Source organism: Aphelocoma coerulescens, chromosome 3, assembly GCF_041296385.1.
Source record: "Aphelocoma coerulescens isolate FSJ_1873_10779 chromosome 3, UR_Acoe_1.0, whole genome shotgun sequence".
NCBI classification, from domain to species: domain Eukaryota; kingdom Metazoa; phylum Chordata; class Aves; order Passeriformes; family Corvidae; genus Aphelocoma; species Aphelocoma coerulescens.
The window spans coordinates 85,584,159-85,656,247 of record NC_091016.1 but is presented as its reverse complement, the minus strand read 5'-3'; the positions used below and the strand labels follow the sequence as shown (position 1 = coordinate 85,656,247).

Below are 72,089 nucleotides of genomic sequence, written 5' to 3'. Positions count from 1 at the left end.
TTAATAATTTACTTGTGTTTAATGATTCATTCTAACCCACCCATCCATATGCTTCCTTGTTGGTAATTATTATAAAGCTCAGCAAATATGAGGCTATTTATAATTTTTTTTTATTTCTTGAAAGGCAATTTTATTTAAAGGTCCATTACTTCTAGCTTTAGACCTTTTAAATAAATAAACTAGCTAAAAGATGCAAAAGAGCAGATACAGACAGAAGAAACACACCATTGGAAGAATGAAAATGGTAACCAAGAAGATGTTTAATAATTTTAGAAGATGGGTTTTACTTCAAGGAGTGTCTGGACTGTGAAAACAGAAAAGTTAAATTACAGAATTTTAGGCATCAGATATTCTTTCACAAAAGAAGAATTTATTAAATGATAAGTTCTCTAAATTGATGACAATGCACAAAACTAAATCCCTACAGGGTTTTTTTTTTAGGCAAATTGATGATTCTTCTCTATGAAGGTGGAAGTACATATGCAAACTTTAGAGTTTAAGGTGTTAAATGTGAAGATAACTAAACACGGGATAGAGAAACAGGGGGATCAGGAAGATCATCTTTACTGCTTGACAATAGGCTTTGGGGACTTTAGTTGGGGCAACCATAGAACTCTACGGGACAATAGGGGGAGTCAAATTATGTAAATTTAGGGAATGGAAAGAGAATGTGCTAAAAGCATATAGCAAGAAAGACAGGAGAGAAAACAAGAATGACAAAGCAAGTATGCTGGGATAACAAATATGGAATACTCGCTTAACCTATGGATAATTCTCATATTATATGCTCTTATTATAACAAAAGACAGCTCTTCTATCAAGAAAAGAAGAGCAGAGTAGAACAGCTGAGCAATTCACAGTTAGATATGAATGCAGCAACAGTCTTGCCTCCTTATTGAATGTAAGTTAACACTCCACAACCAAGGAAACCTTGTTTTGACTCAACATATTTAATAACTGCCCTACAAGGTTCAAATATAGGAAGAAGCTAACATCATGACTTCCAGCCAGGTTAACAAAGACTGTTACTGTCACCCACTAAAATATTATTCCACACATATTCAACAATTTTGGATCAATGGGCAGAGGCCAACAGTATGAAGTTCAGTAAGGCAAAGCGTTATGTCCTGCACTTGGATCACAACAATCCCACACAATGCCACAGGCTGGGGGAAGAGTGGCTGGAAAGCGGCCTGGTGGAAAAGGACCTGGGGGTGCTGATCGACAGCAGTCTGGACAGGAGACAGCTGTGCCCAGGTGGCCAAGAAGGAGGAGCAGCTTGGTGACCTGGGGTTGTTCAGTCTAGAAAGAGAAGACTCAGGGTGACCGTATTGCTTTCTACAACTACCTGAAAGGAGGTTGTAGCCAGGTGGGAATCAGCCTTCTAGCAGGGAACAAGAGGAAATAGCCTCAAGTTTTGCAAGGAGAGGTTCAGGTTGGACAGCAGGAAGAATTTCTTCACTGAAATGGTTGTCAGCCATTGGAATGGGCTGCCCAGGGAAGTGGTTGTGTGTTCCCTAGGAGTGCTCAAGAAATGACTGGATGTGGTACTCTGTGCTTATGGTTTAGTTGACGTAGTGTTGGCCTTGATGATCTTGGAGGTCTTTTTGAACCTTAATGATTCAATGATTCTATGAGAAGTATCACCAGTCTTTGGTGCCACAACTAAAGTCAGACAATACAATATCTTCTGCACCACTGAATACCCATTATTCTCAGAGGAGAAGTTAAGTTTAAAACTAAATTCAATACTTCAACTTGCACAGCACAGAAAGCACACAAGTTATTTCCAAAGCAAACCAAACATCTGTGATACGGCAGTAACTCACATTTATGGCAGCTGCCACATACGTACCATAGTTTATAAAGTGCTATTTTTCCCATTTCTAGTTACTAGTCTTCATATATTTGTAGAGCAACACTCTAGACATTTAAACCTTGGACAAAGGTTCTAATCTGAAATAAAGAACTTGTACTCTATACTCTATTATTTAATCTACAAAGAACACAAACTGATTATGAACATGAGAGAATTATAACAAAAACCTCAACCTCCTGGTATGCCACATATAATTTCCAAGAGGCAGAATGCAGAAAGAAAAAAATAATATTCAAAGAGACAAGAATGCATATAGCAGTAACACTAATTAAATCACATTTAATGTGTACTAAAAAAAAAAAAAGCTTTTTCAAATCTGCAAGACTAATCTCATATCTCTCTTCTTCTCATTTTCCAAGACCTTCAGGCAGTTTCAGTGACAAGAAATATGGTCCATATATCTGTTCTGATACCACATTTATAGAATATCAGGAATAGCAGCTTCAAAGTATTATATCACCAAATTACTTTCTGGTAATACAAAATTGAACAATCTATAAAGGCGGTGTGATTATAAACATATATAATTAGAAAAAAAAAATCAGGTCATGGTTAGAAAGTCTTTCTTTTAACAGGAAACATAGCTTAAGGCTAATGATACTTTCCACCATTAGAAACCAAAAAAAGGCAAGTCAGGCTAATTGTTCTCCATTATAAACTGGCTATAACCCAATAACTTTAGTGATTCATGGAATTTGGTTAAAGTCAGAAGACCTGAGGCTGACAAGTCAGGCTTGACTTTCGCTACTAAAAAAGGAATGAAACAGTAAAACTTAATGTTTTATAATACTGTCATTCATATGCTTCACTGTTTCCTTCATCAATTATATTTAGGGGAGAAAAAGGATCTAAAATACTGTTGATGAGAATACTGTTTTGCATTTCTTTAAGACCCTTGATGCTAACTGCATAAACAAGATAGCATGGTGAATTAAAGCAACGTTTTGTATAATTTGGGACCCAGCCAGGCCTCTGAGGCAAATCATACACCTGGCTGAATAATTTCGATGTGCAGCGCCTCCAGAACCATTCTGTCTGAGACTAGATTTGCCCTACCCCATCTGAAAAGTATTTTGCCTCCAAAACATATGGACATCACGAAGACTCCCAGATGCTGAAGGCATCTCTGAGATGTCTTGAGGGACCTGAAAGGCCTTGCTCCTCCCACAAATCCCCTATGGATCTCCCCTCCCATGTAATTCTGAAAGTAACAAGAGAAAGCAGTCCACAGCACAGAAATGCTCAAAGAAAAAATTATTACAGATCAATTATCTTATTTATAGAAATTTATCTTACTCACAGTGAAATGGATAATATATAAGAAATATGAAACTTTCTAGTCTTGAATTTGGCTTTGACTTTCACCCTTTGATGTATACTATACCTGTGCCTTTGCAGGATAGTTTGGTTAAAACCAAGTTATATTTTCCTTCAATTTTTTTTTTTAATTTGTAAAATGATTGATTATTATGTAGCTATTTTTTTACAGATTTGTTTGAATGAATAATATTTTAAAAGAAAAAAATTAGAAGAATCGGAAAGAAGCTCTTAAGTTCAGTGGTGTAAACTTTGGTGTATAGAAAGTAATGATACCATACAACATAATCACAAGCAGTATTTTGTGCATAATTCAATAGTTTTCCTAGTTCAGGACCTAAAATAAAAAGTATTGAATGGAAACATAATTTCCAGTTTCCCTTTTGGGATCTCTGTGTTCAATTATTGATAATCAAAATAGTGATTCAATCATTTTCAAAACTAATTATTCCTAAATTATCCATTAGCTGTTCCAACTTTTTTAATTAAAGTAAACAGTAAGCAGCTGTTCTTCCACAGTCACTACCAGCTAGTTGTAACTGAAGCCTTTTCATTTTCTATCTTGATGGAAATTAAAATGCACTTTTGCTAATTCTATCCAATTATTTTTACCCACTAGTGTTGGAGTGAAAGCTTCTCTGGACTCAGGCCCAGAGGGAAGCCAAAGCACAGGGGTTGAATTAAAACCATTGGATAAGCTGAGATACATGAAGCCACACCAAAGTGAAATAGAAATATAGATTTTTAACTTTTGGTAGAGATATATGCTAAGTGCCTTAAACATTAAAAAGCTGCAGTAGAGACCTTAAACACAGTTCTTACTGCAGCAGTGTTACCTTTTCACAGAATTCTTTACTTTAGACAAAATACAGATAGAATTATACTGTTCACATTTTTTAGATCGAGTGTTCACATAAACAATAAGAGCTGATAGAAACTGTATACACAAATCTGTGTAATACCTATGTAACACTTGTGTAAGACTTACAACTGTTAGAATTAGACCAGGATAGGTTAAGAAAAGGAAAACTGGAATCGTGTGTTAATCTTATTGGTCAATTAACAAATATAATCCACACTTCTGTAACAAAAGATATTGAGCGTCTAGAATTAGAAGAGGAAGCTGGTTTTGCCTGCTGTTTGCTGTTGCTGCTTGGCTTTATCGTGTAACCCCGTTCGAACTCTGCCTTCGAGAAAGCTATGAGGCTATGAAATAAAGAACTTAGCAGAACAGCAGCCTCCTCTGCTCTCTTACCCTAGTCTAAGAAGGAAGGGTATCCCATCCAAGCTCAACACACTAGTATGCAGAATTCCATTAAATTTCAAGCACCTTTGAAAGCAAATGAAGGTGTACACAGAATGCAGGTGTGCATATATTTATAGAAAAATATAAAAGTTCATAAAATCTGAAATTATGTGGATAGAATCAGAGTATTTATTAAGGAGAGATCATAAAATTTAAAATTTAAAATGTCAGTGGTTAAAGCAAAAAAAGAAGACAGGTCTCTAAAATAAACCTCATCTGCTGCCCAGATTTATAAACAAGTTTTCATTCGTATTTCTTTGGAGAATTCACTGTGACTGTAGAATGAACGGAGAGAAAGAAATTTCATATGACCCTTAGAGGTTTTGCGAAGTTCCCATGGAGAAAGATATGATGTATTTTTAATAAACTTTGTGAATTTTAATGAGAAAATTTAAAGCATTGAAGAAATTTTCTTGAGATAAAAATAAGTGGTGCTAAATTCTACCCTTTCCTAAACAGCAGATAAGAACCTTTTTCTTGTCTTATAATCACCTCCTTTTATTTTGAAAGAATGTGCATGTACTTTTTAAAAATTTAATTTCAGAAATTACTCCTGTTCTTTCAGACTTTTTTTGGCATTTTTTTTCTTTAGCATTGTAAACACCGTTCTCTCCAGAGCTTTTGCTGAATTCTTTTTTGGGGGAGTGTTGGGGGAGGGCAGGATTTTTTGGTTTGGTTTGGGGTCTGTTTGGGGATTTTTTGGGATATGTGCACAGATTGGAGACTGCTCAGGCAGGAGATACAGAGGCAGGCAGAATAAGCAGAGAGAGTCCAAAGGAATTCCACTGAGAGATTGGATGTGTATATCCCTTCCTCAGTTCTTAGGAAAATGTATGCTATCAGATGTTCATGCTGTGTTCACTCAAAATATTGCAGACATGATTTCAACAGTAGTGACAATTATTTCGAATGTGGAAAAAACGCCCTGTTGCCTAAAAGTAGCATTTTCTGCTAGCATTAGAATGGATCTTTATTCATAAACAATACAGAATTCAGAAACAAGATCTTCACATTACAAATTACTTCAGGAAAAAATATAGTTATCACATTCATAGCACTGAACTTGTTTTTCCTCCCTATCCTATCACCAAGAATTTCTCAGTCTATTTCATCCCCCGGATTCACATTTCTGTATTGTAAAGCACTGAGCGCTGGGACAAGCAGGAATACTCCACTCTGAATAAGAAATGCAGGGTCATTTTATGCATCTAAGGAAATCTGAATTATTTCCTCTCCCACTCTCCTGCTCTCCCCCATCAAGTTTCAATCTCCAGACTGCCCTGCCCTCTCTCTTTACTGCACTAAGCTGTCTTATTGACAGCCAATCACATCTAAATGATAAACAAATGTCCAGCATATTATATCACACCTATATCACACATTCAAAGTTGGTTTTACTCTGGGTTTGTACTTGCACACTGTTGGATAGGTCTGAGTACTCTGTGGAATCCTGCATTTCAGGCCACCATGCCAAACTGATACACAAGCTGAAAATTTTTGAAAAACAAGTTTAGAAAGCTACTTTGAAGCTGGGTACTGCTGTTTCCTAAAACCAGGAGAATGGAGGATAACTTCTGTTAGCTATGGTCAGACTAAGGTGAGGTGAAACAACATTCCTTACCAGCTGATATTGCCACTGCTGCTGCAGACCTGGCTCTCATTTCTGCTTCTCCCGAGAGCAGGCAAGCACAAGATTTTGGGGGATAAGTGCTGGCTTTTCCCACCTTTCCAATGAAATGAAACCACAGATGCAGTGGCACCTACCACTCACCCCTGCTCGTGGGAGAAGAACCCTTTCCAGGAAAATACCTTCAAAAAGTCTGAATATACATCAACACTCAAGCATTCTAGTTACTTTTTAAGCACACAACCCATTAATGCAAGTGGGGTTTCCTGAATTCTGATTTTTCTGGCAGGTAAAAAAGGTGAAGAGGTTGTGATGTTGGCAATGACTCCTGTCAGTGCTCCATTAAAATTATATAGCATACTTCTTTCTCTTTTGCTGGTCAAGGGAAGAAATAAATCAATGTTTTTCTGCTTTCACTATAATGACACTACACAAAATAGACGGACAGTGGAAAGTGACATCAAATTCCCCCTGTCACAAAGGCTCAAGGAGTAACATGAAGAGCAAAGTACAGGAAACCCCTAATGCACCTAAATATATTCCCATGTGGAAAGAGCAAGGATAAAAGGCTGTGGTCCAATGAACAGGACACTTATCAAGGAATAGAAGACTTTTGATTCCCTTTCTAGCTTCACTGCTAATCCAGTCTGCACTCATACTTGTGACCTTAATGCCTCATGACTCAGAATTCCCCTATGGGCAATAACTGCAATAGCTTTTAACAGATAGCTTCTGTTGCACCAGATTGAAATCCAAAATCTTTACACCCATTTGTTTAAAGCTAGGTTTTCTTCTAAGATTAAAAGTGAGCAGAATTTAGTAGGAAAGAAACCACTTTCAACTTTTACTGTGGTTTGCAGGAACAGAATGTCAGTCTCCAACAAATATCATATGTGTCACTCAACCAGCTAAATGCAAATCTAGGAGGCGAGGTTTACCTATCCAAACATGAAGACTTCATTTCAACCATATGATCCTAAACAGAAAAACCATAGGGGTTTTTTTTCCCATATTTCTTTAAAATGTTAAACCCTAGTATTTCAAATCTGGATCAACTGAAACCAATTAATCCTTTAACATGTATCAATTGCATTCAATAGCACATCATCATCTCTAGAAGTTTTTCACTAAAATTACATCTCTCCAAATTTTCAACAAGTATAGTGAAACATCTGTTTATATATATATATATATATATATATATATATATATATATAATATTGTTGAGTAGAATGATTCAGTTTAATGTTTACTGGAATTATGAGTTCAATTAAACACAAAAATCATATGAACAACAGAGTTTAACTACCCAAATGAAATCTTTAAATTATTTTTTGTAATCAAATCCCTTTCAATGCATCTGTGTACATTTCATTGTTCTCACTTGAAATAGTAATATGCATTAAGGTTGCTGTTTTGTCCTCTCTAAACATTTTAATTATAGCAAGTGCATTAGCAACTGACATGTCACCCTTTAAAAGCTTTAAGGAATACCATTGCTTTTAACATGTACTCTTCCATATTTGTTAATGAAGCATAATTTGAAGTGCATGTCTACTGCAAAGCATGACAGCAATCATTTTCCAAGGATGTGTGGATCATTTCATTTATAATTTGTTCTAAAACCCATGTGATGATTTTTAGTGCTTGAAAAACACACAAAAGGAACACAAAAGACCTGTATTTTGCTACAAAAAGTGTAGTAAGAGGCCTTAGTTTTTCTGATGATATTGGTCATCTTGCAGGCACCAATTTCTAAATACTAATCACAGCAATAATAAAATAATTTATGCATATACAGAAAAATAATAAGATTTCAGGGGTGTAGGGAAATAAAAATAATGAGAGGTTCTAAATAGAAAAAAATGAGTTTGCTGATGTTGATACCTACACTGATAATTCAAGTCTAGTCTTTAAACAGTGAAAGAATATAATTTATGTTAAATCTGTAAGAACAGAGTGAAACATAGAAATAGACTAATGGCCTTGTGCACGAAAGCTTTGACTTAATGGACAAGAAACAAAAGTATCCATCTTACTGTTTTCTCACCTCAATCTTCTTTCTCACAGTCAAAGTCTCATTATTTAAATAAATTCATCTGGATGATAAAAGTGCTGGTTTTATTCCAGGCTGTTACTTTAGATACTTATCTGCTTAGTGACAGTGTACAGCACCTAAGAACATTAAGGCAATCAAGAAACTCCATTACCCGAGCCAGGGACAGAAATGATGTTTTACACAGTGGAAGGCCTAATGTTTCAATGTACTCTTACTGCAAGGGAAGATTAATAAACATCATTGCAAAGAGAAGCTGTAGCTTCCACCCTGAAGGATTTTGTTTTATGTATACATCAAATGTATAGGTTGAGTTGCCCACAACTTCTTCTGAAAGGCCCTATGAATCCTTAATGCCCACATATTATTAGAATACAAACTAGAGTAAGTTATCTTTTAAGGGGACAAAACATGACTCTTCTAGTTGAGACAGATCAACAAGATATTTGAAAACAAATTTTTCCAGGCCTGTTTGAAAGTTTGCAGAGTCAGTTTTTATCCTAGGAACTTTCAGTGGCTTTTAATCTTGTACTAAACACTGTCTATCCATCTGCTTTCCCCACCTTCAGATTTCCCTCCCAAGCCTCTGAGACCTGTCTGTGTTCACTCCCTGTTCAACATCCCTTCTCTCCAACATCCCCATTTCTCTCATTTCTCTTTGTCCAACTTGCCTTTCAGAAGATTCTTTCAGGTGAGTAGCATCATTTGCTCTCAAGGAAAACAGTCTAATTTCTGTCCATGAACTTGCAGGCAGTCTTTGAGTGGGAGCCATGCTAATCTCTTCTGTATCATTCCATTTGGATTTTTACTTTTTTTAATATGCACTACTTTTGTCAGCTGTAGATAGTATGAATTTCCTGACTTATCTCAGTCTTCAGAAGAATTGTAGTTTTTCATGAAGGACAGAAGGATTCAGCACTTACCTAAATACACAGATTTATCAACAAGTACCCCGATAACAGAGATTTCAGGAAGCTTTTTTTAAAAAAATTAAAATCTATTTGACCTGATAAGATGTCCTTTTCTCTTGGATAGATTCAGTAAAACAATTTTTTTCTTTATAAAGCATATTCCTAAATTTTTGGGAAAGCCTGTTGAATGTTCTTCCTTTTGCTTTTAAAAATAGCCAAGAAGTCACTTAGTCATTTAATAGTTAAAATGTTAAACAATATCTGAAACAATCTCCAAGTGCACAAGAAAAAGGTTTATACAATTGTCAGTACTGCTTTGCGTTGTCAGAACATCTTCTAATCATGTAATGAAAAACTGTTTAATAATACATACCTGTACCTCAGATGGACTTATTAAATATTATTAGTATTTGTGTAATGTTCTGAGGATGTGAGAGGCTCTGTAAATGGCAAATGTTACTGTTACAGATGATAGCTGTAGCACAGAGCATTGTAAGACACAAGGGACAAATACTTCTAACAGATAACCCCCCGAAAAAATACTTCAAAACAAGCATCAGCTTCTATGGTTGCCTGAGTGATTTTCACTTTGAGGGACTAACTTTAGTTCTATAAGGTAATGTCAGTAGATGTGTTAAATTTAGCCATTTTAACCAGCCACTGAAATTATTTTTGTCTTTCAGTTTTACATAGTCTAAACCATTCCTCCGTTAAAATGTGCAATGAATGAAAAAGTCTAGGCTGCAGCAAGCAAATCCAGTTTTCAAAGAGTTTAGAAGTAAATTTATTCAGATAGAAGCCCACATATGTTATGAATTCATTTTATCATGCAGACGTTTTAAGATATTGTATAACATTAATTCATATTTATTATGGATCTCAAAAATTTACTAGAAGGTGATAACGAATGGGATGACAGGGTATTTATAGAGAGGCAGAATACAGGTTAAACCAGGAGAGGAAAGGAGCTATACATTAAATCATGTTAACTAGACATCATCCCTATCAACAAGGAACATAGAAACTAAGCATGCTGAAACCCATAGCAATTTAAAGGAAAACATTTTGCCTAAACACCCAGGATGGTAACATAAGAACAATTTGCTAAGAAGTCAGAGAATATATTAGTGAAAGATTTGGCTGGCATATGTACACTCCATAACAGTTACATCCATTGGAGGTGACATTTATGTCTCCTATTGATGACTTCTTGAAGTGATTAATGAGGGAACACACCAGAAGAGAGATTTGTCTTCGGTTTGGCATAAGATTTAGCACAGAACGTGACACTTGAAGACTCGAATTCCATATCATCTAAAAAATTTATAAGTTAAAGAAATGCACTATAGTAATATTTTAACTTTTGAAAAAGAATTATGACAATTAATTTTTTTTTATATTTTAAACAATCGGTTAAAAGAAAAATGTGGTTGGTATAGAGACTGTTCAAATGCACTCATTTGGAAGCTGATAGTAAATTAATATCGAGATACGAATAAAGTCTTTAAAGAGTAAGTGGGTAGATTATTAAAAGAGGATAGATTATTAAAAGAAAAGCTGATGAAAAGAATTGCCTATGATAATAGCTGACTGGGAATTAATGTATCAGATGAAAGTCTATGTCAATAAATTCATAACAAAACAAACTGAAAAAGTAATGAAAAAAAAGAAAGCAAAATACCAAAATCAACTAGTTATTTATTGCTAAGGAAAGGGGCCACAGAAATCTTACAAAAAAATCTTACAAAAAATTCTTACAAAAATCTAACTTGTTGCTAAAGAGAGAACTGCAAGTCAAATAGCACATTAGAAAGAAAAAAAGAGCAAAACACAAAATCAGTATCATGCCATGACGTAAACTCAGAATTAGTACCGGTAACAAATACTGTGTGTGGTCCTGATTTCCACATCTCAGTAAAGTTATAGTAAAAACATTAAAATTACATAAGTGGCAGGGAGGAACACAGAAACAAAAGAGCTTCTTTACAAGAAGAATTGAATTGATAACAACTCCCCTGCTGGAGGGGAGACTCCTGGTGTGAAATATGATAAATTATAAAATCATGATTCATATAAAACTGAAATACCTACTTTCCATTTTCTCACAGGGCATGATAAAAAAAAAAAAAAAAAATCTGTAAATTACCAGGCAACAAGTTGGACGTTTTTTAATCTAAAATTAAAGAATTTTCATCTAACATGTTCAACACGCAGTTGAAATGTAAAACCACATTGCCATACAAACTTGCATAAGCCAATGGTAGAAAAGAAAGGTAGAAAATAATTCAAAAGGTAAATTGACAAATCCATTGTGAAAAAGCTGCAAACACAGTCTCTGGTACACAGCTGACTGCTGAAAGCAAGCAGGATGTTTTAGGGGACTCAGGATAGGTTTGATCAATTCGTGCACTTAACTGGTCACTGGAAAAAAGACAATATGGGCTGCAAAAGACTTTTGTCCACCCTAGCACCAAAACAAGTGAAGAATACCAAACTATTTCAGGATCCTTGAGGAGAGGAGATGACATCTCCTCAAACTCTTCTGAAGTTCTGGAGAGATGTATATCAACAGTTTGCTGTTTCTCCAGATGGAGGTCATATGTGTTATTCACAAAGTTCACAAATCAGATGCGCAAAATATAATTTTCCCCAGCAGTTAAAAAAATTGCAAAACTTGGCAATAATACAAGCACTTTCTTCTGAACTTATTTTCTACTAAATTAGTGCAAAACAACATGTGCACTAAACTGTAGCACAGCTGCAATAACAGGGCAAAACCTGACATACAATTTTTCACTGTAAGAAAAAAAAAGGGAATCAAGTAGCACAAATGCTGTCCCCAAGTTTAACAAAACACTGGAGGATAGTGATATACAGCTATAGTGATAAACAGCATAGCATCCTATGTAAAACAGGTAGAATCAACTTATTATTTTATACCATAATCATTGTTTGATTCAAAAGGAAAAAAAATCAAGTTATAGAATACCGTACTTAGGTCTACTTTATATCACAATCCATTACATGAGACTAAAGGAAACTACAAGGTCTTTCTTAAGTCAATGGCTTAGAAAATTATTATGAAACTGTGCTATAAAATAGATTTTTTGCTGTTGGGTATTGAAGCTCCTCAGGAGACTATGGCTTTCTTAAAGTATTTGATTTTACTGAAGTCTTATGAAATACTGTATAAAATAACAGTAATTGTAGATTTGAATGATACTTTTCTTAGCAAACTACAGTTACAACTTCAACAGAGGTATTCAGATTTATCTTGCAGGAAATTAGAGACAACGTGACCCTGTATTTTTCACCTTTCAAGCTGACAGAGAAAATACCAAGTTAGAGAAATCTAAATACTACACTGAGAAAACATGTATATTCCTCACTTATGTGATCTATTTATTCCCTTTATTATTATACTACTATAATTACTCCCTTTATTATTTAGTTTTCTGCCCTATCATGGGTTTACATATATTTGGAGAAATTTATAATGGGTTCAAGTTGCTATTCATTAGGAGAGCCAGTTGTAATAAAGTAAATGCAAAAAATATTTGAAGACTGTTATAACTATTTATTAATTAAAGATGTGTTTCACTGAAGATAATGAAGAGAGAAAAGTACAGTTCCCATTGTCCTCTTTTCCTGCTATAATATTCTTTTCTTTTTTCTGTGTTATCTTGCACCAGAAATCCTAACTAAGAGACTCTCATCCCTGAATATATTTCTAAGTTTCCCATTAATTTTAGTCTTCATTATTTTCATGCTGCTTCTCAAACACTGATCCTCCTAAAGCAATTATTTCCATGTTTTGTTTGATTTTTTTTAGCTGGCCTTGTGTGTCACACGCTTTCAAGAAGCCCTTTTGTGTAGCCACATCTAAGCAGTATTATCACACAGCTGCAGTCTTTCCCAGACTTGGAGCTCATTTACCCAATAAACACCATCCTTCTGCCTCAGAACAGTGGTATCTCAGCTGAGAATTCTCAGAACCCACTTCTTTACCCTCCTCCAAGTTCTCTGCTCCAGTCTGCTTCTGTCAAGGCTTTGCAAATTGCCATCCACATCCACCCATCTTTACAGCTGTCCAAGTTTTTCTCTCACCTGTCAGATTCCAACCTCATCTCCTGTTCTGAAGATGAAAGAAACCTAGGCACAATGAATACTTTTCTAAAATTCTGCCTAGATGGCAACAAAAAAAAGAGATGTGAGAGCTTCCCAAATAATGATGCATAGTTTATTTATTTATTTGCAATTTTCATTGTACTGTATATATTTTACTTAACTTTAAATGTTGCTGTTAAAACAAAGAGGTTTGTTGTGCTCAGTGTGATTATGACCATTTGCGAGCACCATCTGGAATTAAAAGAAAAGCAATGGAGCTATCCAAAAATATTCAAGAATGCATATATTCAAAACATAAACAACCTGGAACAGGTTAAGTGAAAAAAATTGACACTATTAATGCTGGTAGGAAGCAGTCATTGCCAAGTCACATTAGAAGTTTATCCAATAGTTTGAAAGTGGACTGTCAAGAGTGTGGTGAAACACACAAAATGGATAAAAGCCACTTTACCAGTCTCAACCTGAAGGAAAAGTACTTTTCTGCAAAGCATTATGTGGCATGCAAAGATTTATTTGCAAACTCACATTTTAAAGTCTAACAGTGAAGCCGATTTTTTTCAGGTTATCTTTCTCTAGTTTAACAAAACATTATTCAGCTATGGAACCCTCCCTTCCTTTTTTATGTAAATAAACTCAGGAAAAATAGGCAGATCCACCTTAAAGCTTTAGCCTATATTACTTCAAGGTCTGTATGTCTTAAAAAAATCTGTAATTTATAAGACAAAGACTATTTGTTGACTATTAGGGATGGGAAGAGATACACAAAAGCAATACAAGCGCATACAAACCACTCCTCTTTCTTAAATATTTGTGCAAAAGATTTGCAGATTCTACAGTACTAAGGATGTTGTATGAAACATCCAGTTAATTGTATGTTGTAGTCCTAATTGGCATGCTGTTTTAAAAATAAGAACAACAAAACATTAATTTATGGACCATTCATTTATTATTATGACAGAAAAGAGCAACATGATACATCTCCTCTGGTTTTTGGAAGTTGTATGAAGTAGATTTCCTATATAGCAAAAGTGATTTGTTGTCCTGCTGGGTAAAATAAACCATAATAAACACATAGAAAAAGACCAGGAGACTTGAATTTCCCTGCTTTGGGAGACGGTATTTCTCAGCATGGAAAACAGATTACTTGAACAGTCTAATTTTGTACATTTTCTACTAACTTCTTAGTGACTGGAAATTTAATTTATTGTATTTCTCTTCCAATTCTTTCCTGATACTTTTGAATATTCCTCTATGTGATTGTTCATACCACATACTAGTCCTCCAAGAACAAGAAGCCTCTGTGGGACTACTGGCTGAATGAAGATTATTAAATTCGGAGCAATAAAAAATAAAATTCAATAAATACAACCCTGCTTATGGCAAATGAGGGAAGGGAATTATTTCTCCTTCCTTACTAAAGTATTAAATAAATTTCTAAGGATGTCATAGTCCTCAGCATTATACACAGAAATTATGTAAAGCCTAGTCCTGATGCAGAACAAGAGTGACAAATGCCTCATTTTTGCCTTCCATATGAAAGGATGAAAGTTGAGTGCTCTAGAAACAATAGATATTTTGAACCTATAGTTTTCACCTTACAAGTAAACACATAAGGACCTAAAAGAAAATCTGACTACTATTAGCCTGCTGGTGAACAAAATATTTTCCAGTCTGATCACCATCAAACTGGCAGCAATTATGGTTTTATGTCAGACAACAAAAAGAAAATCAACTTTTGCAGTTTGGTAAGGAAAAATGCAAGACTAGACTGGATAGCCACCAATATGGCAGAAAATGATTTAATATTACACTGGATCACAGCCTCTGAACAGAAGTTAAAAATATCATTTTCTTGTGAAAAAAATGTAATTCTGGGATTTCTATGCAAGAGCGGTGCATTAAAAACATCCAGAATATGTATTTTAGTCATCTCAGTAGTCATAAAGTATCTGCTGGCTTTTTTTTTTTTTTTTTTTTTTTAAGGAATAGAGCTTAGGAAGGATATGGAATAAAAGAAATGAAAATTGGTATAAATATCTTGACCTACAACATACATGATAATTTTTTGAGAATGTAAGAGGAGATGTTAAAGAAGAAAATTCCATCTTTGTATAGTCTGAAGACAAAATAAAAAGCAATGAGCTGAAATTCCAGAAAAGGAAATTTAACTTAGAAATCATGAAAATATCTTGAAGAGTGAGGACAGTGAAGTACAAGAACAGGTTGCTTAGGAAGGCTGTGCAATCTGTTAAAGGAAATTTTTTACAACCAGCCTTTAAGAGTGACACAATTATAGTATATACTGTCCTCATGCATGAAATGTATCCAAGGACAAGATAACCACTTGTAGTGCTATTTATTACTCCAGTGATCAAATATACCTGTAAATATATCCCTATAAGATATATTTTCCCTGGGAAAAAATGCCACTGGAAAAAGATGTTCTCAGTTAATGTATCTAGTCCTTATGCCTAGAGTTCACACTAGACATAAGCAGAGAAGATTTGGGAATGATTCACAAGAATGATCAAAGCCATGTGAGGCATCTCTTCTAGAGGTATGAATTAAATTTAACTTATTAAACAAAAGAACAAAGAGTGATTTAGTCTCTCTATTGCCACAAGAATGTAAATTTCAAAAGTAATGAAGCAGCAGATTAGGAGATAAGGCACTGTAACAGCTAATGAACACAGAGCACAAATTTTTAACAATTAAACATCAAAGTAATTTGCCAGGGACTATCACGGCATTTACATTTATAGAAACGGATCTGAAAATTATGCTCTAGTTTAACTACAAATTTAGATTCAGAACAAGAATTTTGTATTGACCCACTGAAATATGAACTTTCATTCAGTGTGACAGGTACAACGTCAGCACGCAGGAGCTGAGATGCTGAAGTGTTCAAAGTACCTGGTGAACTTAGAATACAGAAAGAAACATGACACACTGTATAGTTAACCTTATCCAGAAAGTGAACCTGAATTTCAAGAATGCAGAAGGATCTACATCACCCTTGAAAGGGGGGACTGAAGCCTTGCAGTCTATGTAGAAGGTAGAAAACACTAGGGAGGCAATGCAAGTGGACTTCAGTTATCTAAACATACTCAGCCTTGTGATGTCTTTTTGTTCAGTACTTTTAATTCTGAGACATGGCTGTTTTACCAGGAGAAGGCAGGGAGAATCTGGTGTGATGGACCAAAATCTTAACAATCCTTCCTTAAGGAAGGATAAAAAATAAGTAAATAAGTAACTGTGGATTCACTGCCCAGTGAGGTCATTGAAGGTTCAAAGTTTGAATTTAGTTACCTCCTAAAGAAGTCTGTTAGTTGGGCTGAAACTTCCAGCTCCAGTTGAATGGGGGTTTTATGATGATTTAATGGATCTTAGATGGCACCGACTATCTTTGTTTAGGTAATATCTCAAGATTGAGTACTAATAATTTTTTAATCTTCTGGTGATACTTTTGTCATAGCTGTGGTGGAGGTAAATTAAGCTAGTACAGAAACTATCTAAACCACTTTCTAAAAATGTAATGACTGAGGACTTGAACTAAATATCTTCTGCTGCAGACTGAAAACAGGAGTAATGGAGGAAAATACTGACAGAAAAAACATGTTTGTATAACACAGTTATTTTAATTTCAGTAGCCTGCACAGGCTATAATCAAGGATTAAGCCCAATTTATTCTACATAGCTTGCATGTACAGAACACAAAGATCATTCCTACTCTCTAAAATTTTAATGGTCACAGTCCATCAGGCTTTTTTTAATAAAGAATGACTTATAAGTAAAGAAATAGAAGGGCTTTTACTTTGTGCTATTTTCTAATGTACTGTTATGTAACTTAGTTCTCAGCACGTTGCTAACCACTCATAAAAGAAGATGGTTAGAATATGTATTTGACCTCTGATTCCAATAGGCATACAAAGAATCACTATGTATACATCACTATGTATACATGTATCGTGTTCCATATACAATTATTTACATATTTTGCTATTTTCTTTTTTTCCAGTACCAACTGGAGAACAGGTAACTTCCAACCCCACTAAGAAAAGCAAATATGGTGAACTATCATTTGCCTTTCTTTTCTTTCTCCATTTTTCACAGGAGGCTGAGGCAAACAGTTGTTTCCAAGTGTCTGCTGCTTTTACTCACAAATTAACAGAACAGAATTCTAGAAGGCCATTGAAAATCTCAAGGTTAACTTTCAGAAAGCAGCAACTGAAATGCATCAGTACTAACACTTAAACCATTCCTTTTATCTCCCTCTTTGTGCCGCATTTTTTCTGCTTCACATGATACCATAATGCAAGATAGGTTATAAAATACCATCTTTGATTCAGTAATTTTTGTGCTAGTTAAATGAGTCTTTGCTTTGTAGGGTTGTTTTATTTTAAAGTGTGTACTAAAACATCCCTGAAATGTAAAAGAAAATATCCATATAAATATTATGATGGCCAGTCATGTCCATTAACAAGCTTTCTACTCCCTAATACACCTTCAAGATAGTAGGATTAATCACCTGTGCAGATTTCATACTAAAAGTTCATGTAAAGCAATGTCCTCAAACCAAAAGTATAGGCTGAAATGTGTCTACAGCTTGGAACTTATTTGACCACTTTATCAGCTGTGTTATCTTTTCATAGTATACCTGACCCTCTGCTGAGTCCTATGGATAAAAAGCTTTTTTAATGGTTTCTACCTTAGCAAACCAGAAAGTGTAGTTTCTCATGATATGCTACTTATTTGTAGGAAAATTGCAAAAATTATGAAATGCACTGAATTGTTTTTAATCAAGGGATATGTTTCTTCCATAAAGCATGCTTGTTTTATCTCCAGTGACTTCCTAGAAGGAGTTCAGTCCCATGGCAGAGTTGCCAATCAACATCTATACTGACTGCAGCATAATAGTGTATCATTAAGCAGGACTAACTATCTTTACAATAGAAAATCAGTAACTACAAAACTATTTTCAATTTATCATCTATGTTGTGAACTGTATTTTAATTAACCTCTTGGCTCACATAAGATGATTTTAAAGAAGTGGGCAGAAAACAAATCCTACAATAAGTCTAAAAGTGAACAGTCTGTATGTTTCATTACAGAGAGTAGGAAAGTTGTTCTTCCCCAAAGAAAGACACTCCACAGAAAAATCAAATAGTCTAAATATTTCCAAGTGAGCACCAACTGGCATGTCATCTTTTGACAGTATTGTTCCCTGAGAGTAAACCATAAACAGCTATACACCTGACTACTGTATTTGTTTCAGTAGAACAACCACAACAAAAAGGCAAAATCTGTGCTCCCCTTTGGTATTTTGCTACCAGCTTTCACACTTGTCTATGTATTTGTCTACATTTTCCAATATCCTACATCTATTTTCTTCTGATCTGACCTGCAGTGCCACTAAGGTCCTCATTCAGACCAATTTATTTTGCAGATCCTACAAGAAGTTAGCCAACTTTAACTGGTGTCTTATTCCATTTTTGGAAATATCAATATACAAATGACAGTTCTGCCATCAATGCCCATGACTACATCTCACTTCTAACACCACATTAAATCATGCTTGAGAAGCTCTCAGGACAGGCAGTATCTCTTTTCACCTATTTTGAGAAGCACTTTCATCCAATTAGGTGCTACAGTAATAAATTCTTGTTTTTATTATTCAAGAAGCACTGTTAATAATCTAATGTCAAAAGTTGTTAGTGTTTGTAATACTGAAAGCTGCAGTGTTTGATAATTTGCTAGATCTGCCAGGGTTCCTCTTTTCTTTGTGATAAATCAAGTGACAAGTTTGTCTACAGTCTTGAGGCAACCACTAACGAGTTGCATGGAGTTCATCCTATCTCATCCTATAAAATAATATGATCTTCAAATTAATCAGACGCCTTCATGATGCAGACACTTCTAGCTGCATAATTATGGAAATTACTGCACTCACTTGGCAACTTTTCAGGCACTAATGCTTAGCGCTATACTATACAAATGGGATTTTTTTTAACTTATGCACTCATTAACAATTCCTGGTCTCCATGATCTTTCTTTGCTACTCCAAATTCTCTCAAGGCTCCAAAACAAGACCCACAATACAGGAAAACATTTTTGTAGGTAGAATACATCTCCAAGTGCAATAGAAAATGACTGAAAGAACAACATAGATTCTATGCCTGTAATACGCTTCTAATGTTTTATGCATCTCAATTACACCCACACAGACATACAGATGGAAAAAACTGCTGTTTTATTGAACAAAACTGTAATAAAAATGGTAAAACACTTCCCATTCTAGCTTATGAGCTCAAACTAACTGGAATGGAAGACAGAAATACTTTAACACAAATACATCTTTTTTTCTTTTCTTTATGAGGAAAATCTGTGTTTCATAGTGCTTCCATTACTGGAAGTTCTCATTCCATCGTCTAACTCCACATATTTCCTCCCATTCCTTTGTGACTGCTTCAGTGTCACCATCTTTAACAGTGCAGCCTAATTAGGCAGAATATACACTGCTTTGTAGTCTTCTGTCATCGCAGCTGTACTACCATTATCAGCTCATACAGTATTTTTTGGTTGCTTAAGAAACTTCACACCTTTGGCTTTCCCTGAGCCAATATTTATGCTTAACACATGAAAGCATTTAAACTTGTTTACTGGGAAATAAGATAAATACTTTTTCTTACCAGCAATCCTTAAATTAAAAAACAAAAAAATGTAGATTTGTTACCATTCACTCACCTATAGACTAATAATGTACCTAGTGGTCAAAATGAAAATGTGATCACTTTTGTATGACAGTTACATGTTTCAATGTGAAATATATTAATGGTTCATTTATTCTTAAAATAAAAGCTAATAAAAAGTTGGAAGTGCAAGTACAGTACATTTTTTGACACTTTTACATTTTCATCCTGATGTTCCACCAAATAAAAAAAGTCACACTATTATGATAGTACCTATTTGAAAAGGCACCAATTAAGTACACGGTCCCTTTAAACCTCAGAGTTTTGAGCAATGGTGGTAGCTATTTTTAATCTGGAGAGGGTTGTGGGTCCCTTAGAAGACTAGAAGAACTCTTTTTCACCCTGCAGAGCTATCCTGACATCATTACAAAATCACTAGGCTGCTATATTGTGCGAAACTTTATTGGCCTTCTAAAAGGGGACATCTTAAAAGTACAAGAAGTACTGTGAACACACAGAAAGGGAAATCTGTGCCTGTGTGTTGGATTTTACCTGTAAATTGTCTTGCACCTCAACAAGAAGAGTACTTATTTCTTCTGAAAGTCTATGATGCATTAATGCATGACTAGAGACTGAAATGCTTGAAATGCTTGATTAGTCTTAGAAGTGTGATGAAATGTTATTCAGATAATTTATTTCCTTTCTTAATACTAACCCAGCTAAGGATGGTTAAATGGTATTTAAACACTCTGAATCCAAATGTATACGTTTTTACAGGGTACCCACAGGCTAAGTGTGTCATATTTTTTAAAACTCTCCCTTGCTTTGACCCCTTTTTTTACCAGTATCACCTAACTCAGCTATTTTTAAAGCATGTATCACCCTCTAATCTCAAAATTCCTCTTGTCCTTTGAAGAACTATTTCTTCTTCTACCATTGCTGAAAAAAATAACCAAAAAAAAAGGAAAAGAAAAAAGAAAAGGAAAAGGAAAAATGAGTGCACAAGATTACCTGAGCTGAATTATGTTTTCTGCCAGAAGAAGGAAACATCATTGTCTCCTCACAGTTCATTTAACCTGAGAGGAAGCACAAATGAGGCTTCTAATTTCTGAAGGAGATGAGAATCGCAATAAAATACATCTGCAGATAGATATGTACTTCAGGGGAACTCTTAAGAACAATACATAAATTCTTTCAGTACAATGTTCTTTATGGGCAGAGAGAAATATTTCTTTCCCCTCACTGTCTAAGATGTTATGTAACTTTATTTCTAACAAAGGAGTATTAGAAAGAGCTATGTTTTATCTGGCTATACCCTTCCAGAAAAGGTCTTTAAACAGTATGAAATGAAAGAAAAAGCACATCCCAATATGTGCCAACGTAAATCATGTGATATGTATTTCCTGTACTCATTGCCCAACGAATAACCTTCATACAAATCCAATACATACAACAGCACACAGTTCAATAAGCTTGGTAGGCACTCCTGCACTAACAAAGTATACAACATTTTGACTTTGTATAATTATTAGCTACATTAGATTACTTCTCTTTGTAAGTAAAGGAAATTCCTACTTGCACACATTACCTTCACATACAAAAGTAAATGGAACTTTCTAATGTGAGTACAGTATGTTATCAGTGGCTATAATTACAACTTTTTTCTTAGTTTGTCCTCTTGGATTTTTTTTTTAATCTTACAACACAAATTTAAAAATAGGCAAGCCCCACTGTTTTTGAAGGTGAAACACTTTTTTTTTTAAATTTCAAAATTACATAACTTCTATACATATAGAATAGTTTCATTTCTGAAAGGCTGGAACAAATCTCTAATACACTATGGCAGCTGGTGAGGGGTCAGTAGCTCTGACCAAGGAAGCTGTGACCGGTCCGGAGAGATGGTCCCAAAAGAGATCTTCTTCCCAAGGCCTGGTGTCTTCCCTCAGCTGCCGCCCAGGAGGGCCTGTGCAGAAGCTGTCAGCTCTTTAGTGATTGTCAGCTCCTGATTTCAGCTCAGCTCTGCAGGGCTGCCTCCAGGCCCGACCAGGGAGAGAGACGAGAGGCCCGTGTGGCTGTTCCACACGAGGCAGCTTTATTGGTTCGGAGAAGGGGAGCCAGGGACGAGCTCGCTCTGCCCTCGCAGGGGCAGGGGGCTCGCTTTATAGGGATACAGGGGTGGGTGTCAGAGGGTAAGGGCCAATGGGTTACAAAGGATCTGCATAGGGTCTACCAGAGGATTCTGGGTTTGTCTTCTTCTCGCCTTAACTGAAGAGTAGCTCCCTTTCCAGGGGAGTTCTGCTGGGAGATGTCCCTCCAGGGCAGTGGCTGGACATACCCTACAATACACTGTGCTGGTTTTGACTGGGATATACTTAATTTTCTTAACAGCAGCTAGTATGGGCTATGTTTTAGAGTTGTGCTGGAAGCAGTGTTGATAACTGTATTTCATAACTGCTTACACAGTCAAGGCCTTTTCTGCTTCTCACCACACCCCACCAGTGAGTTGGCTGGGGGTGCCCAGAGAGTTGGGAGGGACACAGCTGGGACAGTGACCCCAACTGACCAAAGTGATATCCAGTACCATGGGGGTGTCATGCTCAGCATATAAAGCTGGGGAAAGTATAAGGAAGCAGGGACCTCTGGAGCAGTGGTGTTTGTGTTCTGAAGCCACCGTTACGTGTGATGGAGCCCTGTTTTCCTGGCAATGGCTGAACACCTGCCAGCCAAATCAAAGTCATGAATGCAGTCCTTGTTTTACTTCATTTGCTTTACTAGTCAAACTTTTCTTTATATCAAGCCACAAGTTTTTTCACTTTTCTGATTATCTCCCCCTTCCTACCCAGGGTGAGAGACTGAGTGGCCGTGTGGGGCTGAATTGCTGGCTGGGGTTAAACCATGGCATACACACAGTTCAAGAAACCATTCAATAAATAAGAGATTAGTCGCATGACAGAAAATGAGTATGAGCTTTAATAAAGCTTGTTTATATTTGCAGTATGAAGATCTATAGCTGTCCTTGGATGGCTGTCAGGTAATCCATCTGTGAATTACCGAAGTCAAATAATCAAAGCTTTCATTTCTCTAAATCATCTGTGTAGCCAGTATTTACTGTTTCAAAGTGATCTTTTGGAATTTGTAAAGAAGCTATAGTATAGTTATCCAAATAGAACCAAACTGTTCCTGTATTTCTACTGCTACAGAAAACTTCCAGTGAAAAATGGACCATCACTTTTCTACTGTTTTTTGTGGCATAAAAGAAAGGTTGTCTTTAGCTTCTGCTCAGGAAAAATATGGGATGCAGCAGTAAGAGGCTCAGGGAAGAAAAATTCAAAGAGATGGCTATGTATCAAATAAAGTGGCAGAGATTCACAAAACTTCGAAGGAGGAGCTCTGGTGTAAGAATGATTACTGGAAGGAAAATAGAGAGATTCATGATTTGGAGATAGATAGGACTATAGAGAATAGAAGGAAAGGCTACATGCACAGACTATTCCCTCTTCTGTGATTGTTCTGAAGCCAGAACAGTTTATCACAGCTATTATATCCATAAATACAGTACAAGTTAGAAGACACAGGATATAATGGAGGAGAAAATAATGGAAGCCACAGGAAAGATAAGAATATCAGAAGGCAGTCTAGGGAAAAGTATATCTTGATCTTACACAGAAAAAAATAGCAATCACAAGACCAAGGAGGAAAAATTAATATAACACAAGACATTAATATAGAAAGTTAATCAGTAATATTACCACAATTATATTAACATCCCTTATTCCACCTAAACTTAAACTGAACATAATTACTTCATTTCCTTGCAAAAAAGGCTTGGAAGAAGTTGTGTGATTTGGGTTTCTTTTTGTTGCTTTCTGAAATCTTAGCCAGTAGATTCAGTCTAATCAGCAAAAATCCTCTAACATAATAGAACTATGCCAGAACAAACAACTTTTAGGATTTCTTTCTTCTGATTAAATGATTTTTTTTTCCTGCTTATTCTCTAATATTAGTATACTTTTAGCCTAGTAAACATGTACTCTTAATGGGACATGATAAAATGCTTCAGATTTACTTTTTACACAAACTTTCTGATTTTCTTATTTTCAAACAAATTTTCTTAGTTCCAGTACAAGTTCTTCCACATGGTAAAGAGAAAATGAAAATTAAAGTTATGTCCTCCATAAAACAGAAGCGAAGAGCACCCCACAATACCTTTTCTTTTGGAAGAGAGAAGCAAAGAAGGAAAGAAGAAAAAAAAGGAGAAAGGAAAAGACAACAAAAGAAAGAAAACAGTAAAGAAAAAATTGGGGAGACTGTAAGGAAATAGAACAGATATCAAGGTTTGATCTCCAGACTATTCATATGCCAACTAATTTATTAATGAGGCATGACATTTCTGAATCATTTGCTACACACTCCATTAATGAAATTATTCAGATAAACGCAAGAAATATTAGAAATTAGAATTACTGCAAATATTTTTTCCCATAAGATCTCTCAGACAGCATAAAGTAAATATCATGCAACAATTCCTTCAATTTTCTCAGGACTCAAGGAGAACCATGGGAGCTATTGAATTTACTTGTTTATATCTACAGTATGAGACACTAATTCCAAGTCTTTTCATTCACATATGAGGTTAAATCCTATCTCTGTCAAAATACATCAGACTTTTGCTATTGATTTCAATGAAACCACAGTTCTGATCAGTGTTTGTATTCTCTCTCATGGCTTAGAGACATTCTTAACAAAAAATCAGGCAATCTAAAATACAGGGCTCCAATTCATTACAGTCATTTTTCATATGGCAGAGGGAAGAAATGTTTTGATTCAATGGGAAGATTGAGATGTTTACCTAGTGCAACAATTTGCATTGAGTCAATCTGCAATCATACAAGTGTTCTTCTGCTGTTCAGACTTCTGTTGTTACAGTACACAAGAATATATTTTTTTCATTGATTTGGTTATTAATCTCATTATGACAACTATTCATAACCGATTTTCACTGCTTAGGAAAAAAGTATAAAGCACACATGACATGCTAGTGCATGAAAGATCAGTGAAGCCCTTTTTACATTATTGCAATTATATGTAACTACAAAATGACTGTATAACAGGATTATTTATTGAACTTCTATCCACATATTTTTTTCCTGATTTATTCCCATATAGCTGACAGGGCGCAAGGATGCGCAATTACCCCAGCACACTGACTTTCTCAATGTATCACTGTATTGAACACCCTACTCTAATGTAAAACACCACCCTTAGGGTGCAGAGGTGCCACACACATCGCACACAGACTCCAGCCCCGGGCTTTACCCAGCCATAACTTGCCCATCTCTGTCCAGAGAAGGGCAACAAAGCAGGTGAAGGGTCTGAAGCACATGTTCCATGGGAAGCAGCTGAAGGAGCTGCGCTTGTTTAGCCCGGAGAAGCTTAGGAGGTGAAAGGAGCCAGGTGAGGGGGAGGGGGGGGGTCAGCCGCTTCTCGCAGGCGACCAGCGACAAGATTAGAAGACGTAGTCTTGAACTGCATGAGGGGAGATTCAGGTTAGACATCAGCAGGAACTTCTTACAGGAAGGGTGATTAGACATTGGAATGGGCCGCCCAGGCAGGTAGTGGAGCCACCATCTCTGCATGTGTTTAAGGAAAGACTGGATGTGGCACTCAGTGCCATGGTCGAGTCGACAGGGTGGTGTTCTGTCATAGCTTGGACTCGATGATCTCATCCTACATGGATTCTGTGGCTACCATTTCGCGTCTGAAAAGCAAACAACAATCCTGCAAAACCTTTTGAAGAACTGAAAGATTTTTAGGCCTTTCGGGTAAAAAAAGAAGAAAAAAACCAAACACCAAATGCAATTTGAACGCCCAGCGCAGGCCCTGGCCTTTCAGCAGCTGCGCAGGTCCCTCGCTCCCAGAGCCAAGGGCAGGAGCGCGGCGCGCCTCTCCCCGGGGATAACGGGGCCGCCCGCCGCCCGCCCCGCGCATGCGCCCCGCCTGGCGCACGCGCCGCCGCCGCCCCGTCCCGGCGCAGCCCCCGCGGCCCCGGCCCGGCCCGCGCGGCTCCCGCAGGGGCCTCCCCGCGCCCGCCCGCCGGCAGCGGCCCTGCCTCCCGCGGGTGAGTAGCAGCGCCGGCCCCGAGCCCCGGGCACTGGGGAAGGGCTCCTCGGGGCTGGGAGAAGCCGGGGCCGCTGTCAGAGGGGCTGCGGCGGCCCCCGGGCGGTGCCGTCCCTCCTCCCTCCTCCCTCCTGCGGAAGCCTCGCCGCGCCTCCTGCCCGCGGCTGATGCTCCCCTTGTGGCGGGGGCTGGCTCTTGGCTCCGCAGAGTGACAGATACGTGTGAACTCTGGGAACTCGGTGGCTTGCTCAGGGGATGGGAGCAGCGCAGCGGGCTGGGTCCGCTCCCCTCCCTTTCTTTCGACTCTTGTCAAGCAGCCTGGCTGTGCAGCGGCCCCGCCGTGAACTGCCCCGGGGAGCTCCCGGTGAGGGCTGGTAAAGGTCGCTTTCTTCTCATGGCCTGCACCTGCTCTAAGTTAGCTGTGTTTCCATGTCCTTTCAAAGCAGGAGAAGGCTGGCGTGTTGAAGGCAAATACTCTACTGTAATGCTGGAGGCTCTCTTACCACGTTTACAGCAAAGAATCCAGAAGGATTTCGTTTTGTTATTGCTGCTGTCTTTCTTAAATTCAAATCACATTTTCTGTTTTCTGGTTGTCACATTTCAAATACCTCTTTCTAAATTGTGTAGACCAAAAAGAAATCTTCTGTAATTGGAAGTGTTTAAAAATAAACCCTTTGAGCATGTAAGCACAGCTATGAAGTGTCTGCATGCTGTATCTAATGTCTTCTTCCATGTTTAATGATTTTCAAGCTATTTTCAAAAAAAAGGCTTTAGAAGAAGACTTTTTATATACAGAGAGTTTTTGAGAAATTCTCTGGTTTTTTCTAATACTAGAAACACGAGGTTCCCTCACATATGGTCAGCCTCTGCTGTTTTTTAGTATTTGTGAGATCAGAATGCACCATGTAAATAAATGTGCTCTGTAAATGTGGTGCTTTAAACACTCTTACCAGTCCTCAGTTTAGTAAACCTCACCTGGTCAATCACTTGGAAACTAAATTAATGTTTCTAGGTGCCATCTGCACTGTAGCTCCAGAATCAGGGCTTTAAGGCCTAGGAGCTTCAACTCTATCTAGAGCTGATTTGTTACTTCAGGGTTTTCAGTTTCATTGAGCTGGGAAAACTTAGTAGAAACTAAGCTTAGAAAACTTAGCTGAGAAGCTTTGATCCCATCCATGAGCTACCAGCCTCAGTAGCTTCTGGTTGACCTTACCCTTGATCAATAAAAGCAGATTTTCAGAGTTCTCCTCTATATTGCATTTCCATTTCTTATGGTTAAGGAACATCAGAGCAAGTAAGTTATAGTATTTGCTGATTCTTACTAAACTAGATAAATCAGTTTTATCTGAACCTACTTTCTTTGCATAGGATATTTCTCTTTTGGGATTTGTAAAACTGAAAGAAGCAACCCGCTGGGCAGGGCACTGAAACTTGAGTTGTCTGTCCAAAATTATCTAGAGTAATTAACCGCCATCACCCTTTTCAACCACTTTTGTTGCCTTTTTTTTTCTGACTAAAGAAACATTCTTATTTGGGGAAACATGTTGGAGGAAAAAAAGCTCATCATCTGTACATCTGTATGTATTTTTCTTCATCTAGTGGAAAGGACAAACAGAAGGTTTCCTGCACAATAACTTAAGAGTATAAAAAGAGGTAGTGAGGGAGAAAAAAAATCACTGGCAGGTAAGAGCTTGAGACATTAAATTAAGTTTGGGGAACAGATAGGAAAAAATACTTCAGATTTTTTCATAGACCCTTTTTCTTTTCTTTCTTCATGGAGGAGTTGTTTTAAGAAGAACACCTTGAGATTTTGCCTACTGTGATGAATTTCATGCTATTTATTGCCAAAATCCCAAATTAATTTGGAACAGAGATGATCATAACGGGATGTACTTACATGTATTTTTTGCTTTTAATTCTATATAATTGCTTACAAACTAAAAAGTAAAATAACTGTGTCAGATTTTTTTGTTTGTTTTGAGAAGGGAACTGGATGCTAAGGAAATACAGGTTTTAACTTTTCCCAGTAAAGCTTCATATTTTTCTAATGTAATGAAGGAAACTACTATCTGATTCATTAAAGGAGAAAGATATCTAAACCAACTCTTTCTTCCTTCTGACCTGTTACAGATGGTTTTTTTCTTTTAAAATTTATTGAGTAGGCAAGAGAAAGAGCCCAAATTGCTTACATTTTTGGCTGGTAGATCTGTATGTGTAAACAAATGTGGAGTTAGAATCCAGAAGCTTCTGAGTCAGAGTAACTACATATAAGATCATAACCTGCATAAAGCTGAAGTTATTCAGGATTTTTCCTTCCGAGAAAGTCAATTCCTGTTAGATCCAAGCACACCCAAAAGTCCAAGGTAAGATACTTCCTAAGTCTACAGCAGTGACGTGCACCTCAGTAAATTGTAATCAGGCTCTTAAAATTTGAAATGTCCATGACAAACACAAAATCACAGCTATGCTTTGTCTAATGACTGTTGAATCAGAAACGTATTTTTAAGGTTTTTGCACTTCCGAGAATAGACATAACTTCATGTAACTGTTTCACGGGGCATGTTTGCTCAGTCTGTTCCCTCAGTATTGCCGTTGTGCTGTGGCACTAGCATTGATGAGGGTAGTTTACCTGTCACTGTCTGAAAAGTAGATCTGAACAAGATTAAATGACACATGAAGCACTGCCAACCTGTAGCTCTTCAATGCACCTTTTACCGTATACGTGTCTATGCCAGGTCTGAATTACATTACCATCATTGAGACTGATGTCTCCCCAAAAGAGAAGCCTTTACCGTAGATACCACTTCTTGTTCTAGAAATTTTGCACTTTGATGCTGACCCTGTAAAAGCATAGCAGAAGTTCATAATGTGCTATGGTAGACCAAGGTCTGTCTCAATGCTAGTTAAATGCTAGTCAAGGAGGCTGCTCATTTTTAGTACACTTCAATTTTAATATTCCATTGAAAAAATACTTGCTAAAATAGTAACATGGAGCACCAAGATCAATTCCCGACACTTCAGACAAATCACTTAATAATAGTGAAATCTTGATCTAAACAGGAGGAATTGAGTAGCACATATGTCAACCAGGAATAAAAAGGAACAGTTTCTTCGATATGGAATAGGAAAACCCAAATGAAAGACCTTGTGAACATTCCAATTATAGACATTGCAGTCATGAATTCTTTTTCACAGAAGAGATAAAATCATAATTGCAGAGGTAGTTTATCGCTAGCAGTCCTGTATGTTGTTTAATGAAGATCAGAGGCATCTGGGTTAAATTAAATGAAATACATTAATACATTCGTCAGATGAATAATACTGTTTCCCTAAAAAAAAATCCTGACCCTTCAGAAAACTTCAGTTTGTCTAATGTGAAAATTGAGTTAAATTGCCAGGTAGGGGTAGCATAATGTACTAGAAAGAAGACTGAAAAGGTAAAAAAAAATATCAGGAGTAGTTTGAGTGTATTTAGAGTTAATATCTTATTAAAGAAAGATGTTCTGTACTCCAAATAATCTCTGACAGAATTCTAAAATTGTGGGATGGATTGTTAGCCGTAGAAAAAGAATCCTGTAATTTGACATAAAGTGTTGTGAAATCCTCTTAGCCTATATGCTGTAAAATAATTTTCCCTGACAGTAGCCAAATGTATGGTTTCACAGTCCAGTTGGGCAAAATGAACATCATTTTCATAGTCTTGCCTTGCTCCATCTTTCTTTTGTTGGCTTTAGTGCTGTCTGATTCAACTGAGTCCACTCCCTAACGAGGTAAAAGTGCATCAGGACTTTTGTGTTGTTTATTTTTGAAATGTTAACAGGGTTTTGCTCTTAAAGTAAATGAGTGACTTTACTGTGAAAACCAAATTAATCCCAAAAGTAAGTAGGAATAGACAGTAGGATGAAAGGATTAATATTGGAAATGGAAGCAGAAGTTCCCTTTGTGGCAGTGTAATACTGCTAATCCAATTCAGGCTGTATTGTTAAAAAGCATATTCTAAAATTCCTTATCTAAAATTATCATAGCATTAGCAAACAGCGTATTGTGACAACTGAGCTCTATGTTAATGCACTGTAACATTGGTAGGAAACTAAGGTGAAATAATTTATAAATATTTTGAGATTACCTGTGTATATCTCAGTAAACTAAAATAAGATTCTAAAATTTGGAGGTCAGTGACAGAAATACAAATCACAGCTATGCTATGTCTAATGACCCTTGAATCAGAAATTTATTCTTAGATTTTCCAGTTTAGTGTTGTCAGTTTTATGCATAATCTTGTTCCACATAATTCTGTGGTAACCTAAATTTTGTTAATCCTTTTCTCTGGTTCTCTTGTGATAATGTCGAACAGGAATTAAAGTTATAAATAAAGTAATCAGGCCTTCCATTACACTGATTTTCTTCCCCGTACTTTCAAGGTTCAAATCTTGTTGTGTACCATTTGTCTTGTTTTGAATTTAGCCCTGGAACACTACATGAAGTGTCAGGCAGCTGTGACATTGTAGTAACTGGCTGCCAGCGGCTAACTTGCAGGCTTTCTGCTTGAGGCTTAATGCTATGCTGGTTTTTTGTTTACATGATTGAGAAAAAAATTAGGGTTTTAGATCTGTGAAGTTGCAAAGCATCATGGTTTTGAATTTAATTTGCCAGAGGATTTTGTTAATATATTGGTTAACTAAACACAAAGTGGTTGGTCTGAAGCTAATAGGTTAGCCAATAGTAAATGGGTTAGTAAATGAAACCTGTATTCTGAACATAAGCTGTAGTTCAGTCATACCACATTTTGTCTTTTACTCTTGTTCTGCTATGTTATTCTCCTTTCATGTTTTTTGCTTTTTTCTTGTGTGGTCTTTATTTTTTCTACCAGAATAACATTTGCAAAACGTAATAGTTCTGAAATAATGTAATCAGAATTTCTATTTCATGGTATTTACCTGGGTTAGGATAAAAATGAAGTTCAAAAGTAAAATAGTTTATAAAATATTTGAGTTCTTGGTGGTAGAACCTCAGAATCTGACACATGTTCTCAAAGAAATGGGGTTTTGTGTACCCCACCCCCCACAAAGTCTGTTAGTTATGCAGTCAGTGTATACATCACATTTCTCTCCATGTTATTTCTGTTATGTAGAGATTTTATGAAGCATTTCATACTGCTGAATACTAGGTAGTAAGAAATCTGACATGAAAATATTTGTCTTTTGATCAGTTGCGGCCAAAATCCTTCTGTTGGGATTCTGAACTATGACATCATGGCAAGATTTCGCAGAAGAACATGCATCATTTTGTTGCTTTTTATTTTGTTTATTTGCTCCATAATGATGGCTTTGAAGACGCTGAGACCTGACAGAGCTGGCTTTGGAGATCCATTTGGACTCGGTTTGTTGCCGGAGCTTCAACAACGGACAGTGCTTTTAGACAGTAAACAGAATTCCCTAAATAGGGCTCAAGGAGATACTGTAACACGTGTCAGTAATTTGCATAGCATTGCTGTCAATACTATGAAGGCATCTATGTCTCCAGTAAAAAAGCTGGAAGAGGAACTGTCTTCTCCTAATTATAACTTCCACATATTCTACTATACTTGGTATGGCAATCCACAGTTCGATGGTAAATATATTCACTGGAATCATCCATTGTTGCCACATTGGGATCCCAAAATTGCAAACAATTATCCAAAGGGAAGGCATACTCCTCCTGAGGACATTGGGGCCAACTTTTATCCAGAACTTGGATCTTACAGTTCCAAAGACCCTACTGTCATAGAAGCCCACATGAAACAAATGCGTTCAGCTTCTACTGGTAATGAATGTTAACGTTTCAGCATGTTCATTTACCCAGCCTTATATATGTGAATGAGCACAACTGAGCCGTCCTTCTCTTTTTCTGTGTAATTCAGGAAATGTCTGAAACTAGTAAATGTCTTTATATCTCTGAGTTTTAACCCCCAACTGAAACCTATATCTTTAAAGCCATGTCTGATGAGTGTAACAACAAAGAAACATAAGAATGGTGTTTGTTATCCTGTAGGTACATGTTTTTCATGACTTACTTCTAAACACTGATAACATATGGAAAATACAGAAACCTTCACTAGAATACATTGTCTGTGTATTTTATTTTTGGAGATGAATGCTTTAGTTTAAAGAACAGGTTTCAGTAAACCATGCTAACATGCTCAAGAACAGTCTGTTCAAATATAAGTGGGTTTATTTTTTCTCTGAATGATGTGTGTGCAATAACAATTAATACATAATTGTTACTGTCCGAAATTACCTCCTTTCAATACAAATTGATGTTCACTTTTTCTAAATAAGATGAACTGTATACATAAGAATAGTCAATATATTTTTTGTGCCTTTCCTTGTTGTTGGGCTTTATGGTCCTTTTTGTGTTAAACTTCTTTAAAATAAGCAGTCGTATAGGCTAATATTAAACTCTGAGCAGCTTCTGTAAGTGTAGTTGGAGCAACATGACCAGAGCTCACAGCATTATTGACACTGCTAATCACCTTGTATTGAATCTCCTTCATTCACCTAATCATTAAGGTTTAATGTAATTGTTATATTTTGATTAGTGATGTTTACTTGTGTAGTGTTTACTTCTTGGTTGTTGTTATCTTGTGGGTTTTAACCTAACCTTTATTTTCTACAAGGGTTAATACAAACAGGAAATTTCTCACTCTCTTCAGTAATATAACTCCATCAACAGGAGTAACAAGTCTGGTGCAGAGAAATCTCAGATATAAGTTGCCAGTAAGCACTGTTTCAGTCTTATCTGAAGCAAAATAATGCATGATAGTGTGATGAAGGCAAGGGGGGTACTTACAGCTTTAAAAGAATCTGTAATGTTTCTCATCCTCTTAATACAGATGTGTGAGAAAGCTGAACTGCTGGTGGAATAGATGCCAATACTAGGAAAAATGCTTTGCATAATCAATTTTTTTAGTAACTTCATTTAGTTTTCCATTTAAAACTCAGCAATGCGAATGAGTAGTTCAGGCTTCCTGTGACACTCTTTGTAACATTACTGATAAAGAGTTATTTTTTTCCTGCTGCTATTCTGACTTACAGATTTAAGTACAATTTAATTTGTTCTCTCTCGTCTAGATTTGACTAACATAAATCATCAACTTTTGTCCCTCAAGTCACTACTTCAAATACTGCATATTTTTTTAAGAATTATGCTTTGTTCATCTTTTGTGTCCTTTGAGGCTGACTATTTACAGTTTCTTCTTTATCTATCTTAGCCAGTGTCTGATCCATGACTGCATTTTGCATTCTGTCACATAATATTTTTTTCTAGCCATTTTTGGGGCTTTATCAAGGATCTTATGAAAAAAAGAAAAATGTAAGTGGTTCTTTCAGCCAGTATTGTCTAATGATCAAAGGCATATAAGAGATTGGGGCAACAGGAGTCTCATGCAGTGCTTCCCTGTATTCTTCTTATATTTTAAAATTCTTTCCTTATCTATTAATTTCCTTGTATTTTACAGATTAATACAGTAGATTTTATTCTTGAGATTGCTTGGGGAAATTTATTTTTTTGCACCAGCCTTTTTTTGTGATAGTCCACTTTGGTCTTTAGTGACTATTCTGGTTTTAAAAATTTATAACACTGTTTTTAGTGTCAAGTCCATCCCCTTTTTTTAGACTCTTGAAGTGGTACATAACTTCATTTTTTAACCACAGGAAAGAAAATGATCAGTAGTCTTTCTCAGGAAAAGACCAAAGCAAGTGTGAATTTAGATTCCTTGATCAACAATTCTGTCTCCTGAACTTTTATGTATTTCCTAAAGGTGTAAAAGAGGATCTTGTCAGATGTATTCAAGATACCCAAATTTGTTGCTGCTGTTCTGCTTTATACCTCACTCACTTGCATTTAGTCCTTTTCTTTTGTGTGAAATAAAAGATAATCTGATAAAATGCAGTAAAATACTGCATTTTGCTTTCCTTGAGCAGACTGTCTCTTGTGATAATCTGTTATTTGTGATTTTCTTTTTGATAAAATGCAGAGAGAATGTGCCTAAGGGTAGTTGAACTCCCTTCTATGTGTAGTGAGCACAAATTTCTGGTTTAGATATTAGGTGATTATGTTTTCACTGTAATTTATGATTTCTTTTTTCCTAATTTTGGAGTTGTATTACAGCTGGTGGTGGAGTCAGTGGCTCTGACCCAGGAAGAGGTGACTGGTCCGGAGAGATGGTCCCGAAAGGGATCGCCTTCCCAAGGCCCAGTGTCTTCCTCTCAGCTGCTGGCAGAGGGGCCCTTGCAGAGGTTATCAGCTCTTTAGTGATTCTCAGCTCGTGATTTCAGCTCAGCTCTGCAGGGCACCTCCAGGCCAAACCAGACCAGAGAGAGGAGAAGGCCCGTGTGGCTGGTTCCGCACAGAGGCAGCTTTATTGTTGGTTCCCTCCGGCGAAGGGGAAAGCCAGGGACGAGCTCTCTCCCCTACAGAGCCAGGGGGCTTCCTTTTATAGGGATACAGGGGATCAGTGGGGCACCAATGGGTTACAGAGGGTCTGGGACAGACCAGTGGGTTACAGAAAGATCTGCATAGTGTCTCTCAAAGGATTGTGGGTCCACTTTTCCTCGCCATGACCAAGAAGTGGCTGCCTTTTCAGGGAGTCCTGCTGGGCGATTGCGAAATCTCTTGTCTCAGCAGAGATCCCTCGAGGGCAAGGGCTGGGCATATCCCACAGAATTGTTTGTTGGAGACTGTTGGTCAGAAATGTTATAATGTTAGTCAAGTAGGTAGAATTTAGAATATATACTTTCCTAGCTCAGTAAACTTATTAATGTACTTAAATCATTACCTAGTTAAAAAGAACCACATTGACTTATTCTTCCATATGTTCTGCATTCCATTGTTAGGAAAATACTTCTACATCAGTATTTCATGTACTTCTTTCAGACTTGGCTTCTTTTTGATACTGTTTCCAGCTGCACATGTAAGAGATCTAATTTGTTTATCTGACAGCATTTTATTTTAGAAGGAAAGGGTTTAGCCTTTCTGAAGAGGTATGTGGTCTTTTGCTTTCTTGTAGAGCATCAGAAAAAATTACAATATGAAAACATGGTATTTGTTGTATTTTTTCTGCACAGGACTGGTAGCATCCTTAAATTATTGAGAGTTACTGAAGCATTTTTGAAGATAATAAATTTAAAAACTAATTTCACGTGCTTGGAAGGGTGGATTACACCATAGTAACTGTACCAGCAAGAAAGAAGGTTGTGGGATTGTAGTCACTACTTCTAGTATTGTTTGTTTTGTAGTGGAGCCTGAGGTACAATGAAGAAATATGGTGGTGAATAAAATTCCCTAAGATAAAAATCTCATCACATGCATAGCCATCATCTCTTGAGTGTTCTAGAAGCCATGCATCTTGATACTCTCTGACTGTATCGTGGCGTAGCTATAATACCTTTGTGGGGAGCACTCTTTTCCTCTTGAACCACCTGAAGGTTGGAATGCTGTGCTGAAAGGTGGGAGGGAACAGCTCTTAAGTATTAGGCTTAGGACACTGAGTATAGGTTTCTTCCCTTGACAAATGATCTAACCACTGTTTGTTTTGTAGTCCTATAAACAAAGAGAGGAGTTAAAATCCGCTCTGAGAATACTGAGATTTTGTAACTGATTAAAAAGTAATTTGAGATTCTGATTTATATTATGTAGCTTTCACATCAATAATTGTAACTCATTACAATGGTACAGTATGCATGTAATATACTAAACAACATGATTTAAAACGCAAGTTTTGTATTTCCAGGTGTAATAGTGCTTTCATGGTACCCACCAGGGATGGCTGATGAAAACGGAGAGCCAACTGATGATTTGGTGCCAGTTGTTTTGGACTATGCACAAAAATATAATCTAAAGGTAAAGTATTTCTAAATGCATAAAATAGGAAAGTAATTAGGAAAGTAAACGTCACTATTATACTGCACTTCATTTTGGTCATAGAAGCCTTTGAATTGCCCTGGACTATTTACCTGAGTAATATTCCCTTGTAAGTAGAATAAATATTGTAATCTGCTTTAGCTTGCAGAATCTAAGGCATACTGTGCCTTGTGGATTTTTATTTTTTTAAATTTCTTTTCAGGAAACAGTTTCTAAAATAAGACATTATGTTGTTTTTCCAGTGAGTCTTGGGAGATGAGGGAAGTATTACATATTCCAAAATACTGTGAAGTACAATGAGCTATATATAAACTAAGGACCTTTGAGAAAGGAGAAAGACTATCTTCGTTTTGCATTATTTCATAGCTTGCTAGCACCTGATCATAGAGTGGTCAGGAGTGAGCATCTGTGAGTAATAAAGACAAATTTGGAATATCTAGTTTGAATGAATGTCTTTATTCCAGAAGGTACCAGGAACACTTGCCTTGGATTGTAAGGTCAGAGATATGCTGCTCAGACTTCAGGGTTACTTCAGGGCATGACAGGATAGAAAGACTAAGATACTGACTTCTTAAAATAGGTGAAATATCAAGTCAGTAAAGACTACATGAATTGATCAGTAGAATCTTAAATTGTGGTTTGGTTTTGTTTATTTTTAGAATAAAACTTGTATTTTCCTTTTGTTGTAATGGAAATGTGCATTTCATTTTAATCTCTCCAGTAATAAATTTGACTTTTTAAGTAGCTGCATGTGTTTCATCTCTGGAGTGTGCTGTCTGTACTGTGTACTGAAAACACAGGCTGTTCATCTGCTCGGGTTTTAGTCGGTCATGCAAGTTGCAGGATCTCAGAGAAATTTCCTGTCATTTGGGGTAACTTTAGATTCCTTAGCAAGCAGGAGGAAAATAGGATGAATAAATTGGATACAGAAGTAATTTTGAAACTATTAAAAATACTGTGTGATTTGTGTTATGTGACATAGGTTGCACTATCTAATAATAAATTATTAAAAAGACAGAAAAAGTTATTATCCTTCCCCAAAATTTTCAGACCATCTAATGGAGTTTGCTCTCGCCTAAAAGAACTTGTTAACATTCAAGTCACAAAGGAGTCAGGGCAAAATGAAATAAGCTACCAAGGAAAATACAATAGTGTGTAATAGTATGGTAATGATTGGAATGTGGATGAAGCTGCTGTTACCACTTGGAAGAATTACTGGAATACAGATATTCAGTATAGATATTGCAGGAAATGCTACCTTCACTGTAATGTTTTTAAGCATTCCTGCACTAGTAAGTTATTACAGTAAGTGTTAGGAGTCTCAGTAGACCAAAGCCAGTATACAAAATACGTTTCTATTATGTCTGCTAAGTAGAAGTCTGGGAGAAGATATACCCTTTTGATTTGCCTGGTTTTGATAGTTGGAAATGAAAGATGAAATTATAGTGCTCTTCAACCTCTACTGTCAGTCTTAGTGATTTAGTCTGACACTATTTTTCTATAGTTTCTGCTTAATAGAGAGGGAGATTGGCTCTTCAGTGGAAATTTTCTGCTGTTGCAGAGTTGTCAAAGACATTATTAAGTGCATTCTGCTCTAAATTGCTTCTGAAAAACTTGCTTTGATTAATGTAATGTATTCTGCCATGATTGTATATTTGAAAACAAATTTATTTTTACATTGGAATTCACACATATCAGTTAATCAATTCCATAAGCTTCAAGTTTGACATTCAGAGCAGTTGCAGTACATTATATTAGATTTAGTTCCAAGAGCTTATTGCTGTTGATAAATCTATAAAATTTTAAATTAAAGTTTTCATATCCCGTATCTTAAAATGTATTTTGACTCTGAAAACTACCCTTGGAGCATTATCTTTAGCAGATTTTAATACATTGGTTAGAAATTAAATATTAAAATGTTTCATTAGTTTATCAGTTCTTTGACATTCAAGTAGATAATATTTTATTTTAATTTTTAAGTTTTGTAGCTTTTTAAGTTTTCTAAAGCATGATTACCACTTGCTGTAGCCTAGGGAAAACAAAAGCAGTGTTCTGTTTTAATGTAAAAAACCTAAGTATTTAATACCAAACCTTCCTGGGACCTGAAGCTTCTGATGTCAGTAGTGCAGGAGTTGTACTAGGACTGGATTATTCTCATTATGGACTGATGATTTGTTTGGTCTATAAACAGCTGTATTTTTTGTGACTGGTACTTACTTCATACAATACCCAGTGCCCACGTATTCAGTAGTGTTTTACGTTTGTGTTGCTCTTACGTTTTCATCTTTCAGGTCACTTTTCACATCGAACCTTACAAAGACAGAGATGATCGCAGCATGTACCACAATGTCAAGTACATCATTGACAAGTGAGTTCTTTCAGATGGTTTCCTTTGGGGTTTCTTACATGCTGGTTTAGGGGACTTCTGCATATGATCTAAAGCTTGCAAAAATACATAAGAATGTCTGCTGAGACTGAAGAGAACTGAAAGGAACTTTGTTCATATTTCAGTGGTGTAAAACTCAGTCTGCTTTTTAAATACTGAAGTGTGACTTTTACATAGATTCTCAAAATTGCTTCCAAACATTCTTTAATATCACAGGTCATACTTTAGATTAAAGCAGATACTTCAGATAGCAACATGTTATATAAATTAAATAAAATGTACATTTTGATAGTGACAAACTAGCAGATGGAGACTTATTGTGTTGACCTCTAATGATTTTAATTTATCTTGACATTCTGTACAGCTACTAGTTGTTTTGCTTATCAGTGCTGCTTAGACTGTTTTTACTTCACACTGAATTAGAGAACTGCCCTTCAGAGGAAACTGATAACTGTAGCACAGTTTGACACTAAGTTACTGTCACAGTTTGACCCCAGCCAGCGACTAGGTACCACCAGTGCTGCTTACTTTCCCTCTCATCCCCCAGCACTCAGGGGGTGAATCAGAAAGAAAAGATAGACTTTGTGGGTTGAGATAAGAACAATTTGATGATTGAAACAAAATAGTATTATGATAATTATGCCAGTAGTATTATTAAGAATGTTAATGGAAAGGAGAAGGGGAGAGGGTAACAGAACCCAAGACAAAACGCTCACCACCTAAAGAGCAGTGCCCAGCCCAGCCCTGAGCAATGTTCAGCCCCCTTCCAGGTAAATCCCTCAGTTTATATATGTGCATGACATGCTGAAGTGTGGAATATCTCTTTGGCCAGCTCAGGTCAGCTGTCCTGGTCTTGCTCCCTCCCAGCTTTTTGTGCAGCTCCTCACTGGCAGAGCATGAGATGCTGAGAAGTTCTTGATTTAGAGTAAGTACTGCTTAGCAGCAGACAAAACATCAGTGTGTTATCAACGTTTTTCTCATGCTAAATAAAAAAGACCACACCACTGTACCTATCGCCTACTAAGAACATTAACGTCCCTGCCAAACCCAGGACAGTTAATAATTTGTAGTAATTTAAAGGTTCTTTGAAGAGTTACTGTTTGATACTTCAGCAAACACTGGACTGAAAGTGGATATGGATTGCTGTGTTTCAAAGTCCATGCCCTGCCTTTTTAAATTAGTTTTTAGGACAAGGCTTCATCTCAGATTGTACAACAGTGTTTTCCAAATGGCAAATTTTGTCTTAACGATACTTGTTTGCTTTATAGATATGGAAGCCATCCAGCCTTTTACAGGCATAAGACCAGCACGGGCAGACTTCTTCCCATGTTTTATGTCTATGACTCTTACGTGACAATTCCTGAAATATGGGCAAATCTGTTAACTGTTTCTGGATCCCAGAGTATTCGAAATACTCCATATGATGCATTATTCATTGCACTTCTTGTAGAAGAAAGACATAAGCATGACATTCACAGAAGCGGTTTTGACGGAATGTACACGTACTTTGCCACCAATGGCTTCTCCTACGGCTCATCTCATCATAATTGGGCAGGTTTAAAAGCCTTTTGTGATAGTAACAACTTAATGTTTATTCCAAGTGTGGGGCCAGGTTATATTGATACCAGTATCCGACCATGGAACAACCACAACACCCGGAACCGTGTCAATGGGAAGTACTACGAGACTGCCTTCAGTGCAGCGCTTCTGGTGCGACCAGAAATTATTTCCATTACGTCTTTTAATGAATGGCATGAGGGAACACAGATTGAAAAAGCTGTCCCTAAACGGACTGGACAGGTAGTTTACCTTGATTATAAACCCCATAAACCAAATGTTTACCTAGAGCTTACTCAGAAGTGGTCTGAGAAGTACAGAAAAGAACAAGAACAGTGGCTTATGTGAGCTGCTTTTGTTTCCTAATGCATTGACTGCATTAAGAAAGAAATTGAGAGCTGAGGAATCTGTTATTAGATGTCTTTATTATATCTTTTGAATGTATATGCACTACTACTGAATTTTAATTTTGAAAAGTAAAAAGATTATGAGAATATTAGCAATTATGTCTTACTGGATATTTTAGTTCAAAAATATTCAGGGAAAGCTGTTTGTTGTTTTCAGTTGTTGGGTTTTTTTTTTACTTTGTAACTTGCATGCTGAGTTTTCAGAGCATCTGCATGGGATAACTCTACATGACCAAAGTATAACAAAAAATTGGCACAGTTCCTTACTTCCTTTATTCCTGTGTTTCTAATCAAACTGATGCTGTAATCTAAATCCTCATAGCTTCTTGCAGGATGCATGTCCATAGTGTGTGGAATAATCTACATTTATGCTTTTTAATGCTTTGCACACAGAGTTCTTGACATATGACTAGCTTGTGGTAAAAGCACTGAAGAGTTATGTGTGATGCAACACCACTGGGTTTTGTTTAAAAGGAAAATAGTATTTGAAAGAAAGTTCCAAAGAACTGCTGAAAGATTTCTAGTTTACTTACATTTTTTCTGTTTGGTACATGGTGTAGACTTTTGCAGATTACTGGATACCAACCAGGAACATTTTTTTTTCTATTACTTTGAATTAAAAATAAAAAAAGTTTGAATTCGAGTGGAAAATATTTTTTGAGGGGAAAAAACCCCTAAAGATGCAAAAAATTTATTAAAACTTCTATTATTATATGTTTTCTGCTAATTGACTGCAGACACAGATCTAGTGTGGTTTTTTTAAATGTTTAGAGTTTCTAAACTTAACTTAAACCTAATATCTTACTAGTCCTACAATAACAATAATTGTGGGAAATACTTTTTTTGTTTCTGATTTAGGAGCAACCTAGTTTGGTAGCAATGAGAGCTACTACCTATTTGTTTAATTTGAAATCTGAGATTTCTCTTTTTCATCTAGTCCATTTAGTTGTTCCAGAATTCAGAATTGTAGATACTAAAATCTTTCTGTTATTCAGATAAGCACCCTGCCAATGCTACCTGTAAGACTGGTGTGGCTGGAACTGAGTATTTTCAATCCTGAGAATCTCATTTGCCAAATGTTATGATTATTAACTGGTATTTTTTATGAGGTTTGAAAGGTTCAAGTCACACAGACATACCTCCTCAGCAATACATTTTTTTTGATTTTCGTAGAATTTAATAAAAAAGCCCTAAACTTCGGAATAGTGGAAATTGCAGCGTTTTGTTTATTTGCAGTAAGTGTTTAAACTTAGCAAAGTGGATTCTTTCTCAGTTGTTAATTTTATTTTTTTAATCTATGTATAAGGTGCTGATCCTGTGTTTTAGTTCATATGCTGAAACTGTTGTGACCACTAGTAACAATCAGAATTCAATTTATTTCAGCAGAACCCATGAAAATGACACTCTTTACTCAGATCTCACTGTAATCTGTCCGTTAAGTGGTAAGGTGAATGGGAGGACTTCTGTTAAAACAGAAACCAAACTACTGTGGTTTTTTCCGGAGATCTGTCATTCCAAATAAATACAAGCCAGTTACCTCTATAATTTTCTAGAGTCTTTCCGGTATGAAAAAGGTTTGTTTATATATCTCTTACTTATTTACAGCTTAGTTTTCTTGTCATTTCTCTGCAGTTGCTCAAGCAGTGTGGTGTCATCTAATGCCCTCAGCTGCTTGAAAAAATACAGAAATTGCATGGCAGATATATAGCCTGGCATGTTGAAGTGTGCCTCTAGAGTTACTGGAGTCTTACTAATCTCTCTTCATATTTTTTTGAATTTTTCTGTTGCATTTCTGCGAGGTCTGAAATGCTTCTGAAAGAAGTGCTTACTAACGCTCATTTTGTTTTGCTTATTCTCAGGTGGATAAATTGACATAGACATAGGTATGACCACAGTCAAAAAATAGTGTCTGAGACATAAGAAGCACTTGTTAGATTTTTACCACTTCCAAGATAACTACTCCTTTTTTTAAGGAATCTGTTATTACTTATTTTACTATAAAGCCCTTAAATAGCTATACATAACTCATTTTTATAATTTGTTCTATGTTTATGCTTTTACAGCCCAGAGTCCATATATTTATTTTAAATGTGAGGGAACAATTAAATGTTTTGCATATGTTACTAAAAAGTCTTCTGAAATCAAACCTTTCCAAAGGACAAGTCTCTTTGATTTCCCTTTGCTTAAACTTTTGTCATCCACTGGTCTTTTCTCACTGTAGTTATCTGAGCACTTTACTGGTCTTGACAACTTTGCACTCACCTTTCAGCCCTTACTTTCTGCTGGTGGCAGTTTATTTTCTCTGTGACTGTGAAAGTCACTCCTCTGTTGCTGTGTGTAGAAACATTTGAAGTTTGTCGTAGGGTATTGTATAACTGAGGTGATCTGTCTTGTTTAAAATACAGTTTATGGTAACAATGTAATGGATCTTCATTACTCTGAAAGACTTTTGTAATTGCTGTAAAGGTATCATTTAGCTCTTGCCATGAAGTAATTTGGGCCATGGCACGCTGATGTCTAGTGGGACCTTTAGAAGAATTTACAGAATTTCTGTAGAAAAGAATGAAAATTAAGTGCCTAGAAATTCATCACCCCTGAACACTTACTGTGCTTTTATGTGCTTGATGTGTTTTAAAACATAAATGTGCAACCTCACATACTATTTCAGAGTTGAGAATTGAATTTGATGATCCTAAGGAAAGCTGAGGGAATAGCAGCTACTAGAACTACCCCACTAGCCTGACCCAATACTTTCTCTGTACTTAAAGCAAATCAGTGTGCTGCTTCTTCTTACAGGGAGTGGAGAGTGTTGCTTATGGGCTATTGCTGCAGCTGTGATACTTATTTGAAATTTGAGTAAAAGTAGGTCTGTGGGAAAGGGTTTGTACAAATGCAAAGGAATAAGATTGTTATAAAGGCACAGTTACTGGGGCAAGGGAGGAGAAAAGTAAACGTATTTAAGAAGGTGGTTGCTTCAAGGTTTAAGATTACAGTAGGGGGAAAAAAGGGGACTCCAGCGTGCAACCAGACTTTAGAGGCAGGGAAGCACATTTGTAATGATTTTGAGATCTGAAATAGATTTAAGGAATATCCAGATCCTATTTCACTTTGGTGTCCCATGACTTTTACTTCTTGGCCAACTGAAAAAAATACTGTAATGACTTTTTAATCTTTTTACACTGATTAAATGCATTGATTCATCTTGTTATTTCGTAGTACTTAGAGTGATATGGGGAGATTTCAAAGAGATCATGCCATGGTATGCCTCTGCAAATACAGAAAATACCTGAAGTAATCAATCACCTACTACTGACTGAGTATCCCCGGGGGTAAATGGTTTCTAGACAAGTAGCAAGTCTTTGTGGTAAAAGAGAACATATTTTTAAAAGAAAATCTATAGGTTCATTTCTGCTTCTGTCAGTTATGATCAAGTAAATTATTTTAGTTCTGTGAGCTGTCTCAGAACTGAAGCTTAGTGCATCAACTCTGAAATAAGAATGTGTATTAAATCTTGTATAGTAGCGCATGGTTCTCAGATCTCTAATCTTGTACTGAATGTTGTGGGAAAACACGTGCTGAAGCTGTTACTATTTTAGTGGCAAGCTATAGATCATTGTGAATATAGTTTCTGCAGTGATGTTCATTGTATTTGTCTAGTGCATTTCTTTTGAGGTGCCAATGATTTGTCTCTTAAGAGGTTGTTGAAGCAGAAGGTTCTTCAATGAAAACATTTTAATATAAAACTTGATATGTATGTGCTCTGCATAGTTTGAATTAACACATTAATGGTTCTTGGATTCAATTGAAAACATTTCTCAGGAGTGTCTTCAGCTCTGTTGACAGTAAATGTATCTCCAGGCACATGGATAAGGACTTCCTGTTACTTGGGGCACTTTTTTTTCTGAATCTTGTGAACCTAAAAAAGAGGAAATAAAGCATTTATAAACTAATTATTTGCCGCTTAATGTAAGATGAAAATCTCTCTCCCAGTCCTCCAAGTACTTGTCTTCATCCTTCTACTTGGTTAAAATTGTGTTAGTGTTTAATTTCTTTTTATCTTTTACTTTTGACCAGCATGTTAAATGTTCTATAAATTTCTAAAGTGACTGTATTTCTAAGATTTCATAGTTGGAATATTCAGGAAAGAGAATCTACAAGATTAATGGCACGGCAGAAAAGCCTGATGTGAATTTGATATTGTATAGGTGAATTTGTTGTGAATGGATCGTGTATCTTTGATATGCATTGAACACAAATAAAAAATACATTTCTTTTAATACCCTACATGTCTGTGACAGAGATGAATTTGCTTACATAAAAACAAAAAAATGTGTGTGTGTGTGTGTCTATTTAGATATGTGCATATACCTGAAGTCATTATTTTTAAAGTACTATATTGTAATAAAATTAAAAACTGGGTTCTGCTACTTTTAAGTAAGCAGTGGTTTTAATTCCCTCTGATATTTACAGAAGACCTTTTTGCTTATGTATGCTTTCAGGAACAATAAATATATGCCCAAAAATTGTGATTTTGAAAGGAGTGTGTGATAGTGGGGTCTTCTAATAATATGGGTTTTGATAGTTAATTTTTATTTTTCTATTACTATGTGTATGTAGAACTTAGACTGAAAACAACAGGCTTACCACAATTTTTTAAATAGACAAGACTCCTGAAGTTTTTAGGTGTGATTTTATTGCATCGTATTAGGCTGCTGAGTTCACTACTGCATAGTGTTGCAAGTGTCTTTTGAGTCCTGAGGTACAAGTGTATGTTGACAAAGAAAAGCTGAAGTTTCCAGTTCATACTAAAGTTTAGGAGGGATGGGTGCACAAATAATTAGCCTTGCAGGAGAATGGTTTACAATGGATTATTACAGAAGGGTGAATGAAGTATTTGTTGCATTCTGATAGTATATTGTGCTCTTCAGGTATGAAAAGTCTGGAAGGTAAGTGTTGCCATTTTATTTTCAGTGTGGAATTACCTCCTTGGTGTTTGAAAAATGTGTTTTGTTTTTCCAGCAAACTAACTACACTGGTATGAAAGAAATTAAAGCTAATTCACACACATAGTATTGTTTAGTTCCGTAGTCGAGTCAAATATATTTTAAAATGTATAATCATCTCATATTTCTTTTGACGTATTACATTGTAAGTGACTCTGCTATAGTTAAGGTGTTTTGCTCCACAGTGCAAAAATTTCCTGAAAATTTTCAGTCTCAGGAGATGCAAAAGGTAATCAACACAAGGTCTATTTGAAATTTGAACTTATGCACATACCTGTAATGGACACTTTACTAGGAGACTTCTGAGAAACTTAGGCATTTTAGTAGATAAAATATCTTCCAAGGTGTTTCATGTCACTTTATGTGAATTTAGGAGAAAGAAGAAGGAGATAACAATGAAAAAGTATTTATTGCCTGTTCATCTAATCTGATCACTTTCCGTACAGTAAATGGGATGTAGATTCTAAACATTCTTTATGTGAACAATAAATAAGAACAACTAATACATTTATGTTTGTTTTCTTCAGCTGGGCAGTGTAGATAGGGGAAACAGTGACACAACAAAAAGCACATATAGCTTTCATTTTTAAACTTCAGTTTAGTTACATTTTTAAACAACATAAAATGTGTGAGCTGTGAAACTAATAGAATATTCAGAAGATCACTGCAATAAAAATCTGAAAAATTAATTCACTGACCCAATTAGTGATAGATTCAGAGTAAAGTTATCTTGTAGCTATCATAATGTTTCAGTATTTTTCAAATAGAAAGCTACAGTCTGTTAAGCTGGAGTCAAGAAAGAAGTAACAGGTGTATACAGTGTGATGATCTTATGGCGAGTGATGAGAATTCTCTTTTGTATATTCCATTATTGGTACTATTCAAAGCTGGCTTAGCACATTCAAAAATGAGTGAGTTTTGTTAAATTAATTTAGATCTTAGAATATGTGTATGCAAATGGACGTACACACAATTTTTTTCTAATTTCTTTGTGAAAAATGCAGCTGCCCTTGTATGGATAGAAAAAATCTAGAGCAGTTTTAATCAGTTCCCAGATCTGTGCTTGTCAGTGTTCATGGTGTGATCCAGAGTGGCTCACTTCTTGATCCTAGCAGTTGTGTGGATAGTCAGAAGTAATCAGAGTATTCAAGTTCATTTCCTACAGCCTTTTATCTAAAAATATGGGTAAAAATCTACTGAACTTTTCAAAATTAGAGGATTGTAGAAATGGTTAAATGAAACTCTTTTCAACATAGATTATAATACAGCAAAAGTATACACTAGCTGATTAAAATGCAAATTCTGTCCAAAGGATCAAACCAGAAAGAAGCTAAGTTCTGGCATTAATTGTAAAGCTAAAAAAAAATCCCCTACCAAACTTGAAGGAACAACTTCCTAGACCTAAAATAAAAAAATAATAATTCAGCTTCCCCCGTCCATCCCCTAGAAGTAAATAGGAGGCAAGACGTAATACAACATTAAGGAAAAAATACCCAAACAACAATTTCTAAGACCTGTATACTAAAGTCTTCATTAATGCATATTTCTAAAACATGTCACAAGCAGACAGAAAGCTGCTAGTGTGCTAGTAGTGCTGGCAGATAGCAGAGCAGCAAAAGATACTTTGGATGTTTGATAAAGCTGTAGTAGAGAAGTTGAAAGTGTTTTGTATCTATGTTTATTACAGAAGAGGTTAGAATTTCTCATGCTGGATCCAGTATCCATTGCTCAAGAAATATCCTAATCAAGAAATTAATCAAGAAATATCCTATGCTGAAGTGTCATAAAAGTGATCTTTTGACTGGATCAATAAAACAAACAGCAATAAATCACCTAGTCTCAATTTTACTCATTCGGGGGTTTTCAAGGAACTAGAGTATGAAATTCTTAACATTGTGAATACTTTGTTGTTTTAAGTTAGGGGTAGGCACATAAAGGAAAGGGGACAAATGTGGTATTAATATTAAGAATACGAGGAGAGCTGCTTGGAACTGTAAACAAGTCTGAAATCCATCCTTGATTAAGAAAAATAGTAAGAACAGACATTTAAAATAGATGTATTGAGCAATATCAGTGTAGCTTTTCCAAAGCAAACTCATGCACCACAAATCCATTACATTTTTGAAAGTATAATTAGAAGTGTGGTCAAGGATAATAAAGCTTCCAGCAAGGTACTTGGCCTTCAAAAGATACTAAATTGGTACATAAGTAGATGGAAGAACGATTACTTGCATTAAAAGTTAAGAAACAGATAATAGAAATATTAAACTTTTGTAGCAACAGGCAGGTATTTGTTAAGTCCCAAAGAAACCTGTTGTGGTATTTGTGCTGTTCAGAAAGTCATTTAAAAATATATGTGCTAGTGCTAAACAATTTCTGAAGATAATCAAAATTAAAACCCTAATTGTGTAATAATAATTAGAGTAACAAACTGGGTGATAAAAGAGCTGGAAAACAATGTTGACCAACGTTTATCAGTACGTACTGTACATGCAAAAGCTGTACTATGTTATAGTGGTCTCCTACTGCTTCGAGCAGATTTGGCTGTCCACTTGGTTAGTACTATTAAAAAAAATTAATCTCAAAGATAGTAAAGAACAAATATATTACTAGGAAAGAAAATTGAAAATATCACTATACCATTGTAGAAATGTGCATCATGCTTGCGTCTGGAGTACTGGTTACTTATCCCCTTTTTAAAAAAGAACTGAAAAGAGACATGGAAAGATTACAGAAATCATAGTGAGAGAGAGTTTAACCAAGGAAAACGTAAATTAAGAATGCTCACCTTCAAGAAAAATTGTTCTTTAGAAGGCGCTGGTGGACTAAAATCATTGAAGGGCATAAGGAAAATTAATAGTGAACAATAACAATTTTCTATTCCTTATGCCAAAGAAAGGTCATCTAATTAAATTTTCAGATAATGTATTTTGACAAAGAATAGGAAGTTGAGGTTTTTTCATTCAATATAGTAAAATTATCAATTGTACTGCTACAGGATAGTGTAGAAATTGAGAGTATAATAGGTACAAAGTCACAATAGCATTGATCAGACTTCATAAGCAGGGTAGTCCAGGTGCAACTTTTGCCTCAAAAAAATCTAAACAACTGTTTGTCAGCAATCAAGAGAAAGTATTTTTGAAAATAAATGTGAGTTCTCTTTCATGTAATGCTTTAGGTATTTTGCAAGACATTGTTTTGACTTACATGTGAAAATCAAAAATGTCTTCATCTGTTTCTGAAATTAAGGATATTCATATTGGAATGGAAGAAACTGATTTAGTGGCAACTAATTAATACTTCAGTTTTCTTCTTTCTGTAAGGTTGAAGGTTGCTGGCTTTAAACTCTGGACTGTCATAGGCATGAGTTTAGCACTCATGCTGTGCTAAACTAATGCCATTTATTCTTAAAGATTTTAAAGGATTGTGATGCTGCTTATCTGTCATGAAAACTAAACCCCAAAGTCTGGAGATAGACCCCATGTGTTGCAGAAAGGTTCAGGCTACCTCTGTGTAGCTTCTTCAGCCTTGTGGTACAGAGGATCAGTTTGATTGCAGCAAGTTTTGGAGCTTAGCAGAGAGACTCTGTGGCGTTAGGGGCCTTTGAATATGGATTATAGATGTAAAGAAGGAGAGAACCAGAGCATTAATCAGAGGGCTTCCAGGGGATCCAGTACAGAAGATTGTAATTCGATAAATATATAATTTGCTTTATAACCCCACAAATTTCAGTTTAGCAGTGGGGAACTTTGTACTACTTAATGACTCTTTTCCCTTATATACCCATTAATGTTTATATATTGAATTTCACCTGCAACTTTACTTCATGATAAAATTAAATCCCATAAAGTATTTTTACAGAATTCATGCAGTTCTGCAAATTGGCCTGTGACTAATCCTAATTCATGAAAATAGTAAATAAATTCTTTAATCATTATGTCAGAACTTTCTGGACTGATCACTGCTAGTTACCACTTATGATAAAGCTAGGTAAGTGACTGTGGAATCACTCCTAGGAGATTTTGGTGTAAAATAAAACATGGCTTAAACTATCTTCATCTACATCTGAGGTGAGAAACTGGATTGAATTAATTCAGTGGAATAGAAATATGTTAGGTCTTCATTGGAACACAACATTAAACAAGCAATGTGAGACCATTCATGTGTTGCGAAGTAGCAAATTCTTTCTTAAAGTGGAATGTTTTCAACCATATATCTTATTCATCCAAAGGCTTTTTGAATTAATCTACAAAACCTAATGATCAGGCTATCAGTTTTAGCAACTTATTATTTAGCAAGTGTGTTCTCCTGAGATTAAATACTTTTTTGTTCATTATAGGGACCTATATTGTTTCTTTTATTTGTATCAGTAAGGAAAGAGGGATTGCGCATCCTATAATACACCTTGAATATGTGTAATACATAGGAGTATGGGGGGATAAAAAGGGGTTGTTGATAATTTTATGCAGATCAATTCATACTTTTATCTCTCTGAAAATGTAATGCTTAAACAAACTTTCTCCATGGTAATATCCTACCAAATGCTGTACAACCAAATCTGTTCAGGAAACATGTAAACAACTCATGATACTGAAAAAATGTGCTCTTTTCAATTATATTTATATTGTCCTCTACATATTTGCCAAATGATATGACTCTATGTTCACAGGTACTTAGATCTCTTTTTGTAATTTGGAATCTTAAGTACATTCCTGTGCCAAGTCTGTATTGATGAAAAATATATAAAAATTTAAATATTTAGGATTAATTGAAATACATAGAAAACCCCTTAGGCCTAGCTTACAAATTTTTCATACTTAGCATGATTATGAAAGTTTTTTCCTCAGCCAATATTCATCCTTCAGTTAAGAAACCTATGACAAGAAAGTGAACAAGCAGAGAACGCAAAATATAGGGGATTTTGTTCCTTTTTTTGCTGCCAGTGCTTGAAACCTGCAAGATAAGACTATCATATGATACAGAGTTCGCGTGCTCAACCCTATGCACTCAATATTTTCTCCAGTTGAGATTTCATAAAATTTTAACCTGTAGCACATACAGAACATTAGAATATTAGGGCATATTTGTGATTTTTGAGCTTTAGTTTAGGCCCTAAACAGGTTTTCCAAAATCTATTAGAATAATAGAGAAGCCAGCATATGGGTGATAAGAATACTTCACATGCTGTGTATATAAAAGCATAACAGTAACACCTGAAAAGCATTTTAAATGAGAAAAGACATGAACATTTAGTGTCAATAATCTCAGTATGTAATATGAATCTAATGCTACCAGACACATATTAGTGTAAGATATGTGGAAAATTTTGAGTCCAGTTCTGAAAAGTTGGGGTATTTTTTTATATTAACCCCAAATCATGACATTAGAGATATATTATGCTATTAATAAATGTTTCCCATAAGCCTTTTCCCCCCTCTCTCCATCTTTACAGGTGCATGTTTTATTGCACCACAGATGCAGAAAAATAGCTACGTAATATCTTTTGGTGAGATTCTTAGAGGAACAGTAATTTTTTTTTTTTTTTTTTTGCATTTGTATGGGACTCAAGATACAAGATTCAGTTCCCAGCTGTGTTACAGTAACTTGCTGGCCTCAGGCAATTGCCTTAGTCCCCCATGTGTAAAACAGGAGTAATATTCCATATCTATTATGATCTGGCTGTCTGATTTATTCAGTTGTCAAAAGTGTGTTTTTCAGGCAAAGACAGTTGCTTACAACAATTTGTGTGCAGAGCACAGAGGGTACCCTGTCACTGGCACATGCTTATCTAAATGATGCTAAAACAAGCTGTCTTCATAATCTAAAATCTCAGAGCTTTCTTCTGGAGGTGCCTGATGTTTCTGTTTTCTATGTAGAGCAGTTAAAGCTTAGCTTTAGATGCAACTGCACAAGAATAATAGTAATCTAACCAATACCTTTTTTTCCCTAAAATGGGAGAAAAAAAGATATTACCAGAAGAATTCTTTTATCATCAGATACTATAATTATACCATCTGGGCTGTTGAGAGGATGACAATGTAAATAGTGCAGTTCCCTTAAATGAGAAAGAAATGAGGGGCCCTGAGGTCCTCAGGGAATGCTGCAAATTGCATCCGCTGATCATGTGAGGAAAGGGTTGTCCCAGAATCACTTCCTCTAGAACTGCAGCAACTATTTGAGGTGACTGAAGAACTTGCCTTTTTCTTTCTTTTCTGGTTCATGTCCTTCTCCTATAATTCACAGGCTTTATGACATATATTCTTCCTGCAGCTGGCATTCCTATCTCCCTGCCCTGTACCAACTCCCATGCTTACTGCGTCCTGCTTACTGCACAATTACTCCTCACTTAAGATTTTCTAAGTTTTCTAATAGCTAAGATTGATTCAGTGAGAAGCAAAAGGGAGGGACTTCTGGAGTTAAAGAGCAGATTTTCGAGAAAAACTCAATAGTTTTCATTTTCTTTGGTGGAAAAGGGGCATTCAGCAATGTAAACTGAGAGTGGTGTACAGGCATGGAGGGTAACCTCAGCACTGGACTGCAACATGGCATCCAGGTGTTTAGCCACAAAACTAAATCCTATGGGTCCAATAGGTAAAGTAAGAGGTTGTACTCTAACACTTTGCTGACTGACAAATCCAGTTTCAAGTGCAGGATGAAAAATGACACTGAACTCCGAGTATCTTAAAACCAAAGTATTGTTTGATATTTTTAAATTTCTGAATAGGTATTAACCTGCCAGTAAGAGCAAAGTTCTGAGCGTGCCTGAATTCTCAGATGGCATTTAATGTGTGAACAAGACTTACTCACAGGATAGAAAATCAGATAAACACATTACGGACAAGAAATTGCACAATGAAATTCAGAAAGTCTGTCAGAGTATGGGGTGGTGAGGATCTAAGGAAGCAGATTAAAGGGAATAGGATAAGGTTGAGACATGAACTGTCAGAAAACTGAAAGAACAACAAAAATAGCAGGAAGTACTGCTACTATCTAGCTGGTGTTCCCTTTGTGAAAATAATGGTTGGGCAAGTTATTGAGTGCACACACTCAGGAATCCAGAGTTAGCTGGGTTGAGCCAAGGCTTGTGCCATGGAAAGTGAAGAAAAAGCATGGTTAAAAACTGGGAAAATCTCCTTAGAAGTTTGCAGTTGACAGACTTTGGAAAAAACATGATTTTATGTGACTACTTCCATTTCCTTTTATGTCTTCTTTGCTCAAATTGCTAAATGGATACTGTGGATTGCTTGTTACTGTCAGAACTATTGCACAAGAACAGGAGTTTTGCACAAGAAGCAGTTTGTATGAAATGAGGCTTTATTGCATTTTCCTGTATGTTTCTCTTTCCTAGCATAGCTTATGAATGTCTTGGTTGTTGGGTACTGTGTTTTCAGATATCCTTAGGACGTTGCTCTCTTTTCCATACCATAAGCAGACATTCATTGGTTGTATGTGGGGTAACCAAAGTTGATTTCCTCATAGAGCTCTTAAATGAATGAGTTTTTAAGATGTAACTATAGAGTAGCTTTATGCATACATGGATACTTATTCCCATAGACTTTTTATGTAGATGCAGAGATGCATTTAATTCTTTGCATCCCTTAAAGCCCTTTACTCACCTCTTAATGTTAGCCAAGTGCTTCAGTTTACTTTCTTTTGTTTTAAATGTGTTTAAATAACTTTGATGGGTTTACAATCTCTGCAGGTTTTGTTACTGAGTTCAGATGAAGCCCAGTCTGGAGCTGTGGCACATTTTGTAACTTCCCAGTCTGACAGAGGAGAGAACTGCATACTGCAGGTTATCTTGTCCCATATGATAAATCCACTGCACATGTGCAGAGCAGCTGTGGCTTTATAACAGTAAATACTGGTGTAAATGGCACGCTCATGAGGCAATGGACTTTTATACAGACAATAACTTGGTTACCTGTTGGAAGCATTGGGCTCACTGCCTGTTCAGCAGAGGAGCAAGAAAACAGTTGTGTACCCTGGGAGCACCAAATGCAATGCGTGTGTGCAAGGCTGAGCTACTGCATGTGCCCAGGGTGAGTGGTGTGCAGGGCAGCAGCCAGACTTCAGCAGCACCAAGCAACCCACACAAATTCAGCAACTCCAGAGCTCCCAGGACATGCCAGTTCTTTGCTGGTCCAAGGGTGGAAGAGGAGAAAGGCCTGAGACCCTTCCAAAAAGGCAGCTAGGAGCTAGGTGCTCTTATATCCACTTCCAGAACAGTTCCTGCAGGTGCCCTCAGGCAAAATGGGGCCAGCACCACCAATGGCTGCATAACTGACTTAGGCCAGGAAGGTACAGAACGGAACTAGAAACCAATGCAAACTGAAAGGCAGCTGTGATCAAGAACAAATGCTCCAACACCATTCCTAGGGTGACTGCAATAACATTTTTATTCATTAATTCATTTCTTCTGGCAATCAATTAATGTCTCAAACTATAGTCTGTACAAATCTCAGCAATCTATTTAGCACTTAACATAGATATATTGCATTAAATTGCCCTGGTTAAGTGGAATGCCACCATTATTAATTACAAAATTATGCCATACTTAGAGCATTTTGTGTAATGTTTTGCTAATAGTCCATTAATTTATTATATTTTTTGCCTCCTAATTTAGAACATTATTTATATTACCTTTTTCCTATTAATTTATAATAATTTTAAAAAGCATAACTAGTTTATAACTTTTTATCCAAGTAAGCAAAACTATCCATGATATAAATTACAGGAGCTATTTAGGAGTTCAGACAACGTCTGGGGCATTAAAAATCTTTGGGTACCTTAGTTAATATAATTTCACAGGCAAAACATACTAATTTAAAAAAAAAAAAAGTTTCAAGAAATCTCTTAGTATTTTGCATTTAATGGAATGCAGAGAAAGGAATAAATTTAGTTTAGCAGAACCTTTCAAAATAGTGTGTCATTGCACATGATTAAAAATTGAAAATGGGCAAAATGGCAAATAAACATTCAAAACACAAGTATAACTTATTCCAGAAATAAACTGTATTTATTTCTGTTTAAGTGCATCATCAGTAATACTTAACTGAATTGTCCAGGACAGTCAAAACAAGAAGGTTGTACCGATACTGTTGCACACCAATACCAGCTTTTCCTGAAGCAACATTTGGATTTGGAGGGAGAGCTGAGTGAGAGAGGATTAAAGAAAGGGTGATGTTTCACTGTAATGCCACCTTTGTGTAATGCATGCACTCAGTACATAGTATCTCATACCTATGAGACACTGAAATTTCTCATTTCTTGGCTGTAACCTGTGCTCCCAGTGTTAAGGTATTTCCTGATCTTTCATCTCCTTTCATCTAGAATACTCAAAATATTTGGGAAAGAGCGAAATATGTAATAATAAGTAACACACAACACATACATGTATGTTTGGTGTCACATCCTTCAATTTTTTACATTCTTTTGAGAAGATAAAACTCATATTGGCCTTTATTAAGCCTTTTCACCAAGCAAGTAGCACTTTTGCCAGGAGAAGCTATTTTTTATGGGACCTGAGGAATTAGCCTGATGATTTAGTCAAGTACCCTGTTCCTGATGCTGTCACTAGTGTTCAGCATGACTTTTTAAAAGCTATGTTCCCACTTTGTTCTTCCAGCTTTGGCCTGGTGTTTGAGACTAATAATGTTCATTTTTCTTTTTACAGCACTGTGAGATCGACAGCTGACCAGTGCTTTGTGAATGTGTCCTTTTGTTGGCAGTATTTTGTCTTATTTGGAAATCATCTAGCCTTTCTGTCCCAGCTCAGCTGATAAATAATGAAGGAATATTCATATAATTTTCATTTTACATATCTAAAAATGGTGTTATGAAGGAACTAGAAAACCTTGTTGCCCTGATGCTTTGCATGAATACTGGTGAAAGCAGACACCTTTAGGAGAAGGTTTAGAACAAAGTACTTTCTGTGAATAACCCATTCCAAATATATTGCATTTTCCTGAGCCAGCAAGGGCTTGGCTGAAGTTGAGGAGTGGAGAAATGAGAATGGAATAAAGAGAACAAAAGCAAAGGAAAATACACTCAGAAAATACACAACAGAAAATAAGCCAAAAAATAGGCTCAGATTTTAAACTAAGTGTTAAGATTTTCCTTTCTAATCTGATGACTCATTTTTGCAAGTCTTCTTAATGTCTTTGAAATTGATTATTTAATTAAAATTTCATCCTAGTAATAGCTTGAGGTTGCTTCTTGATAATTTACCAGTACTAATCCTATCCTCCTCTAATAAACTCTGAGGCTTTTGGCCTCAGAAATTAGCCTGAAAATTATTTTTATTCTCTAATAAATCGGGAACTGCCTCAAGCTATTATTATATTATTTATAATTCTTCAGACTACACTAGTAACTGTCCTGTTTTACCTTGTGAAAGGAATAAAAACATAGTTATATGAGATCTTGCTATGTAGATCAGTCTCTGTCAGTCAGAGGCAGAGGGAAATTTCTGGGAGAATCTTACGATGCAGCCTTGTGGTACCTAAAGGGAGCTTGCAAGAAGGCTGGAGAGGGACTTTTTACAAGGGCTTGTAGTGGTAGGACAAGGGGGAATGGCCCTAAGATGAAGGGGGGTAGATTTTGATTAGATATTAGGAAAAAAATCTGTAATATAAGGGTAGTGAGGCACTGGAATAATTTGCCCAAAGAGTTTGTGGATTCTCCATCCCTGGAGGTGTTCAAGACCAGACAATGTGGCTCTGAGGAAGGTCATATATGTCTCTATAATTAAAAAAATGCTCATAGCTTAGTTAATATGTGCTACAGATTTATTCTTCCCATGTGTGATCTTTCTGACAGAAGTGAATGTCAAGACAAGGCGTCTAATTTTCTTTCATATTTCGTCATGGATTGAATTTGTTTCTGTCACACCTTTAAAAGACATATCTCTGATAGAATTTTCATAATGTCATGGGTCTTGCTTTGTTTGTATTCAGTTCACACCCATGATAATCCTTTAGGACACAGTACTGCAAGGTGCTGAGCAAAACTGGGGAGTTACTGAGCAATGTCAGTTCTCATAGAAACCAGTGAAGCTAAGGGCAATTTGCTGCCCAAGGAGACCTTTAGTACTTCAGAGTTAGTTAATCCATTTGTCTACTAAAATAAATGGATAAGACTGGGGTGGAAAGCATCTTACCTGTGGCTCCCCTGAGGCACATCTCTGCTGCAGTCACAGGACTGCAGGCTGTCTGCTTTGGCACAAAGCTCTGCATAGGCTGCAAAACCTGTCCTGGAGGGAAAACAGCACCTGCCAGCAGGGTTGACGTGTTCGGCATGTGACAGAGTTTCAGAAAACATCTGCCAAATCCAATCACTGGTAGAAGGTAGTTTCTGAATCTGACGAAGCACAGTCATGAACTGAATCCAAGTGTGTGGTGTGCCTGGGCCTGTTGTGACTTGGGCCACTCTAAGTATAAGCAGAAGTAAAAAATCTTCAGTCTGGACCAGCAAAATGCCTTTGATGTTTCATCTCAAGAAGCCCCACATGCACTGTAATATCCTGATCTGCTGCCTCCTGTCCCAAAGTAGGCAGCCAAGCCTGGATCCATACTTCTTTATAATGGGCACCTCACTAAGCCTTGTTTTCCTGCACCCTCTCTACAGACAGTGGAGAAATACTGAAGTCTCTCATTTCCAAATTGCCCTTGAAGGCTTTGCTGTGTAAGTAAAATAAATTATTTTAGGGAATATTTCTAGGTGCTTCTGCTGCTAACCTATGCTGTTGATGTCATAGGACGGACCTGGCACAGTTTTAGCCAATGCTAATGTGCCTTTCATGTTTTCAACAGTTTTTGTGTGGGGAGAGGTAGAATGGAATTGAGCTGGGGGCTGTGGGACACACCTGCAGAACGCCATGGCAGCACAGAGAAGCTTGTCTCCACCTGACCTTGGAGGGAGGAGATGCCATACAGCAGAGCCCTGCAGAGAGGAGCCTGCCAGAAGCTGCCGGACGGGTGAACAGCGAGTGCTCCCTCCCATCCAGGACCATTGAGAGGTGTGTTACTGACATGGCAATGTGAGATAGGCCGCTTAGTGAAAAATACCATATAAGGAAATATTGGGTCTTGAAGAGGTGTATAAAAACAGCTCGTTTCTTTGAATAAATGTCTCAGATTCCCTGCCAGTCTGAATCTGTGCCGTAGTCATTATGTCACTTCTGGGTATAGTTTGAGCATCAACGCCATCAACAGATAATTTCCAAATGGAAGTTTGGATGTGTCCCTGTTGTTGATGGTGAGAGTGTTCAGCAGTGTGGCTGCAGGATGTTCTCTGTCAGCCAGCAGCAGCAACAGATGAAGACTGAGAGTGTATTTTATTTGCTGGTGGAGAGAGCTTTCCATTCTAATACAAAGCACAGGTGGAAAAAGTGATACCAGCTGTTACTAAGTGTGCTGTAATTTCAGCAATCATATATGAAGAAAGATCCCTAGCCTCTAGTGTCTTCTGAGCATTTGGTTTCCAAATATATTCTTGTTTTTCCTTGGAGGCTCTTCTAATTGTTAAGCTATTGACATGGATTGGGTTGAGAGCAAAGCTATTTGTCACTTAACTTAAAACTAAGTTTTGTGAATTCAAGCAGTGAGGATAGTGGCTAGTGGTGCCCTCTGTACAGATCCTGACTGCAGAGGTTACATTTGGATGGTCTAGAGAACTTTTCTGAGTAAGGAAGTCTTCATTTCTCAAACCAGAGAATCACTTTTCACTGAGATCTAAGAGGTTGAACTCAAACTGAGGAGAGTCACAATCCCTTTGAAAGTATGTTGACCACGGAATTTCATGGCCAGGTGGGACCTTGACCTTCTGAAATGTGATTAGATGGAGACAGCAAATGGTATGACCGAGTCAGACACCCCAGGTTCAGCATTTCCCAAGCTCATCTTCAATATTGCAGAATTTTTTCTCAGAACCTTTGTTTCTGAGAGTGACCCTTATCTTTGCAAGAAATCTGAGTTCTCTCCAGAGACTACTAATAAATTTGTTAATATTCAGATAGCATTTTGAATCCTTCTATGCTCTTTTACATCAATGAAGGTTAACTCTTCTACGTATAACCTCATTAGTTTTGTTAGTTTTAAGTATATGCCTAGACTTGTTCTTGGCTTTGGGAAAAGCTGAGCAACATTTGCAGAATCATGTTTAATGAAGCTTTGGCATTTAAGGGTGTTGCAAATGCAAATATCATGGTATGAACGTAATATTTGTGTGTTATAGGAGGTGAATCTTGAAATATATTAAAATATAATAGTATGACACTTGGGCTTTTCCTTGAAGTTTACCAACATCAGCCAAATGTTTGCAAGAGGAGAGGAGAAAAGAAAGAGAAATATTTTAATATGCAGGAATTAATAAAAATGGTCTTACTTTTGTACTTAAAGTATAGAACCTAGTCCTTTTGTTTGTTTACTCATTTTCTACTGTTGGTTTTTACTTTATAAAAAAATCTTGCCTTGTATACAGTCAAATGCAGAACAAATGCAGGGAAAGGCAAATGAATTTGTGTGAGTAGCATATCCAGCCTGTCCTAGATGTATAGCTTACTCGTAATGTAATAATTTGTAATTACAATATATTGCATAATTGTAAGAGTATAATAATCTAATATGACAATATTACAACATATATGTGGGGAGCACCTTTTTAAACCCAGGAATTAGTGATATATAAAGCATAAAGGAGCATAAAAGTTTGAATTCACCAGACATTTTAAGCTGGCTCCTGAGTTATTTTATGCTTTTTTTAGTCTTACAATAGCATTTGAAATACCATTGTACTCTGCTTCAAAGTTAAGTTAGTGCTGCTGTATATAGGCACATTCACCATTTTTGAATATGGGGTCAGCCAATTTTGTTGGGGGCAAGGCACTGAGGAAGGATAAGCAGGAGTGCTCTGATGACCTTGTCTATACATGCATACATTCTCTAGAGCATGTCACTTCTCATTTATCCCAGTCACACTGCTCATCTCCTTTTCCCACTGTAGCATGAGAGAATGCGGATGTCAGGACTGCTGGCCATGATCATTGTTCCAATCACAGAAATTCACAGTTTGCACTTGAACAGGTTCTTCTTGAACAGCTGTAGGATTTAGGATGATCTGGCAGTTTTCAGCTCCCTGTTATGAATTATTTTCATGTTCACTGTCAAGTGTGTGTGTATGTGCAGGTGTCTGTCTGTGATGGTTGGACAGCCACTGTTTGGAAATTACTGCTCAGGCTAAGCTTGCACAGCCATTCTAGCTAAAGATAACATTTAGCTCTCCTCACACGGCCTGCATGGCCCAAATAAATTTTCAAAGTGTCAGTCTGGATTTCTATCTTTCTCTCTGCCCTTCCTAATCTCTGATGCATGTAGCAGACACCATGAAATGGATTTTTCTTGCATCTGAATTTCACTGATTTCCTAAATCCTGTTTGCCTGGAGGCAGAATGACAATGTGATTTCCTCCTTTTCCATTTGGCTCTTACAGATAGTGCACAGGACAACGCTATATGTTGGCACTTAAGCATGACCAGAAGTACTCCCCACTATGGCCGGTTCTTCCCTTCATCCTATTTTCCTTCCATATTTTTATAAAAACTTCACTACTGTTTCTTGTGCCCATTCAGTTCTCGCTGCTTTGTGTCCTGAGCCATTGCTCAGATTATCTTGCCTATCGAGAGCAGAAAGGGAGGCCATGCCAGCCCAGACAGCTGTATTGATTGAGGGTGTGAAAAGCTCATCCCACCAAACTGACTGTTCCCACAGCTCCTGTGAACTTCTGTTTGTTTGTTTTCTTAGTTTATGTCAGAGGCATAAAAAGGCAGAAGAGCTTTTGCTGGATTTGGATCAGTGCTGGGGATGGAGCCTGGTTTCTTCGTATGTAATTGTGGTTGTGATGCCTTTTCCTGGTCTTAAAATCAAGAGTCATACACGGTTAGAAGGGGAAAAGAGATTTTACCTTGGTATTTATTTTAAGGATCCTTAGGTGTACGCGTCCAGGTCATATGCATCGAGATGTACCCCACCGAGTCTATCTATGTGTCCCCCTCCCCAACATTAGGTATATCATTATAGGTTTTACTAATTAGCATATCTATCAAAGATTCCCCAATGAGAGGCTCAAGTGAGCCCCCCTCCCCAGGGAACCTTCCCCTGGATGGTTCTATCTTGGTTTACAGAATGTGTTCTGGAGAGGACCTTGGGGTCTGGGGCACACTGATCTCTGGCTACGAAGCTTCTAAAATGTTTTGTCTCTTAGCTTAACAAACAAGTCCAAGAATGTAGGCAAAAGGCACTAGGAATACAGAAGTTGCAAAAAGGTACAACAGGGGTATAAAAGAAAAGGCAAAAATCTTCATGGCATCAGTTGCAGGGTCTTCACCTCTGAAATTGTATGTGGACAGAGGTTTTGAACAAAATCCAGAAACAGGACATGTGCTTTTATGTCAAAGGTAAGCACCAGATTCAAAACTGCAGTTTGAATTCCTTTCTTCTTCCTCCACTCAAAGGGCAGCTGCTTAGTCTTCAATCAATAAACACATTTTGTTTCATTTTTTAACTCCAAGTCTCTCTGGTGCATAGAGTTCTCCCTTTTTTATGTGACCAGGTTAAGACAATCTTAGCATAGCTAAGTAGTTCAGTGCTTAGATTGACTTGATGTCCCGCAAGCATCTATCAGAAGGAGATGTTGGTCTTCTCAGAGCATTTCTAAGACACAGCAAAGGGATCGTCCTGCTTCAAAAACATGCTTATGGCAACTGCTTTCTTTTGAGGGCAAGGCTTGGGTGAAAATTGCTCTCTCTTTCAGAAAAGAGCCTACTAAACATTTGTCATGAAAGTGGGACAATCAGATCTGCTGTCCTGTAACCTATATCTTTCTAGAAAGACTTTCTTAGTATTGTGCTGCAAGTTATTTAAATTAAGGAAGGACACTTTCTACTTTCCCTCTTAATGCTATACCATGGTGAAAGGAAGGCATCAAGATTCACTGACTAAGAGGGGGAGAGGAAGAACATTGACAAGGGAGCATCTTAGCCATACTATGTACTGGTTATTTTGTCAGACAGCATGGAGGGTAAATGTTACAGATGATCTGATCAAGCAAAGGAAGTGGGTGATGCCTTTGATCAGGGATTGAATTTTAAAGTTAAATTAATAAAAGGTCAGAGGCCTATTAAATTATTCCAGGTGCAAAGCAGAGTTGTAAGGAAAGTAATTTTGGCCTTTGGTACCAATCTTCACCCAAATACAACTAAATGGACTGATGTGTGGTTTGTTGCTTTTGGCTTTTTTTTTGACTCTGGCTCTTATCCTGAGTCAGCCAAGAAAAATATATGGAACAGCTGGATTTTTTTAGTACTTTTTCAATAACATAAAGTGCATTTTGTCTGTGATTGTTTTGGCGCTGTGGGGATTACCAGTGCTACCTTTATGCTGAGTGAAAGTTCATTCTTAGGAGGCCTTCAAACTGTCTAGTGCTTCAGGGCTTCTGTTGCGTGTATTAATTTTAAGTGAACCCTTCCTCTAATTATAGCACAGCCACACAGCAGTTCTCTGAACTCTGTATTAAACTTTGTGTAAAATCCTCATTGTCTCTGCAGGAACATAGCTATCAGGAAACTCAGGGGACAGCCATGTCAGACCTTTGAACATTTCAAAAATTGAAAAACAGTGTGCTCCGAGGAGCCTGCATAAAATCTTGCACTTGGATTCAGCTGATGTTACCATGTCAGCATGAATTGCTTGAGGGAGGAGAGAACAGCAATTCTTTTCTATTTCTAAACACTCTCTTTTACATTTGTTTAGTTTTTGCAGCATAGTTTCATTTCAATCTATGCAGTGTTATACTGTTGGCATGTTGCTTTCAATATTCACTTAAAATAGAGAATATAAACCACGGAAACTAAACTGCAGCAAGGGGGACAGATGGAATTTTTTCCTCTTATGTAAAAAATACAAAGTAATGAATATGTATGCAATCACTTTTTTATGTGTGACATACAATGAATAGGTCTTTGTGTCATAGCCCCCTAACATGCTACAATCTCACAGAGATTCTTATATAAATCAAATTACACAGAATGTAATGTCTTCTCATTAGCAAAAGGGAAAGACGCCCCTTCTTGCAGGGAGTGGCAAAAAAAAATCCATAGATATTTAATGAAAAATATTAAAGCTGTGTCTTTTTGACTAAAAAATAGAATGCCATAATAAAACCAAGTAGCCTAGGAAGGAAACAAAGCACACTTGCAACAACTGCTCTCTTCTACCCTCTATCAGTTCTTCTGCAGCAGCTATCATCCAGATAGCTGAAGGGCTTGTGTTAAGCCTCTGCCTGCATCTCTTTATTATCTGATTTCTGTATTAATTTACAAAACATGTGAAAGAAAATGTAATCACAGCAACTAACAGTAGGATTCACATTCTGCAATATTTTCCCAGGAAGCTAGGGTCTTATTTTGTAAACAGCTGGCAGAAATTGTATGCACTAAAGTATTTGATCAAGTAGTTTGAACAGTGAAATATAGTGAAAAGTTAATTAAATATATCTTAATGAAAATATATGTTGTCAGAATAGAGCCCTCAAGTCAGTGCATATCTTTGAATACCTCTGAAGCACCATTGTACTTACCAACTATTCAAAACAAGAAGTAAGATATGCAAAAGTGAGTTTTCAGTTGAGTCTAGTGAGACAAGCATCAATCTCTTTTTTTATCTCTCTACATTTGGATGATCTGAACATGAATGATTTTATTTTCTCTATAAAACTATGTTCAGAAGAAGGCAATTCCTAAACCATTTATCCAAATGAAATTCAGTAATTGAGTAAAACAGTAGCTCATACTATATCCTCTGCAATATCTAAGTATGGCTCAGGAGTGCTCTTGGAAAAGCTGGACTCCAAATGATTTGTGGACTGAATTCTTCCTCCTGTGCCTACCTTGTACTGCCTGTGAACCCACAAACCTAATGCCCAATAGGCTACTTGAAAGCAGGTGTGGCAAGTTCTTATCTAGCATTTAAATTGTGAGACTCTGACTGAATGGAGCACAGTCCTTACAATTTCTGTTCCCAGGCCATTTTCTGTTTGTCAGCTTACTGTATATGTGCATTTCTTTTAGAATCTACTGTTCACTGTTTGGTTAAGTCATAATTGCTAAGCAAATACATCCTCTCAGTTACCAGAACAGGAAGCTATTGTTTTGAAAAATTGTGCTGTTTAATATACAAATCCAAGATAATTTCATCTGCTGTCTTTCCCAGCAACACAATGGACTTTGCCAATCATTGCACTAAATTTGCTTAAGAGATAAGAGTTAATATGAGCTCATTCAGCTTTGCCATCTATCATGCAGTAGCCTTGAGTGTCCTCTTTAGTATTCAATATTATTATATGTTGTCCTTGAGGAGTTTACATATGGCTTATTTTCATTCTCCTGTTATAATGGGAAAATTGCTTCACCTTATAAGCTTGATCGCCACAGTCCTGTATCAAAGATATGTTTATTTACCGTATTTTAAAATAGAAGAGATATATTCCAGGGGGGTAAAGATCTTGTAAATATATTTGCTTTTAACTGAACAGAAGAGGCAGTACCATCATAAGTACCTGAGGGGCCAAATACTGGGAGTGCTCAGTGGGTCAGACCACCCCCGGAGAGCCAGCCCTCTGCAGCCCTGCTCCTGCTCAGCTGCTGCCAAGCCAAAAACTGAAGCACCAGCAAGGTTCATGGCCATGCACAATCCTTGGTTTATCCTCAGTTCAGCTGAAGGCACGGGCTCCAACTCCAGCACGGCTCCCAAGTGGAGGGACCACAGCTTCCCACTGTTCTTGCTCACACAGCCTGGCCACATCATCTCAGAGCTGGTTTGAGCGCCCACAGCCAGAGCTCCAGGAAGGGCAGAGACACTGCAGAGCCTCTTGATGCTCTCAGGGCCCCAACAAAGAGTAGAAGCAAAGATTGCTGAGGCTGCCATAGTGTAGTATGTGTATAGTGTATATGCCATTGTATAGTGCCAAAATGCAGTAGTGGCCCTGCATTTTGGAGCACCCTAGAATAATTCCCACAATGTTTCCATAGGAAAGTAGAGTGGGTGCTAAAGAAGTATCATACTCCTCAGCTTCTTCTGAGTAGGGCTGTAAAGCCAATGACAATATCAAACTCTAACTTTATGCAGAGCTAAGAATACCTATAATTGTTTCATGGAATCATGGAATTATGGAATCATAGAATCACAAAATCATAGACTCATAGCATGGCTTGAGTTGTAAAGGATTTTAAAAATCATCTAGTTCCAATTCCTGTGCTGTGGCAGGGATACCTTGCACTGGACCAAGTTGCTCAGAGCCCCATCCAACCTGGCCTTGAACACTTTCAGGGATGGGGCATCCACAACTTCTCTGGGAAACCTGTTCCAGTGCCTTGCCACCCTCACAGAAAAGAATTCCTAACATCTAATCCACACCTGCTGTCTTTCACTTTCAAGCCAGTTCAGTTTGAAGGACACATAGTGATAGCCTTAACCTATAACTACATGCCCTTGTAAACAGTCCCTCTCCATCTTTCTTGTAAAACCCCTTTGAGTACTGGAAGATTTCCATAAGTTCTCCCTGGCACCTTCTCTTCCCCATGCTGAACAGCCCCAGCTCTCTCAGTCTATCTCCATAGAAGAGGTGCTCCAGCCCTCTGATCATCATTGTGGCCCTCCTCTGTACTCAGTACAGTAGCTCCACATCTTTCCTATGTTGGGGGCCTCAGAACTGGATGCAATTGTTATTCTTAAAAGTTCTTTGACTATTTGAGTTGCTTGGCTTTTAGAAAATCAGAATTTAAAGACACACTGTACTTTGTTATTTTTGAAAGCACGACCCATGTAGGACTAATACACTGTGCAAATACAAATTATTTACAGCATAATTTTAAAGTATTCTTCATCTTGTGTCAATACTGAGGTCTGTAAGTATTTTTTACACAGGCAGATTTGTATAATACATATAATTTATTGTAGTTTCATACAGCATGAATTTGCTGATTAAAAGCAGTGGGAAAATAATGAAAGAGAATTGCACAATCATTAGTTTATTGAATGCTTTGAGAAAAATTACTGTTGTAGGGAATGATGCAGAAATACAGGAAAAGAGGAAGTGTTCACAGGAAAAACAAAAACAAAAACACACAAACAAAAGATACGAAAAGCAACAAGAAAATCAATATAAAATCACAAATCCATGATGTATGAAAACTTCAGGTTCTCCAAGTGATCACAGAAAGAGCAAAAAGGGCAGAGTTTGCATACATGAAGACCATTCCATTGCAATGCCCTATTCAAAATTGTTTGCAACTCCTTAAGAGAGAATTTGGCCTCTTCACAAAGGTGCTCATTGAGCATCAACCTCTATTACTGAGAAATATGTATAATGTACCATCAAATAGCAGGAACATAAAAATTAAAAAAAAAAAGACCTGCATTTTTAATTTTAATATATTTTCTTCCTCCTTTGTACTTCTTGATAAACTAGGTAGAGAATTTCAAGTGTTCCTGGAATATTTAGGTTCAGTTTTTCTGTTAATGTTTGCCTAAGTTACCGAGCAGATGTCCTGGTCTACAATATTTAGAGGCTGTTACTGGAAATTAGCCCCTGACATACCTGTGTCAGACCAGTATGAAAAAAGGCATGAAAATGCAAGTGCTGAAGCAATCTAAAAGGATGTGCTATAGTCTCCTGGTCACTCTCAGATAATAATCAAATCACATGCTTTGAAGCAGTAAGGGCAACAATAAAAGCAGTTTCTAGAACTTTACAAATTCTTTCAAGTAAAACACTAAAATATCTTTGACTTTTCTTGGTAAAGGGTACACAGCCTCTTAACAAAAAAGGGGGGAAAAGTATTAATTGCTTCTGCTGTCTGGCCCTAAGAAGTAGGAAGGTCACAGACAAAACTACAAGACAAACTTCACAAAACTGGAGTCAGATTTTTCAGGTGTTTCACAGGGAATGACAGGATTGTCACTCACATCACACAGCCTAGGCCAAGGGATCAGCCTGTTTCCTTTACGCATTCACTGCTTGGTCTTGTTGAAACCTGTCCTTTGAAGCCATAATTTTGAGAACTATTTCACACATATCACCTCCTGTCAGTAGGTGGGACAGAAGTGACACAAGGAGCTCTGCTTTCCTTGATGGCTGCGCAGGCAGGAAGCTAATGAGGCTGCTGCATTCCATCACCTCCTCAAAATAGAAGCAGATTTGCAATTCATTATCAATAATATGTTTTCTGGCTTTCCAGAATAGTGCAGATGTTCAGTGGTTTTTTTACTATAGGTGTGTTTATAAAATGACAATCTACTCTTCCTCATCATTCAGGAGTGTCCAGAATCAAAGCCCATGTGGTACCTACTTTATGAGCATCCTTCTGAGAACATCTGTTGAAAGTGCCTGCCTACCCCAGCCACTTGTAGGTGTTGTTAGTTGACTCAGACTTTCACACAAGAGTAGAATCATAAAACTTGCTGAATTTTATATGATAGATCCTAACTTAGACAGAAATTCTCTCAAAACTGGCTGGAAAATACATTGACAGCCCATACTTTAGCCTTGTCAATTGATGTTTTTCACCTGCCTTCTCCACAAAATGTCAACACAGAGCTGCTGTCCTTCAGAATGGTGTGCTTCAGTTTAAGGCCAGCCATTTTACAGAAATGCTAAGCACAGCCCCAAACCAGGGACAAAATCTAACAGTAGTTTAATTTATAGGTCCTATTTCACCTTCCTGAAATACCAACTTGCTTTTAAAGTTGTGTGTTTACAATGGAGACAGAGGAGAATGTTCCTTCAAAATTTTAAGAAAATTTCTAATCATATCATGGAGTAAAAGGCTGCAAACTTATCCTGACTTGAAATCTGAAGATTTACATGGGGGTTGTTTGGGTTTTTTTCTTCTTTTTTTGCCTTTTTTTTTTCCCTTATTGCCTCAATACCTTCTTGCTGACAGCTTTGCACAAATTTTAAATCTCCCAGGACTCTTAGACTCTAGCCATGTTTTTGACACAAATTCCTCACTTTGATAATTTCTTCAGGTGAATTGTTTTAGGTTCCAATTCTGTGAAAGCTACTTAAATAATAATTTCTTGTATATTAGGAGTTTAATGGAGGGTCTCCATCAACTTTGCTGTATTATTTTGGTGTTTTATTTCTTGGGCAAATTGTAGCTCCAGTTGATGGAGGGTTACCATCAATTGTGGGTTAGACAGCTTCTGTGCAGCTTCTTAAAAATAAACCAAAACAAAAGCCCACGACTAAATCTTGGTTTTCACCTCCCAATAATACAACTAGTGAGGTTGAGCCAAGAATATTTAGTTTTCTTTCTCGAGGATGATAGATATATGACATGAAACAGCATCACACCTGGCAATTGTACCTGTCTAGTTGTGTAGGTATCTATTTTTTCAAATGGATTGGCAGCACTGTTTCTCAGGGTTTACAACAGCACTGAGAAACGATGGGAAGTGTCTGAATGAGAGAGGAAATGTCACCTCAAACTGGGGCTGACATTTATTCAAGAAAATTTTTGTGAAACTAAGATTATGGAAAACAGTGATTTTTTTCTCCTGATGATGAAATGAAGTCATCAGTAATTTCTTCTGTCAAGGAATATTGTTATTACAGGACAGTGTCTGTACACCATTTTAATGAATAACAAACTTTAGTTTTAGATTGAACTCGTCATTTTTTTCTGAATCCCATGTCCTAGTTTGTACATAATTAAATCAAGGACAATCTAAATGTGTCTGTTACATGTGAGCTCAGATTCAATAGATCTAATGATCATAACTATAGAACTATCCATACTGCTAGACACAGAAAATTCATAAAGGCTTCTTCAGACTGGAGAGCCTATACTTCATATATTTCCACAAGGCCCAAGGATAAATCTCAAGCCTATAAAACAAGCTGGGAACCGTAATACCAAGGGTATCACCAACTATCAACGTGAAGTGATCATTAACAGTATTTTTTTGTAAAATACAGGTACACTCTGAATGTAATTTATAGACAATATGTCATATGAAAAGGTATATTAACACAATTCAAATCTAGTTAACTACAATTCAGGTTCATTAAACTATAATTACTGATACAGATTAACATAACTGGGACCTGAAATTAATGATGGAGGTTTGTTTCTGTCATGTATTTGCTACCCTCAGCTGAAGCTACTTCAGCCACAAGAGGAAGGCATCCAGGATTTCAGATTATGTTTTCAGAATATTCACCTTCTGCTGAATCCATGAGAATTATTGCTCTACCTTCCTTACATTTATAATGTTTTTTCTGAGAGATAGCTGTGTATTTCTATGTGATTGATGTGATCTCACCAGCAATCAGAGCTCATTTGTGCATTTTTCCATGTTTTCAAAGCTAAAATTTAGTTTTTTCCCCTTTCCACGAATCCTTCTAAATTTATGAATACACTTTTGGAAGTGGTTAGGCAGTAGCAGCCATTGTAGAAATGCTTCCAGCGTTGCTGGATATTGAACACTTCCACACTATTTCATCTAGGTGCTTAAAAAGGAAGGGAACCACCTGAAAGTTTTGTCAGAGGCTATGGTAGTTTTGTCCTCCATCTATTTCACAGCCAGGCGAGTGGCAATGACATTCCCTTGTCAGAAACACAGGAATGGTGCATCTTCTGTCAATAGGTGTTTGTATTTTATATCTTTAACTCTTTCATAGAAAATAATTTTCTTGGTTTCTTTCATTTCAACAGAAATACAAACAAAAACAAAACAAAGGCCTCTTTGGAACATCTTTGTCAATTTTACCAAATTCCATTCATATGGAGAAATACTTATAGAGAAGTTTATAGCTGTTTCCCAGTCAGACAAGAGCTAAGTCATTAGTCATTAACCACCTAGGTTGGATTAGTCACCTTTTTAGTCTCAGGTATTTTTTTTCCAGTGGCACAGGACTCAGAAGAAATCTGAATATTAGTGACTGCTTTGATCTGTTTTTGCAAAAATGGGCAAAGCGATAAGGATTATGAGCTGAGATTCTTTTAGTTTCGTGGTTGAGTCCATAATCCCTGTTATCACAGGCAAGCATAATAAGTTTGAGAAGGTGGATAAAACCAGCGTACAGGGGTTTTCTTGTTTCTTCCACCTCCACAGCCAGGAGCATCCGCAGTCACTCTCATCAGGGCTCTAAGTGTACCCTAGCTAGCTACAATGCTTGCCTTCTAACAGTACAGAAGCCAGACTGGACAAAACACTGATAAGAATGTAATATACATCATTCCACCTGAGGCACAGATGCGGACTACACATTCAAGCAGTCTTTTCTATATCAAATATTCATTAAATAGATAATACTTAAAAGCATCAGATATGAAATTAGGAACCCAGCACACTGCCTTACCTTGCTAGTTTTATACACCTTATGCCTGCATGGATTAACTAGTACAGGTTAAGATATAAATTTCAAACAAGAGAAAGTATTGTCTCTTAACATACTTCCAGCACAGACTTCAAAATAAAGTTTTAGCATGGGAGGAGACTATCAAAAGCATAGATGTGAGCTGGGCATCATTAGCTTAAATCAGGACAGCTTCACTTGACCAGGTTGCTAAGGAAAAGCTTTCTGGTATATCCTTTGTTGTTGAGCTTTATATTAATTTTCTTAGACCTTGTATGTGCCACAGAAGTTTTTCTCGGGCTGCCTGCTGACAGTTTTCCATAAAAGCACATGTGAATCAGCAAACCAGGCTCTTCCATTATCTGTGATATTATACAAGTGCACTTCACCTTTCCAAGAATAATTATTCTCAGTGCTAAAACCAAACAACAGTATTCTGGCTCATTCTCCTTGAACATCTCCAGAGGAGGACCAGTCTTACTAAGAGTAATTGCTGGTTTATCACTCAAATCATACAAATTCAGTAGATATTGCACCCTTAAACACCTTGTTCTCTTGCAGTATGTTATGTGTCAGGTTTCATTTCATCACTCTCTGCTTGTTGTTCATTATGTCTTCATCCTAGATAGAGAAAGAAAAGTCCAGTGCTGAAAAGATTGTTTCATTCAAGTTTCAGCAATTGGAAGAGAAAGGCATCTCAGGGTGTTGAAAATGCATTATCTCCAGTATAATTTTGTATAATAGAAAAATTCTGCTTTCAGAGAACACTTCCTCATAGCCCACTCCCAGTGTTGCATTGGCTATGTTTCCAGAACCTTTGACCTACCTAAATTTTTAATGCACTTACAACGGAACTTATTCTTTACAGAAGGTTCATATCCAGAAAGCAGCATTGGAGAGAATCTGCGAAGATTACTTCCCCTACTCTGACAAGCTGAGAGAACCTCTGACCAGTCCCTTAAGATGCATTCTCTGTGGGAAAGTGCTTAGAGAGCAGAGGAATCTGGCTAGCATTCACTGTCCTTGCTTTAAAAAGTTCAAAAACAGCACCATAGAAAGATACTGAGCTAACAACTGAAGAGAGCTGGTATCAGGACAGAAACAACATTTAATGAAACATCTTCCCATTGCAATTTCTTGGGGCAGTTAATTGTAGTTAAATATTTAGTAAAATAAATTTAATTCCATTATTATTATTATTATTATTATCATTATCATTATCATTATCATTATCATTATTATTTAATTTTTTGTTATCTTAGTAGATAGAATTAGCTTACTTTTTTCCTATCATTATCACTGAGTGAACTCACAAATGGAGGCCAACAGTCAGCCTTTACATAGGATGAGCTGACAACTGTCATCAAGTGTGTTTCTGAATTAGAATTACAGAGTTCTCAGGAATGGAGGCATGTGCTTTCCATCCCAGTGAAAGGGCTGTTTGGGGGAGTGGTAACACTAAATGCCATCTCACTAGAGAATTATCTCTTCTGGCAGGCAATAATCGAAACCCTTTGGCAAGCAGCAAGAAGGCTCTTTAAGTGGCTTCTGACTTGGGGAGTAAGGCTGAACATGACTAATCTATTTCCAGACAAAAAGGTACAAGTCGAAAGTACTCAAAGTCAAAAGTACTCAAAGTCAAAAGTACTCAAAGTCAAAAGACTCAAAAGTCCTGTTTATGCCTTTCTGTGTTGTCCCTCCAACACAGATTGGGGTGGTTGAAGTTCCCCATGAGGATCAGGGCCTGAGAACACGAGGACAGGGGTCCTGTCTGCCCATAGAGGGCCTCATACACTCGGTTTTTCTGGTCAGGCAGCCTGTAGCAGACCCCCACTATGATGTCACCTGTCCCTGCCCTCCCTTTAATCCTGGCCAACAGCTCTCCGTCAGCTCCTCACCCATCCCCAGGTGAAGCTCCACACATTCCAGCTTGTCAATGACATAAAGGGCAACACCCCCTCCTCGTCTCCCCTTCCGTCCTTCCTAAAGAGCCTGTATCCTTCTATTTTAACACTCCAGTCATAGCAGCCATGGCACCACATCTCCCTGAAGCCGGTAAGATCCCAGTCCCGCAGGCATGTACATGTCTGTAACCCCTGTTGTTTATTCCCCACGCTGTGTGTGCTTGCACAGAGGATCCCAGTGAAGCTGAATTAGTGGCTGCAGTGGTTGGAATGACCATGAGATTATCTCACTTGGTTAGAGCACAGTGCTAGTAATTCCAAGGGCCTGGGTTTGATCCCTCTACAGGCAATTCACTTAGGAGGTGGACTCCAGCCTTACACATGTCTTACAACTCCAAATATTCTGTGATTCTGTGAATTCCTATGCTACTCTTCAGGTGCTCTCCTGCTGACCTGTGATCTCTCTCCAGGCTCTAGGCATCTAT

General features: G+C 36.9%; 1 protein-coding gene across 2 annotated transcripts; it reads left to right on the top strand.

Annotated features, from left to right (window-relative positions):
• The first annotated feature begins 25,952 nt into the window (after positions 1 to 25,952).
• On the top strand, positions 25,953 to 44,564 carry MANEA (mannosidase endo-alpha). Of its 2 annotated transcripts, none has more exons than XM_069011126.1 (5): positions 25,953 to 26,031; positions 31,240 to 31,832; positions 35,800 to 35,909; positions 38,222 to 38,298; positions 39,585 to 44,564. In XM_069011126.1, exons 2-5 carry the CDS (start codon positions 31,283 to 31,285, stop codon positions 40,219 to 40,221), a joined length of 1,374 nt encoding a protein of 457 aa, XP_068867227.1. In that variant the 5' UTR covers positions 25,953 to 26,031; positions 31,240 to 31,282; the 3' UTR covers positions 40,222 to 44,564. The 2 variants fall into 2 exon arrangements, with proteins under 2 accessions (XP_068867227.1, XP_068867228.1); XM_069011127.1 differs by lacking the exon at positions 25,953 to 26,031 and adding an exon at positions 26,057 to 26,394.
• The last annotated feature ends 27,525 nt before the right edge of the window (positions 44,565 to 72,089 follow it).

What these genes read in the sequence shown, in the direction of transcription:
- MANEA (XM_069011126.1), top strand. Translation starts at nt 31,283, where the DNA reads ATGGCAAGATTTCGCAGAAGAACATGCATCATTTTGTTGCTTTTTATT. An exon ending in AATGCGTTCAGCTTCTACTG is followed by an intron (nt 31,833 to 35,799) that starts GTAATGAATGTT and finishes TTGTATTTCCAG; the next exon opens with GTGTAATAGTGCTTTCATGG. An exon ending in CACAAAAATATAATCTAAAG is followed by an intron (nt 35,910 to 38,221) that starts GTAAAGTATTTC and finishes TTCATCTTTCAG; the next exon opens with GTCACTTTTCACATCGAACC.